Source organism: Poecile atricapillus, chromosome 1 (genome assembly GCF_030490865.1).
Source record: "Poecile atricapillus isolate bPoeAtr1 chromosome 1, bPoeAtr1.hap1, whole genome shotgun sequence".
NCBI classification, from domain to species: Eukaryota; Metazoa; Chordata; class Aves; order Passeriformes; family Paridae; genus Poecile; species Poecile atricapillus.
In genome coordinates this window covers 141273283-141345371 of record NC_081249.1, presented here as the reverse complement: position 1 = coordinate 141345371, position 72089 = coordinate 141273283, and the positions used below count along the sequence as shown (strand labels likewise).

The 72089-nt window shown below is 41.4% G+C and overlaps 2 protein-coding genes across 2 annotated transcripts; one reads left to right on the top strand and one right to left on the bottom strand.

Moving 5' to 3' along the window:
* Nucleotides 1-21307: 21307 nt before the first annotated feature.
* On the bottom strand, nucleotides 21308-31663 carry LOC131583921 (astacin-like metalloendopeptidase). Its single transcript, XM_058848566.1, has 14 exons — nucleotides 31595-31663; nucleotides 31334-31507; nucleotides 31079-31103; nucleotides 28794-28810; nucleotides 28403-28427; nucleotides 27467-27538; nucleotides 26523-26657; nucleotides 25788-25905; nucleotides 24870-25048; nucleotides 24664-24748; nucleotides 24143-24270; nucleotides 23061-23176; nucleotides 22416-22641; nucleotides 21308-21463 (listed from the first exon to the last, which is right to left on the bottom strand). The coding sequence occupies exons 1-14, from the start codon at nucleotides 31661-31663 to the stop codon at nucleotides 21429-21431; spliced, it is 1404 nt and encodes a 467-aa protein (XP_058704549.1). The 3' UTR covers nucleotides 21308-21428.
* Nucleotides 31664-49517: 17854 nt separating this feature from the next.
* Nucleotides 49518-63645, top strand: SYT13 (synaptotagmin 13). Its single transcript, XM_058830182.1, has 6 exons — nucleotides 49518-49700; nucleotides 54779-55001; nucleotides 56916-57050; nucleotides 58599-58912; nucleotides 62777-62906; nucleotides 63341-63645. The coding sequence occupies exons 1-6, from the start codon at nucleotides 49518-49520 to the stop codon at nucleotides 63643-63645; spliced, it is 1290 nt and encodes a 429-aa protein (XP_058686165.1).
* Nucleotides 63646-72089: the final 8444 nt, after the last annotated feature.

The window sequence follows — 72089 nt, the reverse complement described above, 5'->3', positions numbered from 1 at the left end:
TGTTTTAGTTACATTTTCCCCTTTTCAGTTAGAACCTGCCAAGGTAAAAAATCACAAAGCCAAAAGCTCAGATTTAGAAATGTTCTTTTTCAATTGCATAACTGCTTGTCTTTTCTTGTCAGTTTTCTTGTCAGATTCAATTCCTTGGCACTAACAAGTCCCCATCTGAAAGCTGAAATGAAAAAAGCATCAAGTAACTGAGATGTGGATAGGAAATGGAGAATAGTGTAAACCTGGACAACAATTCCACAAAGTCTGTCTAGCTTCTTGGAAGTATCTAGCTTCTTGGAAATATTTGAAGGACCAAAGAAAGACACATTTACTTGAGAAAAAACCAAAAAGACACAATTAGAGCAATATGAAGGGGAGGTCTAGTGCATCTGGGCAGAAAAAAGGCAGTAAAATCCTTGCCATCTGGTAAGGAAGAAGACAACTAATGGATAGTGGAAAGCAAGAGGAACAGCTTAGTTTTAATTGAGACAGATCATCTCAAAAACCAACCAACCAACCAACCAAAAACAAACAGAATCCCCCCCATATATCAAAGATACAAAATTTCTATAATAAGGAAAAGAATTCTATAGCACCTACATGAATCAGTATTTGATGCCAGTTTGTCTAGCACACCCTTGAATAAGATTAATCACTATAGTTCAGTATTAATTCAAATCTGATAAATTCAGCCATTCTGGGAACTTTCCTAGACTGCCTAAAATTCTGAACATTTTGTCCAGGCTTGCACCACATACATTGTAAAACCTGGAATTAATTCTTCAAGAGTCTGCCTACTGCAATTGTTCTAAAGCCCTGTTTAACAAAGGGTGGGGGGAAAAAACTACGTGTTCCTAAGGATAGCTAAATCCCTGAAAATTATGTAAAAGGATGAATTGGATGAGAGAGGGAGGGAAGGATGCAATTAGCTGTTCTCTGAATTATCCTAAGCAGAATGATTGGAACTGGAAGGCCATTGTGCAGCACTTCACATTACCCTCAGCAGGCACAGGGCTGTGTTGTGTTGTGTTCCACTTGCAGCTTGGCCTCCAGGACAGTGTCATGCTGTGCATGCCCCAGAAAAACTCATCCAGCTAATGGTGACAGGGGCCAGCTGGCAGACCCAACTCAGCAGCAGCAACTGCACCACCTGTCTGTCCTTGCCTTTATCTGAAAAGTGCAGCAACAAGTTCTCATGAGAACTTTTTGTTTGACAGTAGAAATGATGAATAGAGTTGTTTTCTTTTGAGAAAATCCTGCAAGAGTTTAAAGGCCAAAATGCTGAATGATCTTTCCATGGGTGGGATCTGCACAGTGTGCTGTGTTCTGATCAGAGATCTGTTGATGCCGTTCAGTTCAAGGCTCCCAGCATCTAAGGGGATGTAAAATTACCTGTACCATTCTCTTTCTTGTGTCAGTGTAAATCAAAAGTGTTTTAAGAGATACTTTGCAGAGTCTGAGTCCTTTTCCTACTGTGATCATACGGAAAACCAGCACGTCCTCGGGAAAAACTGTAAGAATACATCACTGAGAAGGTGGTAAGTCAGCAGAGAAACAGGTTTGTTTAAGGATTCAATGTCATATTTATTATAATGCAATATTATATTTTAATTAAAATTAACTGTCTTCAGGATAGCTAAAATCACTTCAGAGAGGTGACAAGATGCCAGCATTTCTCAGTTCCACATGCAAGTACTCATGCTTTCAGCAAACCTTAATCTCTTTCTTAAAGTTTTGCTGTAAGAAAAGCTTTATGTGAAACTTCACTAAAGTATCATTCACTAGGAGATTGCTCCATCAGGAAAACTACAATGCATACTCTCAAGAGAGAAGGAAGGAGGCAGACAGCCTTTGTCTATGTTGCTTGTGAAGGACCAGTCCAATGTTCTAGACTTCACTGAGGATGGCACTTTAGGAATTTAAAAATACCATGTTTTACAACTGGTTGCTTACAGGACTGTGTTCCATGCTTCTTTCTCAGTGGCTCTAACTCCCTGCCTGTGCCTTTTCCACCCCAGGCCATATTATCCATTTTTCTTTTTTTGCAAAGTGATGATGTAAGACAGTCTTTTGATACTTGGAAACCTTCTGTACATGCCTGCAGTGGCAAACCTGAATATGTCTGCCAGAATATGCAAGGCAGGAGTGCATCTGTTCCCCAGTTATAAAGTGGCTTTTTTCTGAGAGATTCCCAGTACTAGCTCATTTCAGTGTCAGGTTTCGCATTCTAAAACCTGCAGCAATTTTCTTCTCTCCAGATATATTTTAAATAATTTTCAATTTAAACTGGTGTCACTTTGGCATGATGAATGCTTTTTTTCTGCTCATAGTCATTCATTTTATTTTAAATGTTTTTCAGCCTGTCCACTTTCCTTTTATGCCAACACGCTTTTTCATCAAAAGGTTCCATTAAATATTTAAGTATCCTAATGATGCTAATGCAAGTCTAGGAAGATGTAGGCAATGCAATTGCTCAGTGCTGTATCAGAGCAGCATTTCAAGTATGTGGTTCAGACAAATCTTGCACACTTCCACTCAACAGATAGCAGCTTTCAGAATAGAAGTCTGGGTCTACATCAGTTTTCTAAGTGTGAACGTTACCAAACTTGGCCAGCATTTGGATACAGGTTCTTCTTTGGATCCAGCAGTTTCTATCTCAGTATTGAATTTGTCAAAACTCTGGAAACACAAACTCATGAGAGCTTTGAGAAGTGCACATCAGGCCAACAGTCCAGTAATTTGTTTGTAATTTAGTGAGAAGTATAATTTAGTGAGTTTGTATTTAGTGAGAAGCAATATATCTTTAGTAAGTAACCATATGTCCTTTCAGAAAATGGAACCATCCACTGGACACGGCATTCCTTTTAACAGTATTTACATTACAGCTTTTGTAGCATTCCATATGACTGCTATCAGGGTCGCCTGCATCTCTTGGGTTGGAAAGGTACACCGAAAACTGCTTCCTCAGTGGATCTTCTTTCTCATTATTTAAACAAGCTGTCTCCTGTCTGTGAAATCAGTTCCTTGACCACCTCACAAAAAAAAAAAAAAAAAAAAAAAAAAAAAAAAAAAAAAAATTTTTACACCCCTCTCCAAAAATGAATCCTAAATATTCTCAGTCATTTAAAAGAATCACCAAATCACTAAGCTACCAACAGAGTTGTTTCCTTTCCCAGCAATAATTTTTGCAATATCTGTTTCTGTGCACACTAAATTGTGCTTCTGAGCTGGTTCACCTGTTGGAGCCAGTCACCATTGTAATTTGGGAGGCTCTTCCCATAATTTTGAAAATCACAGATAAAATATATGCCTTAATATCATGCTCTTGTTCTTCTTTTCTTGATCTCAGCTTTGAGTGTGATGCCCTTTGAGGCTGCTCCCAGTTATTCTACAAAATACCCAGTGACAACAAAATTTCGCTCTGTATTTATGTGAAAGTATACACAAAACCACATATACATATATATATATACACATATATACAATATATGAATATATAAAAACATATTTATATATATAAAAGCATACCTCTGTACATAAACTCCTAGCTGCAAAATTTGACTGTGAAGGTTTTCAGAGGCTGTCTCAGATCTTTCTATGTTTAAATACTCTTTCCCACACTGGCAGCTAGTTTCAAATTAACATCTTCAGACCTTGCATTACTGCTGGCTACACTTGCAAGGTGTTTCATTTCCTCAGGATTAAACACTTTGTTCAGAGACAGTGGAAGCGAATTCTGCTTGCTGTTGAAAGATTTCTGTTGTTGCCTTGATGCATCATGAATTTTTTGTTGCTCTGTACTAGTCTACTCAACTCCCCAGTGTAAAACTAACCAATCTATCTAGACTCCTTGTCTGCTCCTTCCACCTTTTCACTTGAAAGGGGTTTTTACTTCTGCTATAAACTGTGACCTGTTTCAGTTCAGGCAGCTGTTGTATGATTTCTTGATCACAGCATGTTTTTATTTGCAGGGATCTCAAATTCTACAGTTTATTTAATTTTGTGTTAACTGATTAATGGGTGAGTATTCAGGTTTGCCCAAAGGTTAGCTATTGCTCACAGATGGTACTGATGCCTTCTTTTGCATCACAATGCTGGCCCTATGCAGATTTTCAACCACAGTGGGTATGATTCTGGCTTTTGTTTGTTTCTCCCTGCTAAATTTTGAACAAAGTGGTTATGATGGGCTGTGTTATGTTCTCTCTCCTTCACTGTCTCTCACTGAATAGAAAAAAACTGGAAACAAGTTTTTATGTGTCTGAATTACAGGATTCAAGAAAAAGTAATAAGCTGTGCTACTTTTAAAATAATAATAATAATAGTAGTAATAATAGTAGTAGTAATAATAATAATAATAATAATAATAATAATAATAATAATAATAGTATCCCATTTACTCAATAGTTTTGTCATATAATGGTACATTTCTTTTAGCTGCTTCTCCCTTCCCCTTCATCCTGTCCTTTTATGCTGTTCCTGTAGTAAAAAAGAAAAGAAACTGGGAATGCCCAGGAGAGTCATGGCACCAATGCACCACTATGGGAGAAGAGATTTGCTGTAGGGGAAACAGACCTGTGGTGGGAATGAATCCACATGCCCCAGTGATGATAACAGAAGTTATTTTCAGCAGAGATGTTTCTCATATTACTTTGTTGCTGTTTTGCCATCGGGGGTAGCCAGCCATTCAGAGACATGGCATCTTCTTTGGGTTGTTATGAAAACAGCAGATGCCACCACTGGTTTTCCTTTGGGACTGAATGAAATGTTCAGTAAATAGAGTGGTCCTACCTAAGGCAAGTTATATATTATATTGAGAGGTAACTGCCACTCCTTTCCTGTCTTTCATCAGTTCACACTGTATGAAATAGTAAAGCTGCCAACAATTCACGTAACACCTTTCATCTAGAAGCATCCCAAAGCCTTTACAGAGATCAGTTTTCCTTACTGCTAAAACATGAGAATCTTTAGCATCCAGTAACATTATACAAAATTCCAGGACAGGAAATGGAACACTAACAAAAATCGCACACCCAGACTAGCCGAAAGTTTTTCTGTTTTGTAGAATTAAACCTTCTGAACAACCCAACAGAGCTGTCCCACCCATGTGCGTCAAAATTGCTATTGAGACATCTACATTTTTGAAACAAAAACATATTCAAGCTTCATAGCCTATGCTTACTTAGCCTGACAGGAAACTATTTTATACTTTCTCTTTTTGATGAACCAGCCAGGAAACTGTGACAAAACAGACAGCCATTTGCTTACAATCCATCATTCAGTCAAGGATGACACGCAGATACTTTGCACATAAAGTAAGAAGACACTGTCATTGCCCCAAATAAATTACATTATGAGCACAGAGATAAAGCAATACCAGTGGAAACAGAGGAACAGCCTCTGTTTTAAACACAGCAGCAACATAATGGGTACCAAACTATTCCTTAAATTTAAAAGGACTACCACAAAATAAATACATAATAAATATACGTTTATCTGCACTAGGCTCTATTTGATCATTACTCTTGTGGATTGTTTCTATCTTATTAAAACTGAAGGTTAGAAATTGAAAGGAGATGATAACGATGTAGAGATGATTGACACAAACTACAAAATAGATTAGCATTGGTGAGAAAAGGAAAAAAAAAGGAGATAAAGACATTTGAGCAAGGAAGAAATAGCCTATGCAGCATGACAGGCTCAAAAAATCACCTTAGGACCTAAGAACTAATAAAAGTAAGGGAAACAGTATTTCATATCCAAATGGGTTAGCAGGGATACCTTTTCATGTGTTTGAACTGATCTGTTTATTCTGGTTCTGAGGCAGTGTCTTTAGAACTGGGTATTTGCCACCTGAACGTTCTTTTTAACAGTCACTGAAATTTTGCAATGACCAAACCGACTATAATAGAATTATTAGTGTGCTATGCTCTTCCAATTCAGCTAGGTCAAATTCTTGCTCTAAACCTAAAGGATGAAAAATATTTAGGAAAAAAACCCCACCTACAATACATGAAACAGAGTGGTAGATGTCTGCATTGGGAAATGGGAGTGATTCCAAAAGACTGGAAAAACATCCTTCTGTTATTTGATAATTATGAAAACTTTTTTCTTTTTTTTTTTTCTTTTTTTTTTTTTTTTTTTTAAAGGCATCAGTAACATGCTGACTAGTAACAAAACGTGTCACTGTAATAGTCTACGGAAATCGGCGTCTTCATCAGCGGGTTGTGTCTCGGACTGCACCTCGCTCTCTGCTTGTGCTGAAGTTTAAAGCTCTGCTGCCATCTGCAGGGGTCTGTCCTTCCTGTCACTGCAGACTGTGAGTGTTCTCTGGAAACTTCCCCTTCAGACTCCATCATCACTGCTCTTGCTTTTATAGCACCCTCACCTGGACCCAAAAAGGCCAAATAAATTCAAGGTTAAACTGTAAAGTAGTTGAAGATAAATTGGGTCCATACTTAGCAATTTATTACAATTGCCTTTTTCTAGATTATGTCATTTCTGTAATCTTATTTCTAGTATGGCAAAATATGTCATTACCAGTTATAAAAAGTCTGCAAACTGATCAAAAAATTAATTTATTTGAACTTCTGCTCTATAGAGAGGTGTGATTGCTTCTTAACATGGAACAGTCCTGCTCTTGACCATCTTCAACAAGTATCAGTCCAATGTTCTCCTTAGACCCCCCCATCTTGCTATTAGTGTACTTTAAAAAGCCCTTCATATCTGACACAACACTGACCAGTTTCAACTCTTACTGAGCTTTGGCTTTTTGTGTCTTTTGTGTACATATACAAACCACAACTCTGAGCCACATATTCTACAGATTCATTGCTGGAAAAAAAAAATAAATGAAGAGTTCAAATATAAAGATGAGGATGATTTTCAGATTTGATCCCTCTACATGTCAGTTCTAAGAGCAAAATAAATGAGATAGAGTGAGCACATTCTTACATTTACAGAGACTAAAAAAAGCTTCTGCCTTTCTTTATACCTGAAAGTGTTGGCTCCTGAGGTAACCTTTTACCAAGCCTGAACAACAGTACTGGAGACAAACAGATTTATTGCTGATTCCATCAAAGTTCTGACTTATCTTTGGCATCTAACAGATTGATTTGTTTCTAATTTGAAGAGTTCAGTTTCAGGTCATTTTCTGATTCCTCTTGATTTTTTGTTTTGGCAGGGTTCTGTGTACTACATTCAGCATGACATCACTTTGATAGCAGAAATAATTAAATATTTAGGATAGACAGACAAGAATTTTATTTATATGAACTAAAGGTAAAGTTAAATAATCCTCACCTTAAAATTTGTTTTGTTTGGAAACTGCTTTGCTTCTAAAAATGACTGATTTCATGAGCAGCAACGACAGAAGCTTGTGGCTGACAAATGTCAGTCTTCAAAGTATTTGAGATTAAAAAGAGTTATAAACTAACACTGACATGTTATTTCCAGATTTGTTTTCTTGTGATGCAATCATTAGACACTGCAGCCTTGAACTTGCAGTCAAAAAAAAAAAAAAGAGACTGGAGTCATAGTAAACCTCATAATGTTTCAAATGTATTGGTAACAGAGGCTATAGAGCTCCTCAGTGATATAAGTCTAAAAGTGTCATTGTTTGGCTCTGAAGCCCTCAACCCTAACCTGGAACTGCAGTTAAAAGTGAGCATGTGCTCTGACGTGATCTCCACAATCTGCAGATCCTTCAGAAACATTCATGTGCTCTGCTGTGGGTTTTCTGTGGTCAGCAGTGAATATCCTTCTTCATACAGCATCTCCTCTGGTCTGGGTGTTCTGTCTCGTTCCTCACTCTTTTTGTTTCCTTCTTCTCTCTCTGTTAAACATTTTATACTCTTTCTAAAATACATTTCCACAGAAGTGCCACCAGCTTGGCTGCTGGGCTCAGCTGTGTCCTGGTGGGGTCTGTGGCGCTGCTCCCTCAAGTTGGCTGTGTCCAGCGTGGGGCTGCCCCTGCAGCCTCTCTCTGCCCTGCTACCACAACCTCGCCACCCACACACAGCATAAAGTGACATTATAAATGACATAAAATTGACTTCCACTCATATACTTTTTGTTCCCAGTCCCATCTCTCTAGAGATGGGCTAAGATTATGCAGTGGAGGAATGACTGTGAGCGGGGCACTGTGTGACACTTGTCAGAGAAAATGGCAAGCAGATAGTTCTGGAAACAGAAAGAAATTATAGTCTTCTGATTTGAGCAGTTGTCATAAATGAGTGGTTTAGGTTGTTCAAAGAATCGCCAGCAAAGTTGTCAGCAAAAGCAGGTTTAATATGAAAGTGAAAGCACAGCAAGGTTTGTTCGCAAGGCCAACTCTACTACTTACTGGATAGCTAAAGGACACAGAGAAAAATTGGATTGAAATCTAAAAAAATCAATCAATTTAAAACTAAAATCAAACAAAAATTATCTATGCAGAAGCTGGGCATGAGAAAGGGCAAGGATAGAAATGCTGAAGGATGAAAAGGAGCAAGGAGGCCTCCTATTGAGTCACAAGGTTCAGGGTAGACCCCTTGGTAAAGTTCACCCTGAAATAGACCAGTGGTTTAGGCCTAGAGGTTTTAACAGTACAATCTAGCAGCACTCAGCTGATAGCTCGATTTAAACAATTTAGCAAGATACTCATATAAAATTTACTATAGCACAACAGTAACTCACTTATAGTTACTTACAGGTCTGAAGTTCTAAAAAAGCTCGAAAAGGAACATTCACAGTGTGTTTGCTACCGCATATTCACACCTGCACACGCGCAGAGATCTAAAGGAGTATGTACAAAGTATGTAGTTTATATGTGCAAAGTGTGTGCCTGTGAAAATTCCCCTCAAATTCAGTGAAATACCCACATGAGATGCTTTTGCACCTTCTGCAAAGGGTTGAGCCTGCAGGAGTGGGGGTTTTAGCCCATGTTCCATCATGGACACTCAGTGGCAGCACTCCAAGTAGAGCAAATTTGAGATTGCTGGTTCTAAGAGTTGTCCCACTGAGAAGGAGATTGCTGGTTGCTGCCCACTGCAGTCCAGGAGGGCACAAAGGGTCTCACTCTCGGGACTGCTGCTCATAGGGTCATGACAAATGGCTTTAGACACAGTGATTTTCCATCCTGACCACAGTTCATGCTGGTAGCGTTTTTTGAAGGTTTGATAACAAAAATGTTATTTCACTTAGGTTGTTATTCAGGCAAGAAAAATAAGTTCCCAAGGCTGTTTGTTAAGAAACTAAGCTCTGCAGCCAGCTCCCAGGTTCCTGGGAGCAGATGGTGTCTCTGATAAGCTCAGAAGAACTGAGCGCAGGTGCTGCTCATAAATGACGAGAGCTAACCAGCATATCTGAGATCGTGGTGTGGCCTGAGGAGAAGGGTGGGGTGTGTTCCACCACCATAGCAGTAAAACTGCACTCTGGAGAAAGAGATTTTACTCCAATCTTTGCCATAAAGTTACTAAACAGTACTTAGCAGTTCTTTAAAACAACAATGACCAAGCTCTCTAAGGCAGGGAGATATTTTTTTCTCCAACACTGCAACTCACAGCTGACAAATTAACTGAATGAGTACACAACCAGATCTTTAGCCACAGAGGCAGACAGCTAGAACAAGCCAGGTATGAGGAGCATGGCATAAACCTGAGAGGATTTACAGAGGGTGAGATCAGACAGTTGGTAGCTGAGGTCTACCTGGAGTTTTAACCAAAGACTAAAAATGCACATACTGCTCACCTGGCCTTTCCACAGCTCTGCACCATGATGCATCAAAGCTGACAGACTCCATAGACCTGAGCTGACTCTTCACAACCTCTGAGCTAGTGTCTCTGCATCCTCAGCATCATTAATTTGCGACTCAGATAAATCATCCATACGTCATTAGCAACTGCACATCCAAGGATGCTCAATTTGTTCCCATATCTAGATATCTTTTTCCAGAACCTTCATTTTTATATGATCTCTCTCTGCTGCACAAAATACACACACACACTCCCCACTATGCCCCAGCTTGAGACTACATTTTCTACTACCACATATAAATTGGCAACTAAAAGGTCCTTGTCCTACCTCATGCACGCCTTCTTTTGAAGGTGAAGACTGAGAATTTAAAAATTAGGGTTTGGTAGCTCATTCTTGCTCTGGAGAACTTGCTTAAGGTTTCCATTAGGTTCTTTAAAAGCTGTAATGCAATTAAAGCATTTTCCATTTTGCAAGCTGGCAGCCAGGATATCTTCAAAATGTTACCTGGTTTGTTTAAATCAAAGCACTTGTTCTATGCTTGAGTTTAATGCTTTATTCAAAATCAATATGAACAGAATACAAGTCAGGTCAGAGAATTTAGACAACTGGAGAATCTTAGTTCTGCTTTTCAAGACATCAGATAATTTAGTAACAATTGTCTTCTAAAGAGTAAGTCGTATTTTTACTATCCATATAATCTACACTGGCAATCCAAGGAAAAAGAGACCACTCTCCAACCTCTGCAACAGGAGCAAGCAGTCTGTTTTACGCAGGAGTAGCTTGAGGATGTTAAGTGGATTTACTAAATTTTCAATTACTGAAATACTATCACCCATTGGCTCATAAAGTGCAGTGTTATTTTCATTACTTTCAAATGCAAATGACAATGCCTCTTGCTGAAAATTGGTTCCAAATCTGAAATCACTTACCATTTTCTAGTCAACTAAAACGAGCAGGAAACTTAGTTGTTCATTCAAATCTAGGCCTGGAGTAATGATTTCAGTTTCAGTTTTCCAGACACTAACATTCAGATACTCATGCCTGATAGAAGCTGTAACTTTCCCGCAAGTATCAAACCAGTTCCACCAGCCACATTCACAGGAAAACCAAAATGAACACACAGCAGCACTTTATTAATCTCTCTCTGCTGCCCATTTTTGTCCATCAGGGTGGCCCTGCTTCACGTCACCATGTAGCTCAACTGGCTGTACATGTAGGATATCCATTGTTTTTTCTACACACCAAGATTACTGTTAATGTGCTGAGGTAAATTCGTAAAGAAAGTCAATTTGTACTACTTTTTGTGTTGTGGACGCAGTATCTCGGCAACAGTCATGCCTGTTGGAGACACAGAGTGTGTGCCCTTGTCTCTGATGTCTAGCTCTGAGATCCAGGAGAACACTGAATTTCATATAACATGAAATCTGTGAGCATGTTTTCGTGTTAAAGTTAGATAGAAAAGCTAAAACTGTGAGTGTGTAGATCAGAAAGTTTCATTAAGTCACTGGGTGAAAAAATTAGAGCTTAAGCTAGTTTAGAAAATAAAAGGCAAGATAGAGGATTTAGAGTCTTTTCCTTCTTCTTTCTTCTTTATTTTCTTCTTCTAGAGGTTTTTGGGTAATAGTAGGTGATTGGATAGAAAAATGCCAACACAGGTGTTGGGTCATTAGGTCATTAAGAAAAATAATATACTTGTCTATTGTTAATTGGGTAAGAATAAGTATAAAGATAAAAGAACTGCGTAGTTCAGGGCCATTTTGTGCCATCAGAGCCAAAATGTGCCAGATTGCAGTGAATTAAACTTGTGCAGAAAGTCTGGAGAGACCTGCCAAGTTTTGTGATAACATTCTAATAAACACGGTAAACAAATCTTAGCAGGCTTTGGAGTTTTCTTTTGACCTGGAAAACTGAGATAAATGGAACTCCCCGTGAAGGATAATTCCGAAGGAGCCCAGCTCAGAGGAGACTGGGAAATCCATGTGTGAGAAGAAGTGCAGCAGAATCAAAAGAGAGAAAAAACAGATTAAAAAAGTTATAATGCCTGCTTTTCCCTCTGCAGATGCTTTGCTGAGTCACCTACTCACTGATACAGCAGCTTTATTTGTCCATGCAGCATCAGTGTATTTATACACATAAATATATATTTATATACATAAATACAGCATTTCCTTTCCCTTCTGTGGAGCACCAAACGATACAACTTCCAGAAGATGAAATATGGGTGGGTTTGCTTTGGCTGGGCGTGTGCTGCTATGGGCCTGGGAGGTAGAATTAAGGTACAGCAAGTGAATGTGTGCAAGCTGCGAAGTCAATAACCTACAATGAAATTTTTGGCTTTGTTTTGCTTCTGGCAGCTCATGTGCTATATTTTTCTCTGTAAAAAAGCAAAATTCCCATGAATTCTATAATTATCATGCCATGCTAAGCACCAGTAACTGTATAAGCTGTTATTTGAAAAAGTTACTTGCAGTAAAACACTGCAAAATAACCTACATGGATTTTAGTAAAAATGTATAGATTTTAAGCTGTAAGTTGCAAAAATAAGAGCTGTCTCAAGCTTTTAAAAATACTACTTTTTTTAGAGCGCCTTTTTAGAACTACATCAGTCACTAAAAGGGAAGACATAGCTCTTCCAGATCACACTAAAACATAAGAACAGTGAAAGTTACACAATACAAATGCAAAACAGTAAGTAGCATGCGTATCCCTACTTTAATTTTCACTTTTTTCTTATGTTTCTTCCACTTTTCATTGTTTGTATTGCTTCTGCTACTTGCAATTCTTCATTGCTTCTGGTAATCTCAATAATTCTTTTCTTGACTTAATAATCTGTTCAGTCATTGGAAAAATCAAAACAAAATGAAAATAAAACAATCGATTGAATCAAGCGATGCACAATGAAGTGCAGAACTTTTCTGGAATACACCAAACTGAAAAAAGAAATAGTAGATTTAAGAGGTTAAATATAACTAATTAAATACCTCCTTATCTTTTAGTTATGTTCATTTGTAAATTTGACTTAGGTATATTTTCTTTATTCATCAGATGGCACTTACTAATTCTAATAACATAACCATTAATATGACACATTCTAATATAGCTGTCGGCTTCTCTCTCTGAACTCAGTTTTTCTCTCATATAAAGGGTGATAAAAATGTGTAGAATATCTTCTCATCCCTTTAAGAAATGTAAGAACTGCTCTTCCAAATGGCAAGCTAAGCTGCCCAGTGATATCACTGTTTGGATGAGATTGTCCTGGACAAGACGACCCAGGAAACGCTGGAGTTCTCATTTCTGTCTCTGTGGGTTTTATACATAGAGAAACAAAAAGGCAGGAGAAGTATGATATGCATAAAAAAGAAATTAAATTGCCAAAAGGAAATTGTTGCACAAGAGTGCAACAACAACACCAACTCAAATACTACAAGGTACTACTCGGGGGAATTAATGAATTAATTCTTAAAAACATTGAAGTGTATTGAACTGTGGAGTGCAAAACCAGAGTTGAGCCAATGCTGGAGAACACTAACTTGGGGCAAATATTGGACCAGGTATGGTATAAGGAGGTATATCCAGTGCTGAATAATTTAGTAACAGATGTAGTGAATGTACTGGATTTATCTCTAGAACCAGAAGAATCAGTTTTTGTATGTCAGTTCTTCATACACTATTGTTTTAACTTCCTTGTAATACTCCTCTAAAGAGCATAAGACTTAGGGGTTGCTACAAATATCTGAGGAGAAGTTGTGTGTAAATGATGGTTACAGAATAGCTTCTAATGAAAATTCTAACCCTTAAAAATGGCAGTAAAAAATCATGTCATGTCATTCTGTAAACACAGCTAAATAGTTTCCTAAAAGGGCAATGGAGATCACCAAAAAACCCCTTCTCTCTATGAGCATATAATTTTCTGTGGGGGCTTACATATTTACTATTCTGGGTACAGATGGCAGACCTATGATGAGTTTTGGAATTCAGTAAATATCCCAGTATTCTGCCTTTTAAAGCTGGCTGTTGTGTGAGACAGAGTCTTTGCAGAGGCGAGGCTTTTAGACTAAGAGAAAAAGAAAGTGCTCCCTGGAGAAAATGGGTATTGGACAGAGTCTCTTCAGTTTTGCCCAAGTGGAGTTTGAGATAGCTGCTCTTCCTCCAAGAATTGATTATTTTCAGACATTGTAGAATCTCTGCAGTAAGATTGGCTCTGTCTCTGGAAAAAGAAAGTGGATCTCATCAACAAAAACCAGAGTATTTCTACATATTCAGGAGAAGAATACACAACTTCTATACTTACAGAAAATGTTACAGAGAGAAATTGCTCCCATAGTCATGGAATAAATAATAAGCCAATTAAAACAAATGAAATTATGTATTTGTGTGGAGCTTGGCAACATGCCCAGCTCTGCTGTATAGATGTGAGATTCATAAACAACTCTTTCATCAAACTAACATTATTCCCCCAAATGACAAGAAGAGACAGTTAATATGTCAATAGAGATGTCAGAAGAAGAGATTTTGATCAAGGATTAAAAAACCCCATTCATCTACTCTACAACAGTACTGATAGTTCTCTCTGATGTTTTTGCTGCCAAAATTTCTAAAGTGAAGTAATCAATAACTAAATTAAGTAATCAATCTCTCTAAATCATACTATACAGGAAGAAAACTTATTTTCAGTGACTGGACACTACTGAAGTCTAGAAAATGAAGTGATGGGAAAAGGCTGTACTCAACTGAAACTGCTGAAACTGCAGAGGAAATCTAGGCCAGCAAAATTCAATTACAAGAGCTGTGTAAGAAATTGAAAAAAAAAAACCAAACCACTAATATTCATTAGAGGAAAAAGGGGCTTACTTTAACTTTCAAAAATAAATTTAAATTTGAAAGCTTAAATATTCAAAAAAATAGATGTTTGAATGTGATTATTCATACTTTAAATGCTAAATGGGAAATATGTGGGTAAGCTGCACAAGTGACAATTACAATGCAGAAACCATACTACTTAGGCACTGAATTAATGCCATAATTTGAATCATGAATATCCACAACAAATTGCTTATAAAACATTCAAGGGAAAATGTTTACCAAATAAATTTACAAACTCAAGCAATAAAGTTATTGTGAGGATTTTTCTGAGCATTTTGTCAACAGAAGAAAGAAAATAATATACTGATTAAATTATCCTCCAGAAATAGCCTTTTATTTTGTGATTACTGAGTAGATCGGCAAAAGTAACAAGAACTTTAATGGAACTGAGTATTAACATTTAATTGTACAATTTATTTAAATGGGAGAATTTACGGATTTTTAAATTGCTGTAACTTGCAAGTCTATCTCATTTTACACAGTTGATTTGGACATATTATTTACACACTGTGATAGCCTTGTCCTAAATAATGTTTGAGGGAGAGAAGAATTGTGTATCCAGGAAGGAAGGGGAAGTTTTTTCTGTTTTGAAAACCCCTTGAATGTTATTATCACTATTGGAATAGATTTTCTCACATATCAGTCGAGGTAAGATATTGTATGAAATCTAAATGTCAGTCCCCCTATCAGAAACTGGTAGAAACAAAGCCAGATAACAGACTTCAGACCAAAGCAAACTGATGCATTTAGTTTTGCAAAGACATTTACAGCCAGCTCCATTTTATTAAGCAGAGCATGACTTTTGGGGTAATACCAAAAGATTTGGGGGATGAGTTTAAGTAGAGTGCTACTTTTCTTTCATTTATGTTATTTTATAAATATTTATCCTCAAACCAAACAATGCTAGGAATCCATTTCCCATTTATCCGATGTATCATGCACATATCCAACACACACAGATGCTAAAAATAAACATTATTAGCTGATAGACTCTTGGAACACTTTAAACTGGAGTGTTGTCCATCAGCGGAGATCTTAGTATTGCTTAGGTACAAAAAGCAGCTCTTGACTGCTGTTAGAAATGGCACATATTTGGCTAAAAATAATGTCTTCTGCAACCAATGCAAAAAGGAGTCTGAATCCTATTGTATCAAATACATTTTGAGTTATAGCTCTAAAAGTATCTTGCTAAATACCATGGAAGGAGGCAGGATCAAAACCAGAGGAGATTTAATGGGCTATATGTATTTTGTTTGTAGAAAGACCAGTGATTTCACTGCCTTTAAAAATTGCAACTAGGTTTCATTCAGAAAGGAATATTTTAAGCTCTCTTTCACAACTTCATTCCTATGAACAGCTGTCTTAATTCCAAGAGATTAAAAGGATTATATTTGGGAATTTAAGTTGTAACCGCAACATCCATTTATTTCCCCCGTTGGGGCACTCCATGTTGCACTTCTGTGAATGAGTCATGTTTCAGGCTCTAATAATTTATCTTAAGCCTAACCTGTAACACCTTACTTGAATCAGGTTTTGGGGTTTCATACAGCTTTTTGTGTTCCTATAAACAGCTTTTTTATTCCTCTCACCTAATATAATCCTGAGTTTGCAGTCAAAATGTAGTGTTGATAGTGGGTTTCCATCAGCCAGATCCATCAGCTACCCCTAAATTAATACTTCTGCTCCACAGTCCTATGTCCTCGTGCCATTTTACTTCAAGCAGTAATTCACAAATGAGATAAATTACATCTAAATGTATTAGGAAATCTAATTACCAGCACCCATACATGCATTTGAGAGGTGGATCTATACAAGCTAGTGAAGGCAAAGTATAAGACAATGAAGAACCATTGATATTTAGAAGCTTAGGCCTTTGAACCAGTTTTGGACTGCTTACTGCTAAAAAAAAAACCAACTTTTGAATCTTTATATTAAGACGATCATGAATCTTCCTAAAACACATAAGATTCTTAACTCCTTATGGCTAAATTCAATAGAAAATTTTCTCCAAGTTTGCCATGTACAAGACAAATAATAAAGTATATAGCAAATGGAAGCTTAAAAGTCAACTGAAAATAATTAAAAACATGTATCTCCTTGTGTGAATGTTCTGCCTGAGTTTATTGCTTTCAATTTAAATTGATTATGCACAGACAATACAACTGAATTCAATCATTACAATCCCATAACACAATGATGTAAAAGGTAATAGCTATAGATTAAAAGCATCTGAAAAGATGTTCTAGAAGACAACTATGTAATGGAAGTATACATCCTGCCATCAAGTTGCTTGAAGTAAGAGTCAAAACAAATAAGACTGATTGAACAAGCTGCCAGCAGGAAAAGGCAGCAGCAAGACCATGGAATAAACAGGCGTGGCCTATCGATGTTCACATATTAACCCTCAACAGAGTTGGAGAGTTAAAAAATAAACTCCTATCATAAAAAATAGCTCCTATAGTATAGTTACTGACTAAAACCAGGCCCCACAACTCTGGTCTGTAATTCAGACTGAGGCTTGAGAAGGATAGAAAGCATTATAATGGATCAAATAGTTACCTAAGCATCCTCCTAAGATTTAAGTACTTCCATTGTGCAGACAGTTTGAGAGTACCATGTTCATGAGGCTCTGTAGTACTCGCTGTCTGGTTACCTTGGTACCTACTGCAGAGCCATCCTAAGCCTGTCCTAAACCACTGCTACCAAAAGAGCAGCAGCATTCCCAACACCATTTTCTTTCTTGCTCGCAGATCCCTGAATGCAGAGACCTTAATTGCCCTGAACAGCTTCACCCAAGAGCTCTTTCCAAGCATTTCACTCATGGGCCTGGGAGGCTTACTGCAGCTCAGACCAACACCTTCAGTCTCTGGTTTAACTATATGAGAGGTGTGTCCTTCTCCAGTGCTGTCACAGCTGTGCCTCTACTTGGCCATGAACCCTATCCATCCTGGCCTGGGGACCAGGTTCTCCCTTCGACCTTGGATCTCCCTGGTCACTGTGAACTTCCCTGGTGGTCACTATTCTTTCTGATACTGGCTTTACAATTTTCCCAAAAGAGATATAAAATAGCCAGATTCAGGCAACACCTATTTTGCCCATTAATAGCAAATAAAAGGGCTTTCTTTTCATTTCCACTGTTTGGTCTCTTATATTTATCACTTCATGTAAAAGGACAGGCATTAACTGAAGATGTAGAATGATATTACTGTTTAATTAACTTCTAATTGTGCTTTGAGTTGTAACTATTTTCCTGGATCCTCCTGGTCAAGAGATGATGCCAATTGCTTTGAAGCTTGAATGAGATTCAGAATAATTGTTATGAATGACTGTATGCACTGCAATTGAAGGGAAAAATGTAAGGTTGTAGTTTTCATTACTTTTATTTTTTATTTTTAACAATTCAAAGTAGTCAAAAAGGAAGACTAAAAGTCACTACCTTTCTCTAAAGCAAAAAAAAAAAAGTTATCCCTCATATAACTGCTGAGTCTGTGCATGCCTAGTGAAGAAGTATTCAGACCACAAGGGGGAAACATCCTGAAATAAGCGTGGCAATTAGAGACTTCTGCCTCCTCATAGAAAAGTTCAAACAACCTGTCTGTCATTGCTGGGTGATACATCTTTTTTCTGCTGTGGTAGTGGAAAAAAGGAAAGGCACACTCAGTAGCTGTAGCAAATTTGCTGGTACGTGAGTACAGGATTTTCCACTGACAGGTCTCCTGTGCTGTTGGTGAATGGGGTATAGACCCTGTGGTCATGCCATAAACACTGCATTCCTCCATGATCTTCCTGGGTGCTGTGTCATGGGAATTATGTCCTTTGTTATCAATACAGGCTGTTCTTGTAACCCTTGTTTGGCTGCTTCATCCAGTGATTTCCTGCAAGTGCACATTTCCATCCCCACGGCATTCCTGGAAATCTTTGTATTTCATGCCACAAGGACTGGCCCAGCTGGATTGCTAGGGATGTAGTTTGGGGGAAGAGACAGTGTCCTAAAAGAGATGTTTAGCTGCATCCCTGGGAGGCTTTGCATACATGAAGTTTTCCACATTCCCAAAGTAGTTTTGGTTCAGAAGTCTCAGCTTCACACCTCTTGGGTAGCACCCCAGAAATATAAACTTTCAGGGCAGCCTCAAAATGTGCTTGGGGCTCTGTTCTGCCACTACAGTTTCCAGACTAGGACTGCCTGAGGGAGATGCCCACTTCTGTCCCAGAGGAGACTAAGCACATACATGCATATGGGTCCAGGACAATTCCCATCATGATTTGTGATGCTGCTCTCCTTGCTGAAATATTCTCTTGCTCAGCAGGTGTTTTCTTCAGCAAGACAGTGTCTCTGAAGATGATGGTGCTGCACTGTCTGATATCTCTTCTGAAGATAGTCACAGATGAGGAAGAGGATGCAGGAATAACTGTATGTTTGTGTGTGTGTGACGACGAGTGCTTGAAGTGAACCAGGTCCGTTTAGTGTAGCCTCATGAAACCACGCCTAGGCTGACTCCCAGGTAGTCCTGCAGCCCTGTCTGTAGGGTTGTGCATGTCACTAGAGCTGCAGAGAGACCCCCACTTGCATGAGGGAAATGTTACACTTTGCTATAGGGCAGTAAGTAGAGGTGTTACCCCACTGAACAGGGTGGCTTCTACCCTAAGGTTGAAATTAGGACAAGGGGAATTTATGGTCACAGCAAGGGGATGTTAAAGTCCTCAGGACAGAAATGGTTTTCAGACACAGACAGGCTGCCTGGTACTGCTGTCCCTGTACATTCCAGCTGATGGCTGACACCAGGTCAGGTAGCATCAGTGACTGCCTGGGCTGCCCACCACATCCACTGGTATCTCATCCTGGGGCAACTGAGTGGTCACACCCTTGGGCTGAACCTTGGCTCTGTCTCTGACCAGCTTTAGCCCTGTCCTGTGCAATAAGGATCAGACCAACTCCATGCAGACCTGGACTTTGCATCTTGGCAGGAAAGTGGCTCCTCTTCCAGTGGAATTATAAGGAGAAACTGCAGGCTCTTAACATCAACTGGGTCTAATTTTTTCTTGGCACAGATTGCTTGGTTTTCCTAAAAAGAAAACTTCTTAACTATTGTAGCAATTTCAACAATACACAGATGGCCACAGCTTTATTAATTTCTCAGCTATTGCCAAAAATATTTCAGACCTCTTACTGAAATCATCATTCCTCCTTCAAGGGTAAGTATCTAAATCACCTGCGACTGCCTTTTCATCATCACGTGGAACACCGTAATCACACCTGAAGTTCCTCTCAAAAATAGTGCTAGGATGTCAGTCCTTACCCCCTGGCTTTGTAGTGTTATTTCCTCCAATTTGTTTTGCCGGGGCTTAGGAATTAAAACTGACAAAAAAAAAATTCTGGACCTGCATTTTTAACAGCATTTTAGATGGACTACTCCTTTTATGATGTGTTGATAGCAGCACTTGATTGCTCAGAGTAACTCAACACATCAGAAGCTGAACCCCTCTTACAGTGTCTGAGGAGCTGAAAAAATGCCTCTTCTAAAGCAGACTCAAGATGCACAGCCACTGTGGGTAAGGAGGCAGCCTTCAATGGAATTAAAGCTTCTCTCAAGAGCTGACCGATTCTTCATCATATTGTATAAACACAGACATGCCTTTGAGCAAATTCTTTCAGATTAAGTATTTTCGGTGCCTCCTTTAACAAAATAATAAAAAAATAATTTTCCATTTTCCATGTAAATTTAACTCTGAGATTCAAATTGATTTCCCATTTTTCTTTTCTAGAAATGTATTTCTGAGAGAAAAATTTCAAGGTTTTTAGTGTTACAAGGTAAGAACATTTTTTTTTCAGACTTAAAAATACGAGTATTAAATACTCAGGTTAGTCATATCTTTAACTATCTGCCTATGCTACAGATTAAAATAGCAGCCTATTTTGTTCTCAGATCTCTTACAGGCTTGTCTTGGTCAAGGGAATATAATTTTTAAAGTGTGATTGCGGGCAAGGCTATAAAATGAACACTCCAGGACTTGTGACGCTCTTGCAGCTCTCTTATGAGATCAGAAGAGCTTAGCTACTTTCTTAACAAAGAATTTCTTCTCTGAATATGTGCATGAACTCTAGTAACATTATCTGGTCCATCTCTTGTCGTGTGATAGGCTTAATAATCTCTGTGGGACCAAAAATGGCTTGTGGCTAAACAAGCACCTTTAGCTGTCCCCTGCCTGCCAGAACTGTACCAGGAAAACTGCAATAGGAGGTACCAGTCCTTCCCTGGAAGTAGATTTGTCTTGTCCACCTTTCTTGTGATTTAAGGATATAACAGAACTGGGAAGAGAGAAGCCATTTTTTTTGAAATGTTGTTTCAAACATTTTGTTTGAAATGTTAGGCTGGAGTAGGACGATGCCCAGGACCTTTTTGTGCTCAGGGCTGTGAAGACCATAAAATGATATTTTAAAGTTTGGAGCTGGTCTCTTCAGCCAACTAACTAAACCCATGATGATGTCAGTGGTAGACTTAAGAGATGTCCCTAGGACTGAATGAAGGGGGCTAAGAAGTCAGACCACATTGATAGTGTGTTTGACTGGAAGTGACTACTGGAAAAGAGAAATGGAAACTTTTTTTTAATGAAGCTTTTTATTCAGTTGTTAAATAGAAAGAGGTAATAACTTAACTGTGCAGACAAAAGGAAGAGTACACCAGAATTTGTACATTCATATGGCTTGGGGAATAAACTTTTTCAGGAAGATGAAAACTTTGATTCTTAATAAAATTAAATTTCATACTGATCCAAGCCAAGATAGGAACAAAGTAGGAAATGCATAATTTCAATATTCACAGAATAGGTTCCTCTTCATTAAGTCAGTTGTGGATGCTAGATCTTCTTTGGGTCCTCACTGTAAATGAAATGAGAGAATATTTAGCTTTCAGAGGTCTCTGAACAAACCATAGCATCTCTAAAATATGTGCATGCTGAATCACATTTTATCTGGCAGCTCAGATTTCTTTATATTTGTGGACACATCAAGGTGGCACAGGGAGTTTTTTTTATTTTTCTTTCCTTCTGTAGCAACAGCAGACAGAAATAGATACTACAAAGAGACAATGCAAAACTGCTGGTTTGGTTTGGGTATACAGTAAAGTTAGTGCATTTCAGTGGATTCATGCAGACTCTGTGTGCTTGCTCCTGTCCCATGGCAGATACAAGGCTGCATGACACAGCCGAACTTCTGTTCCCACCAGCTCAAGCTGCACCGTTGTGCAGCTGCTGTAGGCTGCAGTCACACACGCAGGAATTCCTTTATTCCAGCTGGTAAACGCTAACGCGAAAGCCTGCGGTCACTTGATTGTTTAGTTGTGGCCTTAGTTCTTAATTAAATGGGACTGAAGAAAAAGTGTTCTGGCTGGAATAAAGGAATAAAGGCTGGGTGACCTCACCCACTGTAGACCCATCTCTCTCTCTGAACTGTGTGATTAGAAACTTCACCTTTTCCAGGGGAATGATATATTCAAATGCTGCATTATGATTTATTGTCTTTCTACTGTGCTAGTAACACTAGCAGTGTCATTGAATTGATTGCCTTTATTGGCACATGCTTTGGAATAGCACATATCTGAGAGGGAAGGTGAACAGTGAATCACCTGGCTAACACCACTTATCCTGAGTGTGGCCCCATCTGCATGAACGAATAAATGAGGTCAGTGTAGAACTGATTCCTTATATCAAAAGCAAGGAAGGAAGTGATGACCCTCATGGAGAGCAGTTCTTCCATGTTTTTCCTGAGTGAATAGAAAGGCTGATTTGACATGGACTGTTTTCCTTGCCATTCCCCTTGTTCTCAGACTTACCAGCAGCAAAGGCAGCTTGGAAACCAGAAGCTGTATGGGCACCATCTGTGACAAACTCTACGAGCATAAGATTACTAGAAGAAATTATGCTATTGGGTCTCTTTGATCCACAGGTCTTGTCCATTAGAACTGGAGAAGTCTTGCTGGATCCATCATAAACTTTAACATAGTCACCCTGACAGCCTCTAGTGTTCTGCAGATGAAAGGCTTGAAAGTGCAGGGAAACCTGTAAGGGAAGAGAAAATCAGCTTTTAATATATAAGAATACTTCTTTCATGGAATGTCCTTTAAAACAGATAGAATCTAAACGGTAACCAAGCACGGACTCACAGACTAGAACGGCTTACTCAGATTTTCCTCTCTTCCCCTGAAGCTGCACGGTTCAGATCCAATCACTGAATGCTCCCATGCTCAGAGAGCTTTGTCTTCATTTTGTGAACCTGAACCCCAACATGTGGAGGTTTTTCAAAATCACAACTCTGCATTGTCGTTGCTCGTACCTGGCTTAAGTGCACAAAAGGTAGACTAGTCTGACATTCTTCTCATGAAGAAGATCTCATCTGGCAACTGCTGTGCAAAGCACAAGGAGCTTAGCCTAGAAAGAAGTTCAGCCATATTTCAAGACCACTATTAACCTGCGGTTACCTTTCTGGATCGGGTTCGGATGAGCCAGACACAGTTGGTGTTATCTGAGTAATTCCTTGGATGGTTGGCAGATCTCAGTGACCCAGAAGGTCCATCAAGAATCGTGCTGCAGCGACCTGAGGAAAAAATGTTCGCTTCAGGATTGCAGTAGTTTTCAGTCACTCACAACTACAATCTCTTCAGAATGGACTGATCTCTGTTGTCCTATCTATCACCATCCATTTCAGAGTACTGGCACATCTTGATTAAAAGGAGGTATCATGTTGTCCCAATTTTCACATAATGCATCAAAGAGAAAAGTAAAGTAATGCTCTGAAAAGCATTCAATTTTTATTGATTCACTCTCTCATTTAGCAAGAGATCTCTTTCTGCAGCTCTGTAAAGAGTGTCAGAGGTTTCAATTCTCTGCAGTTGGTGCCACTATTTTCCATTGAGAAGGGGAAGTGATGTCAGAAGAGTCAAGCTCAAATATGATGCCTCTGCAATGGTTAAATTCTAAGCTTAGGAGGAGCTCTTGGGGTACAAGAGGTAATACTTTCATCAGGGTTTTTTTCCTCTGATCAAATACATTTCTGTGATTGTGTATAAAAATTTATTCTAGCAGAAGTTACATATAAAAAATTTAAACATACAGAATAGCATTACAAACTTTTGCAAACTGGACAAGGCAACATGAAACTGTTCAAGTTCAAAGTTTTGTTTTGGCTCAGGTCTTAAATACCATCTGCCATAAGCAGTGGTGATTCCTGGCTCTTTTGGGATTTATAGTTGTCTGCTGAGCTGTAAGAAACCAAATTACTCCATTGAAATTCCAAATGTGGTATGCAGTTTGTCCAGTTGCACAGCAGTCACTTATGCTAACAGCAAATGTGTTTGATTTAATTTAGAGGCAGTTTCCATTTTCTCACTAATCACAATGTGTGATTAGTGAGAAAATCTTCACCTTTGCATCCCCTCCCAGAGTAACCCTAGTGGGTACCTGGAATTCATGAGAATAGTCTCACAGTCTGATGAAAAACTGTTGTTTCTGCAACATGCCCAAATATGAGTTGAAGATAACAGAGTAGCTTTGAGATACTTACTGCAGTTGTAAAGTTTGTTGATTTTGGCCACATCCAAGTTGCTCATCCCTTGTCTCTGTCCAATGTGTACTGATCCATCAGGGATTGGTACAATAGTTGCTTTCCCAGTGGTATTGCTGAATGTGTATCTGAAAAGACCCATGAGAAAAAATGTTCTCTAAGCACCATAACTTCTTTCAGGATTTAGTAGGATGCTTTGGAGGGAGAACAAGGATTGTACATGAACTGTTGCTGTGATTAATACTGCTGTTTAAATAGGTCTCATTGAGATGTCCACCAGTAAGCAGAGTCAATGTCCAGATGCCCTCCTTTGCTTCCAAGCCCAGCAGTGGAGGGCTCCCTAATGGAAAGCTAAGGGATGGAGTATCCCAATCCTAGGGAGCAGCTTGTCTGCACTGACTCATGGTGTTTTTCTCAGAAGGGGAATTGGGAAAACTAGTAGTTAGGAGAGAGTTATGATAGAAACTAGTTCTAATGTAAGATTTGAGTTCCTAAAATAGTGATGCCATGCTGCTACTTACGGGCCATAGTGCATTACTGAGGAATAGTCATACGGAAGATCCAGGTTATTGGAGTTTTCAAATTTCTTGAAGTCTGGTCTGTCAGCTGTAATATAAGATATTGTACTTAGAGTATGCTTCCTACCTACTCCCTTTAGGGGAGAAGGAAGACCTGGGAACAGTAGGACGTGTCACCACTTCCTACATGGAGGACTCAAAGTACTTACCAGGACTGATGTACTGCCACATGATCTTTACGTGTTTGTCTCTGTCGCTTCGAGAGTGCTCATGCAAAAAGCCCAGAGCGTGCTCCAGTTCATGCTGAATAACTCCTTTCCACATGCAGCCTCCTTTCATCACAGAGACAGTCTGTCCACCTCCTACTTTCCCATAGTTGGACCAGCAGCTGAGAGAGGCATTGAACAGCAACAGAAGATTTGTGGGATTTTTATTGGCAGGCAGGCAAAGAGGCAGAACAGAGAGCCTTGCTTCACACACCTCTTGTGAGAGTGGGAGGATTCCTCTCTCTCCACTGTGATAGTCAGAGTGTAGAGAGGCAATAGTGACCATGGCATATAAAAGAATGAAGAATAAAATCATTGCTAAAACTTTCTGGAAGATGTCTGTTAGCACAGAGGCTCCTGAATTCTTACTTTACCAGGATTTTAACTCCCCTGAAATAACAAATTTTTTGTTTCAAAATACTAAGGACAGTATCAGAGCTGGAGATAAGATGGAGATAAGATTTTCAAGCTAAGTGTTGAACAATTTTCTCATAAGCTCGAATTCTGAGCCTGATGGACAACAGTGTGATTCACTGTGTTTCATAAGTTGAAATTGGTTTATTTTTGTAAATAGCACCTGCGGTATTCAATATATGTTGTGCTGAAGTGTGCACTATACCACAAGGAAAACGAGCTTAGACATTCTTTCCCCCTTTACAGTGCTTTTCCAGCATTTGTATTATTTCAGTGTCTGCAGTGAGTTCCTGATGTACCTGATGAGCCCTTGCACTATCAGGTATCCAAGGAAGGTACCTTGCCACTGTGATAAAACAAAAGCCTCTCTGAGGTCACACAGCATCAGTGTATGAAAGGATTGAAAAATTCAGTGGAAATAACTTGTTAATTTATCATTCAACTCACCCATCAGCAGATCTAATACTGAGGTAGTCACGTTCTGTCTTGCGCTTCACAAAATTAATACAAGTCAGCGCTTCAAATTCTGCCATGGCATCATGAATCCCTTTTACATGGTTTTCCTCTGGGGAATAAAGGGTTAATTTTAGGGGTCACAAGAAAACATTAGCAGATGCCATTAAAATCTCACATATTCTCAAAAACAGGGTAAATGAGGGACAGAAACATTGGCCTAAGTTCTGTCTTGTTTTTTGGTCAGTACTAAATTTTGCTTAAGATTTTAACAGCTTGGCACAAGATCCTCTTTATCCAGATATTTGTCCAAATGTATTCAGGTGCCTCTTTTTCAGTGATTTGTTCTTAATTATAGTGGTCATTTTTGATGTATCTTATTGGACACTTGGAGACAATTCTGGGAAACTGTTTTGCTGATGAAAAGCAGACCATTGAAGCTCCACTGTAATAGTCATGAACCTTATTCTGGAAGACACCATTAGAGGGAAATGTTTTTGTTGTCTCCAAGGGACCAGTCCTAAAACATGATGCAGGCAAAATGTCTCAATGAAATTTGATCTGTTTCTGGTTCAGGCGCTTGTAACTTAAAATTTGTCTGTGCTTGCACAGCACCAGTAAATCCTTAGAACTGATTTATTCAACTGTTTGTGTGCTCACTCAATGTAAGTTTCTCTCTGAGGCATATTGAATGAGATAATTTTAAAAAAAATTGAAATTTAAACCCACCATAAGTAGGATCCAATTCATAGGGAATACGAACAATCCCATCGCTGGACTGGGGCCAGTGGCAATGGCGACAGTTGATGGCACTACGACTCCTTCGTGGAACTATGTCACCTTCCTGCAAGAACTGAGAGCTGTCTGGTGAGAGAGAAAGGGTGCAAACATTTGAACCATAAATTGCTGGACACCTGCTAAGCACACTTGGAAAAACAAGCAGTAGCAATAGTAAGAATGATGTTCTACTATGGTACTTTTTAATCGTACATCATGGGACACTGAATGAGTGGCATCAAATATCTCCCCCAGAAGGTGTTGGACAAAAACAGGAGATGCCAATAAGAAAACCCCAAGAAGCTGGGCAGACCAAAAAAAGGAGTGTTGTCAGGAGAAAACTGTAGGAATATTTGGTGTCTCCTTCTACAGACTACTTCAAGTAAAGTCACTTGAATGAGTCTTGGAGGAGAAAATGTGAGAAAGACAAGCTGATAGATCGGGGAATGTTTGGAAGGATGAGGGGAAAGGAAGTCTGGAGCAGGGAGCATGGAACTGACTGCAGCTTATCTAGGAGTCTGTACTGCAAAGCCAAATGATGGCTGAATGCAAGCAATGCTTCATTCAAGAAAAAGGCAGTTAAATAACAAAGCATGCAAATACCCACACTTTATATCCAAAGAATGATAAAGATGTTGAAAGCTAAAGCTGAAGAAACTGTCTGAATAGTTTTCAGTTGCCTCCACACCTGGGAGCATCTTCAGTACTGACACAATAATATTGAGACACTGTAGGGCTTCAGCAGACCACACTGTAACCCCAGTGGTATCTCTTACATGGTGGTGTGTAAGATGGGAAAAACATTTGCACAGATTGTGGTAACACATCATACTTCCCACATCACACTGAAAAAGCAACAGACAGGCCCATTACAGACAAGAATTTGGTGGCTTTACCTTTGTTGACTTTCAGAATTTTGTTAAAAATATCTTCGTCCTCCTCATCAGTCTCCGTAGGTGAAGGAGATTCTGTGCAGAAGCACAACAGCATCACTTTCTCATTCCCAGAGAAAATATGAATCCTGATTTTGTTACTCTGATGATGCATGATTTTTCCAGTGACGCATGTGAAACTTACAGAGCCTATTTAATGGCTGGAGGGATGTTCACTCATATAGATGTTTGTTCACTGACACAGTCTTGAGAACCTCCCTGTGCTTATTTTGGCATTAACCTAGTCCCAAGAGCCATTCTCCTTCAATTATTTCATTCTCTCCTTGTTTGTTCTTTTCCTAGCCATTATATTTTTAGGCCTGAGATGGCACAGTTTTACCTCTTTATGGACAACTCACACTCAAATTCCCAACATAAGATACCAGAAGCAAAAATAGATAGAGAGCAGTCCTTCTTGCTACTCCAGCTATTTCTTGCTGGACACGATGACCTTTTGAAAAACCCTCAGAATCAATGATTTTGGAACTGCATTCCTGTTCCATGGGCCAGACTGATGCCCCCAGCTAAGCCCAGAATCAGGGACTCCTAGGGATTGCTAGCAACATCAGCTAACTCTGCACATTATGCAGCAAGCCTTGACATCAACAAAAAGCAGAAACACATGACCTCTGTGTTTCTTCTAACCTTTGGAAGTGACTTAATTTAGGACATTACTTAGGCAGAGCTATTTTTAGCAAAAGTAATAGCTGAGGTTTTTAGCAAGGCCAAACAATTAGCCAAAACCATTGCTTTGCATGAAACATTGTGGTGAGTGCATTCATTTAAAATTCCTCATAAAGGTTAATTTGTGTTAAGCATGTGTTATTTTCTGGAGTAACTGAGTAGATAACAATCAGTATATCCCCTCAAATATGTACCTGAAGATGGAGTAATACATACCGAATATATCCTCTTGTGTAGTAACCTGCAAGAACAATACATTACTATTATCTCACAATTTATAACATTAAATAATAAAACATCTAAATTATCAATAGTGTCCAGGCTATCACTGGAAGTATCTTTCAGCAATGCAGCTTTTATATAATGTGCCATGTATAAAGGACCATGGGGTGGTAGATACTCTTTGGTACCTTGGCAAATTAGGATATCATAAAGGCAAATGCAGTATGAAGTGTGGAGTAAGTTTCAGATTCACTCTGATGCATGGTTGAGCAGAGAAGACTTTGCTGTCCAGGTGTAGATACAGGTGGAGTGCAAGAGTCCTGACCTTACTTTCCACAATGTTAAACCCCAAAGTGACCAGAAGAGCTGAATTAGCTTGCCTTACCTCTGTAGGTTCTGTTGCTGCAAAAAGAAAAAAGAAAAAAAAAGACAAGCATTAGATTCTGAGTGCAACTTCACTGTGTTCAACAGCATGAACCTCCTCAGGCATGGGAATGCCTTTGGCAGATCCCTTTGAGTGGAGGGGAACGGAGTGCACCAGCTGATGCACAGGCACAGAAATTAAAAGGATAGTTAATCAAATTACTATGAAAATTCCTAGTAGATTGTGTTGAGGAATAGAATCCTGATCATTTACCATCTAAGAATCAGCAAATCATTTTATCTGTTTCTGTGTGGAAAATTACAAAAAAAACAGTGACAAAAACATACTTTGTCCCTAGATTTCTCTGCTACAGGTGCAGGCTAACCAGCTGAACAATATCCCCTGGTTTCACAGTGTCAAAGAATAAGGTTCCAACATGTGATAGAGGCTATAATTTAGCATGGGAAAAATAATTTTAGCTTCAGTATGTACCTGACAGCAGCTTGGTACCATTTTGAGTCTTAAGGTGCCTTTCTACTGCGATGCCTTCTGATTTTTACCAAATACTAGATTCTAGATACATACCAGGAGTGAAAATCTGGCCTGATGTATACATTTCTATCTTCATTGTTATAATATAAAAAAAAAAAGCTTAAAATTTGGAAGGACCTTCAGAGGTCATCAGTTTGTCTGCTTTCCCTAAGGCAGACACAGTTTTATCTGTACTATTCCTGACCACAGTTTGTTTGACCTGTTCTTAAGTATGATGGATATGTTGAAAGCCTATCTGGCAATCTCTTCCAGTTTCCTAATAATTGCAGTCTTCCTTGTCAAAGTATGAAACAATTTTGTTTTTCCGATTCAACACTGAAGCAGAGAACGCTCATATCTGAAGCAGAAAACACTCATGTGAACAGTTGTTATTTCCAAGCCCATCTGTGCCCCAAATTTTAGTGCAATTTTTTTAAATAAAAGATATGCCAAGCTCTATCACACCTTGAAGCATTATTCCCTTTTCATAATTATTGCTCCAACGTAATGAGAAAATATCTTCCTTAACAGATTCTATCTAGTACCCACAACAGAATTGCTTTTATTGAGCCAAAAAGACTTAAGTCTGTGTTTTCAGGCTGTAACTTCAGTTATATGGCAATGGAAGTCCACTGTAATGATGGTGGTTTATTATAGAAAAATTCAGTCAGTTCCCACCAGCTGCATCAAAGAGATCCATGACATCTAAAAACATCCTGCAGGGAAGAACATTTTTGAGATGGGTTGACCAGATCCAGAATTTATGCACCCAAGAGGCACTAGATTAATTGAGTAGTCAAAGTCAGTGGAAATTAGGCTGCAGGTTCCTCAGCACACAAAGCCTGCAACTTCTTTTTAAAACCCAAATGAGACACCACAGAAGGCATCTGCCATCTCCTTGAAGAAATGAACATCTGGTGTGATAGGGCTTTCAAAATTATACAGCTCATAATTTCCTTACACTCTAAATACTGAAAGATATCTCAAAAGGCACAAAAAGCAGTTAGGATAAATTGCAGGTCATTGTATGCATTTGTCCCAGTAAACCTGCAACTTTGAGTCTGAGCAACTACCTTGAACTTGAGCAAGTGTGTCCCTTGGTCCCTTCTAAACATACTGAGCAGTAATTTTACAACATCCCTTTTTTCCCGTACCATAAATGACAGTTCAAAAGCAGAATTTGTCTATTTTGTCACTGACTTGCTCTGACTATGTCAAGCAAATTTTTCCAAGGTGTCTTCTTTTTACACACATTACACCCAGCCTGTTAATTTCTTGCTGTAGTTAAAGTCTGCCTACAGTTTTCTTTCCATTGACCCCTGAAGGTCTGCAATTATCTCCTTGTATTTTGCAAGTTAACAAAAGCTGTTCAGCTAAGCCTATTCCAAACCAGAACAAAGCAAAGCTTTCTTTGATGCCTGACATCTCTTTCTCATAGAGCTGTACTGAGGTAGGCAAGGAGGCAAATGACTAGCAGTCTTATTATAACATTCAACTTAATGAAGAGGTATCAAGATGTCTAATTAAAATTTTATTTTCAAGCCTGTGAAAGCACATCTAAATTAACCTAATAAACCATGTCCCAACAGTCTGTATAAAGCACATCTTTGTAAAAATACATCTGCACTTAGCTCAATAACAAGTTATGAAACATAGCCTTATTCAAAAGGCCTGTCGGTGCTTCCACATACTCTAAAAACAAGTCAAAACCAAGTATGTAACAAACAGTCAAGAAATAACAGTCATTTTTAAAATATGCTAGAAATCATACTTACTTGTTGTGCTGTTTTCGTAGTTCTCCTGCAAAACCAACAGGTAAAAGTCATTATTCTTCCATAGCTGACAAATGCAGCAACAATAGTATCAACATCAGATGAACGGAGGAACTAAATCACTACATTGCCTTTATTTGTTATCATACCACCAACATTTTCTTGCAGAAACTTTACCACAGCGCGCCCTCGCAGCATCTCTGCAGGCAGAAGAGCCCAGCAGGAGGATGGAGCGCCAGTGCGTGGAGCTGCTCTCACCTGGACGGGGAAGGGCAGGGCGGAGTGCAGCAGGAGCGCGGTGAGGAGCAGGCAGCGCCGCAGCTCCATGGTGCGCTGGGGACCGAGCACCGCCACCGCCGCCAGCCCTGCCGCTACATATACCCGCACAGCCCGCTCCTCCGGGCTGCGAACCCTGCCCCAGCCAATGGCAGCCTCGGCAGAAAGAAAACTGCTGAGGCTGCCTCAGGAGCCGGTTTAGCCCCTAGGCATGGCCCGGGGCTGCGCTATGGCTGCTGGCACCGCGATCTGCGGCATCCCTTGGCCTCCCACGGTCATTCGAGCTGCGCTGTAGGGCTGGTTCAGCCTCATGCTGGTGCTGCCATGTGCTTCATTGCTGCTTGGGGATCTTTCCTGAAATGTTCACTTTGACTGTTACCACATAGGAAGCCCTTGTTCCTGGGTAACTCTCCAGAGAACTGGATTATTAGGTTTTCAGAGGGTAGGTGACTTTTTTCTTTATGTCACTGAGATTACAGAAGGCCATGACAGAATTGTGCTGCTTTGAAACATAGAACACATGGCTACCCAGTGAGCTTATGACTGTGTATTCCCTGAGACAACTTATGGTTCTATAAGTACAGATTTTTGGTTTTTCCTGTGTGCTTCTTAATGTTTCACCACATCAGGAGTGTCTCCTGTGTCCCATTATTTCTGGCAGCCTGATGGTTATAGGTGCCCTTATGAGTTTTGTGACCGGCAATCGAAGAGGGGGAAAAGAGAGCAGCAGCATAAGCAGCACTTACTCATTTTGAGAATGATTAACAGATTTTCTTTGCTGGAGTGCACTTGTCCAGAAGCGGAGTGCACTCGTCCAGAGGAAACAGTGAGCACATCTAGCAAGAAATGCTTGTAGGAGGCAAACCAGCAACCACTGAGCCTCTTATCACAGCAACCTCTTCTCACAGCAAAGCTCTGCTTAGTGAACCATTTGCTGAAGCTGCTGTAGCTGGGAAAGCATCTGGTCTCTGATACACTTCTGGTTTGTGTCAGGGTACACTTTCCATGCATGGAAAAGGAAACTGAATTATAAAAATGCACTGATTCTGTCTCTAGACCATGCTAGTGCTCAGATACCCTCAGAGTAAGCTTTAAACCCACTTATTTCTTATTTCTGCATGGAATAAGATGCTCTAGAAATTCTCCATGTTGATGAATGAAGAAGCAGCAGAAGGCTTTCCATCTATTTGTCTCCAAATCATACCCAAGAGTAGGCATTAGATGGAAATGAGATCTGAATTGTGTTGGACAGGATTAGTCTTTATCTTAGTGATGGAAAATTCACAATGCACACTGCTGCTGAAGAAAGTCTGGATTGACAAAGTCCAGGGAAAAACTTTTATCACCCCCACAAGGAAGCAGCGTAGGGGGATAATACTTTTCTGTCTCTGCACACTGACTGAAGGAAGGTCTGCCCTAGGCACGGGTTAGTAAACAGCAGGGTGGCACACTGTCCTTGTGACCATGAAAGAGCATCAAGCAGCCATTGTCAGCATGTTATCCTGCTGGCTGTCCTTTGTACACATAAATGTTCTCAATAAGCAACGCTAAGTGTCTTTTTTTAATACCTGTCTTTCAGAAGGATGAAAATCTTCCCTGTGCTGAAGCAAGGCTGGGCAGGTCTGGTCTGCAGTGGGAGAATGGTTCTCCATGTTTCTCACTGAACACAAGGACAAAACAAAAGCCTATGATGCCAGATACCTTGGCATGCCAAAACCATACCAAAACACACTGCAACATGGGGCTTGCTTTCATTAGTTTAGGAGGAAAAAAAGGAAAAATCAGACCACTCTCAGGGAAAACCAGTCCAGGAGCAAAAGGAAGGATCAGAGGTAGTGAGGCCATAAAACAAACTTAAAAAGAAAGATAGGAAGGTTAGTGACCTCAGCATATTTTTAGCATGTTATTGGGAAAATGCTTCTCCTGAATGACTGATTAGCTGCCTGTGCTCAGGAAAGAATGAGGCAAAAAGGATGCAGAGCATTTTATCCTGGACATGTTCCTATGCTGACATACTGAACAGTTCATGAAATAGATTGCTGCATGCCACGTTTTCCATAAGCCAACAAATAGTGCTGATGGGGGAGTGGCTTCTTGGGATCAAGGATGAGGCTGTGAATGTTGCAGCTGGCAAAGTACACACAACAGGCTGAGGGGGAGTGCTGGTACTCATGGTTCCTGCCAGTTCTGAAGATCTTGTCACCTTGTGCCTGGTATTTAGATTCAGTATTTGGTTATTTTCCCAAGTGTGGTACTCATGGGGGAGGAATTGTCAATAGACCTGTTTCCACTAATTGAAAAACACTCTAATTTATTGAGATATTGCAAAAATAGGGCATAGTTTCAGTAGATAAAATAAAGGTGGTACCTCTAGTGAGGTAACACCAGAAATTTTCCAGAGAAAATGCCACAGAAATTGGTTTGAACCCTTAGGAACCAAACAAGGACTTCATAAAGGGAAGCTGTCTTTGTATTTTCACAAGAAAAACATGTGGGAAGTTTTGGCAGACCCGAGTTCTCCTGTCAGTATATCCCAGTCTCTGATGGACAGTAGATTTTGACAGAGAGATTTTTAACATGTGAACAATTATTAGCAGATGTCCAAAACCAACAACAAAATGTCAAGAAGTACTTGAAAAGTGTCATAGTCCGCAAGAAGTCTCTCAGCAAAATATAGCACTGCTCCTAAACGACCACTACAAAACTTGGAGTTATGCCTGAGGACACAGAATTGTTTGCAGAAATATGTAGGTATAGCCAATAAAAAAACATACAGACATACCAATTTTAAAAAAAAACATTTTCCCTTCTGTTGATATGGGAATTCACTGCAAGTATATATAGTCAAAATCAAAACAGCAGATGCATGAAAGATACAACAATTCTGTAGAAATCTTTCAGGTTTTGCTCAGTCATATGTCATTTAGTCATATGTGTTATTCTCTTTGGTGCCTTTCACTGTAAACAGCTTCCAGGCTATAATGTAAACCATTGAGATTTAATTATGGAAAGAAATTGCACTAATTGCTACTAATTGTTGTGCTATGAAAAGCAGGGAAAAAAATAATTCCAGGAACTAAAAGTAACATTTATGTCGAACAGCTTGTGGAATTTATGTGATAGCTACCATAACTGATTCATGGTAAGATACAAACTAATCTTGAAAGTTTAAAAGCATCTGGTTTTACCAAAACCATTGAAGCAATGGTGTGGACCGCAACACATAACTGAAATTACTGTGGATTGGCATCACATGAATAAACACCACACAATTACATGTGCAGTCTGGGGTTAATGACAAATCTGAACCAGGAATATATTATTTTAGGTAGAATTGCTCAGTATCATTTCCCAGGAATGTCTGCTTTGTGCAGCATTTCAGGATTTTGGCTCACTTTCATTTGGAAAAGGAATTCTGGTTTCCACTGAGCTCTGGATTCATAAATTCTGAGCCCCCATCCTCTGGCCAGTAAGTCTGCTCCTGTGTACTGCTTTCAGCTCAGTGCTTTTTGTCTCCCTCTCACTAATTCCAAGTGCTCTAATCATACAGAAATTGCTTCCTTTTCTGTCGTGTCTTTATGATCAGACACTTTTCAGATAGAAATCATTCCTCACACAAGCTTTTTCTGTGCTGGCTTAAAGGATTTTCAGCCCTTTAGTCTAATAACTCCACTCTTCTTGATTCTACAATTATATTTTCATTCCTTCCAAGTTGCCTGTACCTTTTTGGTAGTGTAGTGATTTAGGAGTGGATGATTTCAGTGGAATTCATGCCAGCCAGTACTGCACTTCGCTGGTTGAGAGTATTATTGAAGCGCTGGCACCTCCTGAGGGTTTCACAAGTAACCAGCATAGACTTCAAGTCCCTATATTGAAGACTTATGTGGGTTATAAAAGACAAATTTAGACAAGCCAAAGTGGAGCTAGAAGCTGTTTCCCAGTGCCCATGTGCATACTTTTATTCATAGATTGACTCGTCCTTCATGTTCCTCTCTACTTTTCTTCTTTGGATCCTATCTCCCATAGAAGACCTGGAGTTGTTTGGGTTCCTGTTGCATTTTCTGTTTTGCTTTCCATTTTTGGAGGGTTTCCATGTCATTGCTAACACCATCTGGAGCAATGAATCCACATGTTTCTCACGTTCTTTAGCAGAACAGTGGCACATCCTTCATGATATTAATGACTAGCTCCAGCTGCAGTCCTAGCCCTGACCATTTATTGAAAGAACTCAAACATAAAATGATGAATATTGGCTTCCTATTGGTTAGCCACTTTTCCATTCAAAGAGCCAAACCTAGAAACTTTGAACTTTAGTCTGTAGTCAGAAGAAGGACAATGAAGGAAAAAGGTGTTTTTTTCTGATGCATTCTTCACAAAAGCAAAATATGGAGTTAGAAAAAAATAGTAAAGAAACAAGCTGAAATAATAAAAATGTTGGAACTTCTAAATTAAAAGTTAAAAACATATTGATTTTAATTTCAAAATCAGATTTCAAAGCCAAATTTAGCAGAGCATAATGTAGCAATTAAACTAGTATTTTAATGATGTGTGATCCAATAGCTATTTGGGTTGAGGGAAGGAGAATGGAAGTGATGAAACTGGAACTTTAATTTGGACAATTCTAGTAATGAACTTCTGATTGCCTTGAAAAAACCAACAAATTCCTTTCTTTTATCAGGAGAAGCCATCTGATTTGTCTGCTGCCCTTAGGTGAAGAAGGGATGGATCAAAGGGTTTACATGATGTTTCCAGCCTGCAGAGCAATGATATGCTGATTGCAAAGGAATCCATGTGATGGGGTAAGGTGCAAGCTGTTTGAGCAGTGCCTGGGGTCATTTTTGGTCTCTGTGCCCTCTGAAGGGAGACACTCAGTGCTGCCCCAGCTGGGAGATCTCCTTGTGACAGATTATGCAACGCCAGCCAGCTCCCCTGCTTGGTTTATCTCCTGTGAGCAGAAGTGTCCTTTTGCCTACAGGGAAGCTTTTGCTTACAGTAACCATGCCACTCACCCTTGTGAGTGCTTGCTCGGCAATTTAACTAAGGCAGGCAGAGGAAATGCCTCATGTCTGCCTCTCAGATGAGCACATGGGAGCTCCCTGTGTGTGCTGGAAGTGGAAAGCACGTCTCTTTCTCTACCCTACACAGATCTGCCTGAGAAACGGCCCATTACTGGTTGGGCATTGTCCCTCACTCAAATGCCACCGCACTGCCTTCCTTTTCCTTTGTCCCTCATCAGAAAGGCTGTCTGTGCTCTCTGACTGTGCTGCTTGTCTCAGTACCTGTCTCAATACCTTTCCTTTTTATTCACATATTTACTTCCCAGCTGTCCTCTAAGCAGGATTTTTTAATATTTTAGTGGGAGACTCAAGAAGGCTGCTCTGCTCTTATCGTTCTTTTCTAATGCCAGTTCCCTGCACAATGTGAATTGCACCCATTCACCAGGTTAGCTTATGGATTTGCTTCCTCTTCTAGAAGGATAATTTGTAGCTCTTCTCATCTTGTGAGCAGGTGAGTTTGGACACTCTACTACTTCTGATTTTATCTGGATCCACAGAAAAGTACTTTAAGAAAAGATAAAGCTCAGCTCTCATAGCCCCTGTCTTGTTATAAGCAAGCTGCCATCCAGGCAGATACCAGTGGCTAAATATTAACATTGGAAAGATTACCTGATCATAAACTTCAAAGTTATTAAAACAAAGAATCCACTCGCACGTTCCAGGAGTCTCTTGCCAAAGACAGCACTTGCCAAATGCAATCCAAAGAAGTGCCTGATGATCTCTGAAGCTTTGACCACAAAACCGGTATCAGTGCAGCCTGGGTTCCCAGGCATGCAGGACAGCCAGCAGTGTGTTTTGCTCGGTGTCTGTGGTGAGCATGTAACCAAAGCCTGGTGAGCCTCAGACAGACGCACTGAGGGGCATGGTCTGGCCTGGGGGCTGAGGGTGCACACTGGACCAGCAGGGTCTGCCACCCCCCGGGTGGGACAGCAGCAGAGCTGGGGATAGCAGGGACAGCGACTGGACAAGCAGGTTTGATGCAAGGGATGCTGCAGCAGCACCAGCAGAGCTGCAGCGGGATGGGGAGGAAGGGTGGGAGGCCGAAGGCTTTCCTGCTTCTTGTTGTCAGTCACTGGGGTGGTTTGCACAGCACAGCCTCGGCCTGGGCTAACCACACTGCCTTCTCTCATTGCTGTGGTTTAGTTCTTACAAGGAAGTAATTCAGGTCCTAAAATCTACCATTGCGACTTTAACCATTTAACAGGAAAACCACCCTTAATCCTCTCTCTGAGGGATACCCATTCCTGCCTCTTTCTTTGTGCCATGCTAAGGCTCCTGTTAAAAGCACATACAAAAAAAATGTCCATCATGGATTCACCCTTCCAGCAATTCCATCTGGAAAGGAAATTTTTTTTTTCCCTTATTTTGCAGCAGGAGGAGCTGAACACGTACTTTTATGTCTCCACCTCTCTCCACCTTCCACTACTGATTTTATTTGGGTCACCATGAATTTCAGGATTTTTTTCTGCAGGGTCTGGAGGGATCCTGGAGCACAAGGGTGCCAGTCTGTTGCTTTCACCATCCTTTTGGGGAAGAGTGGACCTAACAGAGAACAGAGGATGGCTGCTACCCAACCCATGAATTATCTAGCCATGATGTTTCCTGAGGGCGCTGTGGCTACATTAACCTTGGGTTACAGCTGTGATTACATTAAAGAAAAAGCTTCCACAGGGGCCTTTCTTTTCCACTCATCTGCAGCGACTATCCCATTAGTTACTGAACACATTAAAGGCACATTGACACATTACCTACAATTACAGTTTCTGAAGTCCTTACCAGGGTTCCCTCCGTTGTTCACTGAACACATCTTTCTCTTCAGAGTAAGTGCAGTTGAAATAAATTAGAGAGGCTGCCTTGAGATCTTCTGCTAAAGAGAAAAGCCCATCTATGTTTTCATATACTATTTATTTTAGATTTATCCAACTAGCTGATAGAAACATACACGACCAAACATGAATGTTAGGGCCTTCAAGTCCAGCCTTTTGGCTTTAGATTCATCTTTGCTAATAGTTTAAATTCTCCTCAGTGAACTCAGATTTGGCTCTCAGTTCACAGGTTTGTATGCAGGAAAACCATTTATTTGTACTGGAAGATTTGAACTGCAGCTCTCTTTTTTTACAGGGATGGTTCTGTTCCAAATCTGCACATGATGCAGTATGAGTTCAGCAACAAGTCAAGGCACTCTGAGAAATCTTCTACTTAAAGGTCTGCTTCCATCCTTTGCACATGTATTTGCCTTCTATCTCTAATAAGAATGTCATAAACAGGTTCTGCGTGGACATTTGTATTCCTCCTTTAAATTCTTTTTGTAGGAAATTGAAGTAGTGAATCATGTGAAATATTCAAAATGCTTAGTCTCTGCAAATGAAAGAAGGGAGGAGTATTTATTACTTTCTTTATTCTGATAATCTCTTCTGATCTTGAAGAGAGAGAGGCCCATGTGATACTCGTTTTGGACCATCATAAAAAGGAGAAGAGAATGTAGAACTCGTCTCACCAAGAATTTATGAGGGCCATAGAGGTAGTCTGTGGCCTGCCATTAGATGAATTATGGCTATAGCCTCGGACCATTGCAATTCTGATATCTTCAGATCTGTTGAAAGAACAAGGACTAAGGTGCTGGTTTATGTGATGACATAACTGAAAAGAACAGTAAAATGCAAATAGAAAAATAAATCTATCAAATGGTCAAGTCAACCTCTTTACCCAAGAAACCAGAAAAACTCTCATTTTTTTTCCCAATCATTAAACTAAGTGGGCAGCAGACTTGCTGACGTACTGGTCCTCACAGGAGCAGGATCACATGTGTCTCTGCTCGTGGGTGTACTTGATTAAAGCACTCACAGACTGAAATGAATGGTGATGCTGTTTGCTGTCGCTGAAGACACTTGTCCCAAATTATGAGCTGTTAGGAGACAAAGATTTTTTTTTTCCATACTCTAGTGTATGGTTACTGCAGTACATGGTTATCCTAGGGTGATTTAAGAAGCCTTTCATTAAGCAGTATTTCCTAAATTGCAATGTGTTTGTATGTGGCACCACATTTGGCAGGGGCTGGGGTCTTGTGCCTTGTCTTTTCTCTGGCTGTGACATGACACAGAGTGGGTTTGGGAGCTTCCTCACAGGGCCATTAGTATGACCCAGTAAGCACTGTTCATTCCACTGTGTCTGGAACAAGTCACCTAGATTTTCATCATGTTTAGACCATCTATATGGTTGTTATAAAAAAAAAAAGTAAGGTATGAATCATAGTGTGGTTTCCATGCCCCCATCATTTCCTGATCTGTGCAGAGAAAGCCAGATTGGGAAAGATGTTGTAGGCAGCCATCTCTCCTACACACCTGCCATGCAACCGCTGAAGATTACACAATTGTCCCTGTTCCACAGACAAGGGATGACCTTTCCCTCCTACTGTCTGGTACCAACTGTGTCACAACTTTGAACAGAAATTTTGACACAAGATTCATGTATTTTGTCACAATTTAGGTGAAATGCAAAATTTAAACTTTATTGGAACAAAACCTCTTTCTCTTCTAAAGCTTCTAAAGCACAGCTTCAGCATGATTTAAACTTTATCACATATTTTTGTCTGACAGTGCCATGAAAGACCTTCAGAGGAACTGGTACTTCAGAGGAGTTAGGCTGTACAGACAAGAAGAGCCTGGCAATGACGAAGAAAGTGCAAACTGCTGCTGATGTGATATGTGTATGCCATGCTGGGGACATCCAGGATGTATGGGCTTGAGTGATGAGGGCTTTTAATGCACAGTGGTGTGAGAGAAGATGCTGGATGCATGGGAAAATTTGGAGTTTTAATATGACCATATTAGGCCCAAGCTCATTTGAAGTCTCTTGGGAAAAGATGTTGGTGTCAGCCTGAGATTCCACATTTTAAGAAAACAGATCAGCCAAATGTTGGTATGGGATCTGTGATCTATTTATGAAATATGACAGTGGGAATGGATCAGGAAAAGAATAAGTGGTCTAAGGTACAGAGAAGAATCATCTATCCTCTCAAAAGTCACTGGATTCTCGCATGGTGAGGGAAAGACCTACGAAATGAACAGATAAAAGGAAAAAGAGGAGGGAAAGGTTTACGAAAGCAGAGGGAGGATACAACTGAGTTTTGAAAGTCACAGTTGTGTTCAGGAAAAAATGACAGAGTGAGCTGGCCAGTGTAAGCACAGCAGTGAAGAAGAGACTCTGGAAACCAGAGTGGAAACAACTAAGTCAAGTAAGGGAATTTGCACTAAGGCTTTTACCCTTCATCATTACTGTGTCAGGTTTCCTCCTACTGTACCCAGGGAAGGGCCTCTGACCCGCTTTGCAGATTTGCAGCTCAAAGATTATTTCCTCTGGAGTTTTGACAGCAGGTAGGGAACAGCTGGGGACACAGGGCTTCAAGTCAGTGAGCCCATTGGGAAGAGGACAGTCTTCTGAAGTGTAATTTGGGCAGCTGTGAAAAGTAAGGAAACAATTTCCTAGAGCTACTGAAAAGAGCACACATGGGAGGGCTCCTTTCAAATTTGGATGTAACTTTTTCAGTCTTATGTTAGGGGAAAGCTTTGCCCCAGTGACTTCGAAGATGTGCACTAAGCAAGTAGAGCCCTCTGGGGCTATCACAGGCAATGCCCCTGTGACTTCCACCACAGAAGTACCTAAATCCTGAAGGTGGTGGCTATCTCAAGATCATTTAGATTAGGCCTGACTGCAAAGCTATCAATAACGGTGCTGGCAGTAGTATAAAACGGGAAAGACCTACTGCTCTATTTCTCAGTGGACAACATCAATTCTGAGCAGCAATCACCTATCAAACTTGACCAAGATGAGGTCAGGTCTCACTGTGACCTCAATCTGAAAAACTAAACATAGCATATATTTCTGCAAAAAACAAAACCAATTCCCTGTCTGAACTATTTCAAAGGAAGGCAAGGAGGCCAGAGACATCACAGCAGTAGAGGAATAAGCACAGATCCATGGCATTCTTGCACTTAACTCAGTCAGTAAACTCGGTGAAAGGCATCTATCCTGATAGCTGGAGGCTGTTTTCTGAAAATGCTGATTTTGTAGAGGGTATTTTTCTCTCAACTGGAAGGTCTGGCTTCACGATCTTATGTGCCAGCTCATTTTATCAGAGTGCTGGCTGAAATTTGTTTAATAGCAGTGTCATGGAAAATATTCCAAAGCCTGAAAAGATCTTGTGGGTCACAAGGAATGGCTAGAGGTGAACATGAACAGAATATAATTTCTTGAGTTTGGAACTAGAAGATGTGAATCTTTCTTATCTTCACTTATTTCCTCCTCTTTGTTCTTTGTTTCCATGTCAAGGAACAGGATCAAACAAGGTCATCTTATGGAAAAATGTTCCTGTACTGTTCTTGATGCTATAAGGAGTAAAAGTGATTCACTATTAGACATTAAGAATTACCACTGCTGAGGTACTTGCAGTTTCTACTGATGGAGGTAGCCAGCAAAAGACACCAATAAACACAGTGAGTGACTGCATGGAGCAGATCAGTTCCTTGTCTGTTCACTGTGCCTTCCTGCCTCTGCCTCTTTGACAGATGGAGGGGATACATGAAAACTTTCACGGAGACTCAAAGGAAACATGGAAGGAAACAATAAGAGACCAACAGCTGCTGACAAATTGCAACTTTATGTGAGTCAATGACTGAAAATAATGTTTCCAAAACCCAAGGGTTTTACCTAAAAGATGTAAGAAATACAATTTTTATGGCATGGGATGGCTTCTGGAATAACCATAGGCCTCTCTGACCCTGTGGCCTCTCTCTGGCATGGGCCAAAAGTGGCTGCCTAGAAAAGCACATAAGAACAGGGCAAATATATAGAATACTTTCTGCTTGTTTTGAACATGAGTCCTACTTGAATCTTCACTGTAGTTCTTATACTACTATTACTGGAATTGGGAAGCTGATCCCTAGATAGCTTTTCCCATGCACTCAGGATTTTAGATACCTCTTCCTCCTTCCCCTGCACTATCTGTTTTCCAGGTTGAGGAGCTGTAATTTGCTCTTAAATTCCTTTACACAGAATCAGTTCCACACCTTGAGTCATCTGTTCAGTCCATCTATGAACTTGATTTTATTTAATGACATCCTATTTTAGACTGGAAATGTAAGAGCTGCATATAACGTTTAAGGGAAAGGCAATGTGCTCCAAAACTGGAATTAACTGACACAAGAGCAGATGTTTTGGCCATTTTGCTGCCAGTTTGATTATTGAAGTGCAGTGAAGAAATATGCCAGCCTTTTTTGCTGGGTCTTCCCAATCTTTCTCTGGAAGTTTTTCTGCAGTGACAGTGATATCTTCAGTCTGAGAGGCAGTGGGATGAGGAGCCAGATGTGGAAGACAGAGCCTCCAGGCTCTGCTGCAAGTCCAGAAGGACTCCTTGCCCGTTTGGGCTTTCTCACACAGTGGTACCTCCTAAAGAACAGTTGTAGGTTACTTTTTTTCATTTTAATACCACACGGTGCTGCTCATGTTTCAACACAACTTCCATGGAATTTTGCCACAGAAATGAGCACAGATATCTTGCACTAGTCAGGCCACAAGTGCCAGGTTGGGTGTAAATTAAATGAGAAAAACCCCATGGAATTGTGGTGCACATTTCTAGCTGCTTAAACTGTAATATCAGCCAGTAATTAGGAATAATATCTACGATTATCTACTCTTTCTCTGCAGGGAGGCACATATAAAACCAAGATGTGTTCAATATATAACCCTGATTCATTATCGGAGTGTGTCTTATCAGCAAACTATTCACAGTTCATTTGCAAATAAAATGGTGTTATCCTGTACTTAAAGGTTTAAAGACAAAGCTGACATGAAAGTGAATAGATCTAGGGCTTTATAGGCAACCATAATTCTTTAATTTCCTGGCTTTGCAGACTTAATATAGATGGAGATATAGTTTCAACTAAAAGTACGAGATCCAAAGATTTTCTCTGCAAAGTATCCTTCACAGCTTTGGTGCTGCAAAAGGTTGAAACTCGGGCATGTTAGAAACTCTAAACAGAAACTGTAATAAAAATATTGTTGCCTCTAGGAGGCAGCCGCTCATTGCAAATACACAACGTGCACTCTGGTGTCTGGCACTTTGGAAGGCTTTGAAGTTTCTCAAATCTCCTGTGGTTATATACAAAACAAAACAAAACAAAAAAAAAAAAAATTCTAGTGGAAATAAACATGCACTTGCAGTGGAACTACCTGCCCAGAAATGAGCTCTGCTTATCCAGTCAATCAAGAGCCAGGTCTCACACTGAAATGAGTTAGGCACAAAGCAAGCTCTATTTTCCTGTGTTTTCAATAGCAAATTAGCAGAGTTCAATGGAGAAGCAGGATATTTATCTGAGTTATCTGCTCTCAGCAAGATACCCTCCCCCATATAGGAAAGCATTTACTCATTTGCTTAACTTCACCTGCTAATTTGGCTGACATTTAACATTTTGTCTGCCACTTTGCCGAGCAACACTGTCCTTTCAGTTGCACATTTTTCTTTCTTTCACCTGGGCCTGTCCTGAGCTGGAGCCAGAATTTTCTTTTGAATCTGCATTACTGAGGTGCTCACACTAAAGCAATTCACCCAGTAATGCACAGGTATTGTTTTTCTGCTGGACTATGTGGTATGGTGTGACCTACTAAAGCTGCTTTTCTCATTGCAGCTGGCCCTTTGATGCTCTGGGAGGAATTGTGATTTTTTGAAAACTTGCTTCATACAATAATACTCTCTTCACATCCCATGTGGTCCCTATGTACACATGGAACAACACAGGACAGCACATCAGTGGTGTCATTGGTGGTTCAACAGCAGTGTAGACCACAGCTGAACAAAAACAGTCCCCTGAAAACAATCTGCACGACACTAATCTTGATTTCTAAACCACCTGTGTTGGATGGCCCTCTGCAATCCCTCAGAGACTGCTGTTGTTTGTGGAGCAGAAATTATGCCCGTTGCTGGAAATCTGCAACATTTCCACTCTGAGTTTATCTGGCATCAGCTTCTGGCCAATAGCTCCTGGTTACACATTGTTTGCTCAACAGGAGAGTACCTCTATCATCAAAGGTTCATTCCACAACTGGATCCTTAGGGATTTTGACCAAGACACCCCTTTTAGCCTTTTCATCGATAAAGAGACTGACCTCCTTGAGGCACACTGATCCACCGCCTCACACGCCTTAATTCATTCACGTGGGGCTTTCCTGAACTCCCCCTAATCCTCCTAATTTTCTAATAGTGTAACATCCTGCTACAGCAGTCACACCAATGCCAAATTCTCATGATACAGACCCTCCCTATTCCTCCCCAATGTTTTTTTTTTCCTCTTACCCTTCTATAAGGCACACTATCCTTTCTGACTGTTTTTTGCTTTTTTGGCCCCTTCTCTCTACTTTCTAGTACTGAGTCTTCCACCTTCTGGCAGTATTCATCCAGTGTTTCTGCAAGGGATGCAAGAGATGCAAGAGTACAACAGTCAGGTTTCAGTGCTTGCTGGTGACAGGGGGTACGTGGCAGCCTCCTGAAACAGGTAGACAGCCATACTTTTCCCACAGATCTCCTGAATTCCACAGATTTTCAGCTCAGGGCAGTGTAGTGTCCCAGTATAGCATTGTTAACCACAAACCCTTCACTGCATCCATGCAACTAGCTGGACCCTCCACGGTGCTAAATCCTTATCATCATCCTGAGGGTAAAAATGTGGACAAAGACTACACACAAGGCTGGCAGGTGCTCCTGTAAGTCTGGAGCTTCCAGGAGTTCTACATCCATTAACATCAGATGAAGCACCACACCCTGAAGCTCATTTTGTTGAGGCTGATTATTGCATAGCTTCCTTTTAGAAACTGATTCTTTGTTCTTCCCTTAATTACTTAATTTACTTGATTTAGATCTATAGGTCTGTTTCAGTGACAGTGATAGAGGGACCAAGCCCACATTCCTCTCACAGAGCTTCTTTTTTTTTTCTTTTTGCATATGAATATGTAGAAACAACTGCTTTGTCTTAATAGTTCTGTAAAGGATTATTTCAGTGATTTGTTAATACTTTACCATCTGGTGGAGGAACACTTCACCATTTGGAGGAAGACAGAATCTCCTTCTTAAAGCTTTTACAACCTGAGGCAATAGCACACAAAAGCATAAAGTTATTTGCAGTCATTGCAAGCACAAGCCTTTTAACTTCACTTCTGTTTTCACAATGTTTCATTTACATTTTGTTTATTAAACAAACCACATGACAGCCTTATGTGGTCTTCTGTTACTAACTGACTATTTTAGTGGCCAAAGTGGATGATATAAACACCTTGTTATGATCTGGAAAGTTATTTTAGACCACCCTTCTGTTCAAACTGTTCCATTTCTGTAGCACAGAATCACATAACAAGTCAATACAAGTGAAAACACAAGCTTACACCTTCAGGCTAAATCTGACTGTCAAAAGGATTTCCCTGAGAGAGAAAAAAATAAAAAAAATCCCGAACAACTTTCTTTCCCATTTCCATCTGTTAACTCACACTTCTGCCTGGTGAAATGCCTCAGTGAGAAACAGAGTATCTCTGATACCAGCCCCTGATGAAGTGGAGTAGGCTGAGTCAGGGAAAGTAGTGTGAAAACATCTTCCATTAAGATGAATGTCAGCTTTTCCTTCTGCATTCTGGAACTTTAATTTGTGTCTTCAATTGTCAAAATAAAGGTGGGAAATCCCACCTGCTTATTCAAGTGCTTGGCAATTAAAGGGCTTTTTTTTTTTCTTCTGTTAAAGCATGAACTACAGCTAGGCAATGCAAAAGCTCTTGTAATTCTCCATGTGATCTGTACTAGCAAGTCTTCATTCAGAGTAAGCCTCTTTTACACAGCCAATGAACAGAAAGGCCCAAAATGTCAGCAGAAGAGCTCACAGCAGGAACAAAGAATTTATGGGCACCAAAGGTTTACTGGTACCTTATATTTTGTCATGACAGAGTATTCCTGCCTGAATTACAAGAAGCTGAAAAATGTGTATATGCCTTTACCATTCTTATACATGCCTTCCATCAGAGTGTAGAGAAAATATGTGGATAGGATGACTGTGAAATATGTTGTCAGGCCTGAACCTGCCCTTAAAGTCTAGATTGCAAAAACAGGCTTTCATCTTTCTACTTTAGCAAGTCTCCTTCTAATGGCAGATGTGACAGATAAAAAAGCTATGTGGTTCTGGACAGTATCAGTGCGAATGGCCAGTGAGAAAGGTCATTACCTGACCCCATTTTATCCTGCTTTAAAGAAAAATAAGTGATTTAATTATTGGGTGTTGGTGCTGAAACAAGCAAGTTCCAAAGATGACTTTGAAATGCATTTATGGCCCAATTTTTTAGAACAGAATGTGCTAAAAATAAGCAACCGTGCAGTGGCAGTACATGCCAAAGCTACAGATAAATTATGTATTGTACATGCATCAGTGCACACACAAAAATCTGAAATCTTTGGCCTGTCACCTTGCAGAAACTCGCATACTGATAATATTCAATGTCTGAAGAGAGCTTCTTTGTTTTCCTAGCAATAGCAACACAAGGCTGTTGCCTGTCTGTTACTATTAAAAATGATATCTGCCAATGATTATGTATTTGTTCCATTTCATATCAAATACAGTTTCTGGCAGGACAACTTAATTTTCCTATATAAGCAGGCAGAAAATATCTCAGAGATCATGATATTAAATATTGTCCTGCAGAGAAACTTTGGTGTGACCTTCCTTCCACAACATGTTGTAAGCAGTCTTTGTATAATTCTCAGAACAGCTTGTGGGAAACACATCAAGTTTGCATATCCTGAATGGACTGAAATCTCCACTCCAAATCTCTCTCACTATATTCTACCCTTAACAGAACCTTTTTCCTTTCCATGTGGTTTCCAAATCTCTGGGGTGTCTGACCTAGCTGTGTTAGATTTCATTAGCACTTCTAGGAAGAACCCATCCTGTGGAGGAAATCAAAGTCATCTAAAGAGTGTGTCCATCTTTTTTGTCGTCTTTCAGACTCATCTGCTTCTCTTGAGTGCTGGTAGAAGTCCATAACAATATGGTTCCTTCTTCAAACTCAAGGTGAGACCTCATGGCACCATGATTACAATGTCACCTGTTCAGCTGTGGGCTGAACGAAATCAGTCTACTTGTGGCAGAGAAAATTCATGTCAGAAGAGGTAAGCAGAAGGATGCTGCTCAAGGCTTTGGAATATCCTGAGACACAAAAAGCAAGAAGCAAAGGGATTGTTTAGTCAGATTTCTCAATCTCCTCTGTGTGATGTTCTTGCCACTGCTGGTCACAGGGAGAGGTGTGCCAGTGGTCCAGCCTGGTATGGCCAGCTTTTGCTCTTGTACATAGAAGACAAAGCTCAAGGTTTTCCTGTTATGAGGGGAGCTGAAAGACCAGTTTCCTGTTTCTATGGGCTCAGTTTACTAGGGAACTGACTCTGCTTAAGGATTTGGGATTTGATTCTTGATGGGGGTCCAGGAGGCTTGGAAGTGAGGGGTGAGACATGTCTGACAAGCCAGGTAGGGTGAGGAGAAGGGGAATGTGCACTGCAGCCTTTAGGATGCTGCAGTGATACAGAGGAATCTAACTACTGAAGTGAGACTCAGATCAGAGTCTCATCCCTCAGATGTGTGAGGGAAGTTTTGTACCAGGGAGGTGAACATGTCATCAAGGAACAAAGGCTGAGTGAGTTGTCATGAATAAGATGTGAAACATCAAAGGGAAAAAGAGTCAAGAAATATATCTGTGCAAAACCTGAGCTACAGAAAGATCAAACCCCCTGAATTTCTAAACAATTATGTGTACATAGTTAATTTGTTTTCCTGATCTATGGGCATCATGTATTCCAAAACAGAATGACAAACTCCCAATAGAATCAGTAGAACTGGGTATTTTTTGGGATATTTTGCATTTTGCTTACTATTTTCACTGTGGCTGAGAGATAGAGTGACCAGAATTATAATCACCTTCCGGCCACTAGATACTTCTCCTTGTGAAATACCCAGAAAAGTGTTGTACATGTCATGAGAAACATACTAAATGATAGCATTTATTATCCTCTTCCCCAGGCTGGGCATTCTGAGAAATAAGGCAAAAATGAATGAGTCAGATAATCACTCCATCACTTCAAGAGAAAACTGGGATGGACATCTAGCTCTTCAAGTCTCTTCATGCAGGTTCTTCTCCTGCGCTGAGCAGCCCACTGCCTGACACCAGTGTGGTGAGCACTATGACTAATAGCTAGCATATGTTGTTTGCTTTCTCATTTTCTCCAGAGGAAGCAGCATACGCACTAGTGTGTCTTGTTTGGTAGGATTTTCTGCTCTATTTTTAAATAGAGGTGCTGCTCTGCATTTATCCTGCAGAAAGCACCTCCAGAAGGTTCAGACCTGTGCTTTGAGGGGCAGGTGGTGAGGCATGGGACAGTGTTTAATTCCTGGCCGTGTTTGTTCTGCAGCCTCTGAAGGATGAGAAAGTTTTGCCTGCCTTACACAGAGGCTTTACTGTGACTACAGAGTTATCGTGCACCGCTATCATAACAGGGCTTCTCGGGCCAGCAGCTTTTGGCAGTCACTATCTTTGCCTTAAGACAAAAAAAATGCAACCTCTTGAGCATATCAGCAAGCCATCCCCGAGAAATATTGCTAGAGAGATGATCAAACATTTGGATGCACTTTCTGTGAGTTAGCTAGCAAGGCCAGCCCCTTCTGCTGACGTCTTTCCTCTCTATCACACATCAGACTTTTCCCAGTGGAGCTGGAGAACAGGCTTCAATGAAAACTGACTGTTTGCAGCTACATGGAGATTGCAGCCACCACAATTACTATTTCCTCTCCCTGACCTGGAGCAGCAACTCCATCAGCAGGATAGAAAGGTAGCCTTGTTGCCTAGCAAAGGTGGGATGATTTATCTGTGTGTCTAGATTGGTCCCTTTTCTTTCCTGCACAAGAGAATTGCTTTCAGACTTCCAAGGAGAATGAAGCCAGGCTAGAAACCGGAGTGGATGTGGGAGAGCTGTTCTCCCAGGGAGTAGAAAGAGCCACAGGGTCTCTGTGCTTTCTGTTCCTGTGAAGCGCAGGACAATGGTTTTGTCTGCTCCAGTTATAGCCCTGGGGGCTACCTTAGGGACTGCAACTAGCATCCTTGCCCTCTGCGGTCTCACCTGCTTCTGCAAATGCAAGCAACCTGGGAAAGGACTCTCAGAAAAGGACCAAGAGGAGGAGACGGAAAATACTAAGCCCAGTGTGCTTCAGCCAGTCCAGCAAGTAAGACACAGTCTCTAATTTACTCAGTGATTTTTCTTTAAATGCAGAGGGTGGGAGTGTGACTTCCCTGTTAGGCTACTCAGCATGTGATTTTTGCTGCCTGTTTATCTGCTTACGGTGTTCAGGATATAACAACATGCCAGTGGGAGGAGGAGTGAGGGGAAAAACAGAGATGAGCTGGGTACCACAGAATTACCGGAGCAGGAGACAGCTGCCACGGAGCCAAAGAGAAAGCTGCTAATGGCAGAAACAGGGGATGAGGGCTGGAAATGCTGCTTGGTAGTAAAAATAGATCAAAAAAGAAATAATTCCCTAAGAAGAGAAGACTGGACTGTGCCAGGTGGCACGCAGCATTGTGAAGAGGAGATGGCTCCTGCTGAGATCTTGTATAGCAGCTATTTAATTCTATTCACAATATCTCATAGTTCCTGTAGGATAGCTCCCTGTCAACAGCTGGTTTCTTGTGAAAACCTTCCCTCCTCCTCCCTCTTCCCCTCTAACTGAGGGGATTAATTATGTGTGAAGTTAAAACAAGGCATTGAAATCATAATAAAAAGCTAGTGAGAATCTAGATTGTGATGACTGGACAATCTCATCACACTGCAAATTTCTTTTTCACTTACTGTAAAAGCAATGTGGAGTATGGATAATGTCAGGCATCCCTATGTGTGTTTTCATTTTTGTTAGAATCCAAACAGCCTGATTTACTCCTGAGCTCAGTGCAAGAGGGAGCTATGGGAATTATAGAACACTTCTAATATACTTATTAATGGCAATCTCTTCTCCAAAGGGAAGTGTTTGATGATTTCCTCGGTCAAATGTGGTCTTTAGCATGAGCTATAGCACCAGTCAGTCTCTGAAAGTATTACCTGTTGGCTGTTGCTCCTGATATTTGCATGTGCCTGTTTTCTTTTTCACTTTGACCTAGCCATTCAACCAAGTGTTATGCCATAGTAGCCCGTTCCGAAGGCCTGGCTCCATTGTATAATGTGCTTTGTTTGCCTTTTAATTATCAGAGCTATTATTTTTGTGTTCTTAAAGAGTGTAGCACGAGTCCTAATGGAACTCCTCTGTAATGTTTGTAATTAAATATTCAGTCTTTCCCTGGCTTCCCCTCTTCGGCTCTTAGTAGAAAAGAACCTTGGGGTGCTCGTGTTCCTCTTGCAGTTTATGCTGAGGAAAGATACCAAATCTACAAACAGTATTGTAAGAACTGCTGCAGACACAGAGAATGGCAGATTCTTACAGATCTTGTGATTGCTAGAGGGGGGAGGAGAGGTGTGGGAGGATGGTTAATCCACTGACCATGGATTAACTTCTGCATGAAGTTTAGGACTTCTCAAGAGATTGCTGCTAATTCTGAGTCTCCCTCCATGAGCATGGTGCATAACTCTTAATACCCATTTGCATTTTCCTAGGATGAATTTCACCTGCTATTCTGCTTGACAGCCTAGTCATGCCCCTTTCCAGGCTCCTTTCTTGTCTTTTCTATCCCATACAGGGCATTTGCTAATACCTATATATAAGAATGTAAAATAATGAGGAGATTTTTCCAAGTTCACCATTAATGTGAATGAAGAATGTGTAACTTTGACTGCCATATCACTTTGCATAGCAATTTTTTCTAGCCGTTGTCTGCAGCAACACAACCCACAGACAACTTTACCATCAGGTTCTTTCTATGAGAGTTTGATGTTGTAATCTCCAAGTCTGGAAACATCTCAAATCTTGATTTTAACTCCATCCTTGGACTGGGCTTTTTTTTTATTTTCTTTTATACAGCCTTTTGGGAAACATCTTGGAAAAGTGTTAATTCATCCTGGATCTTGTCCACAGGGATGCTATCTTGTTTGCAGGACTGAAATAAGCACTAAGTCTCCATAATGTTCAGCTAAGCCTCCAGTACCCAGCAGCTGTTCAGTTATGGTCCTCACAATACATCTACATTCATCAAGTTTTGCCATGACTTAATCCATTATTTGATAAACAGGGGATAAAATGATTCAACCTGCCCTAAATGTGTCATTATTACCTGCATGATTGTATTCTTTCAGCATTGTAGACTTTTTAATTTGATGTATTCCAAAGTTACTGGCTTTTTGGTTTTTTTTTAAAGAAATCTGAACATATTATAGCAGCCGAGTGAACATTCTGTCACAGAAATGTGCAAAATGTTCTTAGTTTGCATATTCCATATGTTTAGTAATTCTTTCCAATTAAAATAATTTTCTTGCCAGGAACATGAATTCTTCTATGCTCTCACTGATTCAGAATCAGTCTCTATACCTTGAAGAAATTAATCTCAATTTGAGTTCTGAGCTTGTGCAATTTTATTATCTCTATGTTTATAAATTGTTCTGCTGGGACTTTTTTTTCTGACTACATTAGTACACAGTATGTCCTAGTCAGTGTTGGACACATTTAATTATTGAAACCTGTCAGGGCCACTGATTCTGATAAACACAGATGACAAAAGAAAGATGTAGCAAGTCTGCATTTTGTTCACTTGGCATGTCTCCCATGACAGTGATGCTTGTATTTGCTATAGACAGAGGCTCCCCATGGGCATGCCCTGCATACATGAGGAGGAAGAGTTCAAACACAAACGTACATCTACAAAACAATGAGAAACTGCAGTAAATTTGCGAAGTCTCAGCAAAGCCTGAGGAATGAAGATTCCTAAAAACATCCATCAATAGCAACAGTCTGGTGCTTTGAGTGACACTGGGCAGGGACACGGAAGGATCATTTGCAGCCTCCTTGCTCCTTCTGGTTTACTTGCTTTTATGTATTTTTGCAGAACTATCTGAACTCTTCTGCTCGTGTCTTTATTTAAGACACAACTGCTCAGTTGCAAAGGGAACTTCCATAGGGCACTGCTATGTAACTGGATTAGCACACAGCACTTGGGAAAAGAGCTGGCAGCAAAGTAATAAACAGAGGCAGATGCAGTTGGAAGAGGGGGTGGGCTAGTCCCACTGTGCTTGCATATGCCTCTCGTCTCTGATTCTGCAGAGCAGACAGACAAGAGGAATATTTAGACCCAATGGAGTTCTTAGATACTGTGTGCTGATGGATTTCCTGACTAAATACCTGACTTTTACCAAGAGGAAGAAAAGATTGTACTAACAATACGTCAAATTTGGGTGGTGTTTTTCATCCCAAAGGATCTGGAAGTGCTTTGTGTGCTGGCAGCACAGAGCAATGCAGGCAGGAGGCTCTGGTGTGTGGCCAGTGAGGGGTAGGACAGCAGTCTGGCATAGCAGCTTCAGGAGAGAGAACAGCAGAGGCTGACCACCACGTCAGGCACTGTGTGTGTGCTGGATACCTCTGCACAACAAAAGTAACCTGCCTTTTCTAGCTGCTGTCCAGTGATTCCTCACGTATTCTGCTTGGTTGGTTTGCTTTAATTTTAGAAGAATGGAAAACTGCACTTAAAGTTGGGACGAATAACTTCACATTTCCTAGGTATTTTAGGACTGATGAGGCTCACATCTCTGTAAGATGGATCTCACAGCCCCACACTGTGTAATTTACATACTGTCTAAACTCAACTGAATGCTAAGTGAGGATGGCACACAATGATGTCTTTTTTTCTCAGCCAATTTCTCTTTCAAAACCCTTAGAATTAGGCAAGTAAAAATGCTACGTTGCACAGTGTACTTCCAAAAGACAGGTGCACTGGCTGCCTTCAGAAGATGGAGTCACTGGCCTAATTACTTCTCTATCACTGCCAAGTGTATGCAACCAGGATCTCCACAAGCAGAAGATGACTAGGTTAACATCCAAGACAGTCCTCTTTCTTCAGCTCTCTTTCTTGAGAGGTAGCTATGCTTCCTCTGGACATACAAGCTGGGACCAGGAAATCCCAACACAGACAAGAGTTTCAGGGCACAATCAACATTCATTATTAATAGGAAACAATAAGACTAATGAAAACCTTTAATTACAGTTATGAACCTTTTGTGTCTCACCTTCAATCTTGAGAAAAAGTAGGTTCACGGGCAGTAGGTTGGAGATAATCCCACTGCACAATTATCAACCAAAACAGCTATTTTACTCATGGTTTTTGTCTTTCATGTTCTGAGAACATTCATAAAATCTATTGCAAGGGTTGGGGTCATTTGCTTTTGTTCTTCCCCATTGATGAATCCAAATATAAATGCGTCAGGAATGATTTCAGTTTTAAGAAGGCAGAATCCTTTCTTGGGACATAAGCAGAAGGAACTGTTCTATTCCACTAAAATATATATATATATTTTTGTTTGTTTTGGGACAGTGGTAATGCCTCTTCTGCCAGCCTTTGCTTGGACTACCTGAGCATCTTGCAGGTTCTTCTGCTCATCCCATGTTCATGATTCAGCAGGGAATTGAAGTGTTAAGAACAAAATCAGACATAAATCCAAATTTCAGTCCTGTTATAGCAGAGGGAAAATGTTTGTCTGATGGTCAGATGAAGCTCCGGTCCAAGAACCAAGAGGGTGAGATGACCTCTGAATCAACTACCCTTGGTTTGCCAGTCCAGGGCACACTTGTTCAGCTAGTTCTCCTTAGTCTTCTTGCACCATGGACATACATATTCCAGGTCTGATTTATGTCTTTGTACTCTTAATGCTTACTATATACTCACCCAAAATATTCTGGGTTCTGTGACATGGCTGTAGCCTCTTGCTCTTGGATTTGACTTCAAACACCAAGGTAAAAATTGCCATATCTTAAACAAAGCAAAATTAACTTCATGGTTAATTTCTTTGCTAAAATGAAAGGATTAACTTATGAAAATATTAATGGGTATCAGAACAGAGGAAAAATCAAATTATAAGAACGTATCTTTTTCTTATAGTAATCAAACATCTGTAGAGGAATAAATCTGAAAAGAAACATGCCAAGCAGAAGGTATCAGTGTTGGCAAGAAAGTCTCCAGACATACAGGCAGTGGCTTCTACAAGCCAAATAAAAATGGTGGCAGGACTGACCAGAGGCACAGCTTTTTTCTTGTCTCAGCTCATCTAACATTAAGAGAATTGGAGGAATTAGTGTAATTAGTGCAAGGTAATAAACAAGGTTTTAATTTTCAGTTCAACGTTAAGAAAACCGCAGAGCCAGTCCAGCCTCGAGCACTTCTGAAGTTTCCCAACATTTATGGCCCCAAACCAGAAGTAACTTCACCTGAAATTGTTAACTACACACAGTACTCTCTGAAGACAACAGAAGAACCAGCTACTGGAAAGCATACTGCTTTGGATGAGAATAGGATGAAGATACAAGTCAATGAAGAGCTGTTTGTTCTCCCTCAAAACGGTAGGAGCTTTTGGTCTTCAAATTAACAATTGCTTTAGGGGGTGTAGATCTGTAATACTTCTAAGCATAATGTGATTGTTGTTAGATAAATAAATGTGGAAGTGAAGACATGGGATGTTTTTCACTTTCCTGTCGTGAACACTCTGGGTCTTGTTTTCAACACATCCTTTTGGCAGAAGGTGGTCATGGAGCTCCTAAGGACAAGCTGTAGTTGTATCTTGTTGAATTTTTTTTTTTAACCCAAACATCTTTAGTTTGGGTAATCTGTCTCCCTGGTAGCAGACATTTGGTAGAAAAGAACATTTAGTATAGTTGTGCTGAGAGCAGTAGCCAGAGTATGTGGGTAATATCTGGCCAAAATTAGGCAGAGTATCTCCTCCAGGTCAAATGCTAGCTGTCCAGCAACTGTCCTTGTCAGGGACAGGGGCGTCAAAACTTCTAATTTTCTCTGCTCCTTTATTTCCATGGTTTGGTGAGATGTTCTTGGCTTACTGTAATGTGCAGTGAAACTGAAGGCTGACACTTCAAAGGTTTTTGCCAAACAGAATTCCTGTTTCCCAGCCAGACCAAAGGGTAACACTCCAAATCCTGTAACATAAGATTTCTGGAGCCTGAGAGAAAATGCAGTCATAATTATATGCATCTGGCAGCATGTCTGGTATTCTTCCATACTGATTTTTAACTTCATAGCCATTCTTAACAGGATAATTTACTCTTATGGTTACCATTTTAATAAAACCTTCCTGAAGGTTTGCCAGCGAGACAACACCATCTGCTATTATTTTAATTGAGTACTCTTTTTAGTTCTTTTTAATTTTTTGAAATCACATTTTTTCCCTTCTGGAAGGACAGTTGCTACCTTTACCCCTCCAGCTTGAGGCTTGTGAGAATGGAAGAGAAAGTACCATGGGAAACAGATGCACTGGAGGAAGAGACTGTCTGAGCCACATCCTTAGGTGTCAGGGAAAAGACTATAGGGTGGAAAGGATGAAAGATGATGGCTGTATTTAGGCTAAAGCTTTATATAAGTGTTGGTGTAAGAGCCTCTCTCCACTGCTAATGGCACAAGCAAGTTTCCTTCCTGCTCTGCCTGATTTTATAGCTCAAGTGTTGCTAAAATTAAGCAAGAATTGTTGCATTCTACTTTTGATGCCACAATGAACTGGTCTGAACTGTGGCTGAGATTTTTAGGAGGAAGTGTGTTGGTCCCACTATTGTTTTCTGTGTGAATCAGAACTGACCTTGCAGATAACAGTTTTGGATGACAAAAGTCTCTGGCTTCTCTTTTAGTCTTAGCAGTTGTAAATGCTTTTGTAAAGCAACTTGCTTTATTTCAGTATCAAATACATACTCAGCTCCAAAATCATGCATGGAGAAACTGCCTTATGGATTCCAAAATTCACTGCCTTCAGCGTGCTCAGGTGCTATGGAAATGGATGTCTTTTGAATGACAAAGACTTTGCTGTTAAAATGTTAAAAAGCCAAACAAAATGTTTAGAGCAGTCTGACCTAATGCAGAGCTGCACAGCAGTTCAAGAGCAGACTCACATTGTCATTGCAGAGAACATAAGATTTAATTTACTAATGCCAAAGAAAAAAAAAACAACAATATAACAAGAAATGAGCATCATTTGGACACCTTGGTCTAGTCATAAGGTAAAAGAGCAAGTGTGTGAACCATCACAGAGCACAAGGTGGTGGAAAGCAGAAGGCTTGTCCAAATGCTGTAGAAAGAGCTGGAAGTGCAAGTAAAGAGAGCAAAAAGGATGTGTGATGATGGAGGAAGAAGGAAAATAAATTATATTCCTGCATACCAAGTGCAGAAATAGTGAGACATTTAGAATAAAAGTAGAGTCAAGAGAAGGTGGATTTGTTGTGAAGAGCTGCTCGCTAAAGGGGTTATTTCAGTTCCAGGTGTGGTAAAGGACGTGTGTGTCACGGAGCACCTGAAGCCCGAGCGGGCAGCCAGCGGTAGCCAGGCGCCCGAGCTGCACTACTCGCTGGGCTATGACCCACAGCAGGCCCAGCTGCACGTGGCCCTCCTGCAAGGTAAGGCACAAATCTCCCTGCCTGGACAGGGCAACACGCCTGGGGATGGTGCTTACACACAGCTCCCCTCCTCTCTTAACACCAGCGGGGATCCTCAGGACCACTGGGTGTTTCACTGGCTCTGGGCTTGCAGGACAGGAATACCTGTCGATGCCACTGCTTGAAGAGAGGGCATGGCTTAGGAACAGTTGTTTGTACAGCTTTGTCAGGAACCAGGATGGGCTCCTCCTGGTACTTCCAGATATGGTACAAAGCAATGTCTTCTTTTTATTTTTTTCCTTTGGGGGCAAGAGGAATGGGGTTACTATCTCCTTCCTCTCTATACCTTTCATTCCTCAACCCAATCCACTCCCAACTGCCTTTTCCTCAAGTTGAGTCAAAGCCTGAGCTGCAGATACCAGACTTATTTTGAGAAAAGTCCCTCTGGCAGTGCCTGGCCAGGCTGCCAGGCTCTCTGTCACTCTCTGACAACTGTAACAGCTCCTCCACTCAGGGCTGGAGCATCATCAGTTCCTCTGGGAGAGTAAAATAAGCTGACTGAATAATTCATGCACAGCGTAGATCTCTGTGGAAACCTAATCAAATCACACCCTCTGAGATGAGAATTGAAAGGGTGCTGAATGCAGCCACAGCTGTGGGTCTCCTGCCAGCAGCAAGCCCACAGCTGCCCTTCAGGATGGCCACCCATGCCAGCTGGCTGCCACCCTGGCACTCCTGTGCACAGGACCTGGCTCTGCTCCCCAGTGCTGCTCCCCTGAGAACCAGGAGAGCCCTGTGACCCACGGCTCCTGGCCACTCAGGAGCAGCTGTCCTTGGACTGACTGCAGCAAGGACAACATCTTTTCCGTCAAAGCTGTGATATTCCATGACCCCTTGGAGGAGGGTGTGTTCCTCTGCTGCTGGAGAAGGAGTGCAATTCTGTTGATGCAGCTGAAGGAGTGTGAAATGCCATTCTCACTCTAGGCTTTTCAGCCTAAAAGGGATATAAAATTAGGGATGAATGTTTCTTGACACAGGTATTTTGGGCTGTGGGACAGCTTCTGATGGATTCATTTACCAGAGGTTGCACCAGCAGAATACAATAACCCTTAGACATATCCTACATTGGCCTGGAGGGATGGATGTGTGCCAAGGGAAGCTCTATCCCATCTCTGATGTCTGTGACTGACCTTCCTGCTTTTAAAGTCATTGTAAGAAGCCTTTTTTTTGTGTGTCAAGGTAAAAGTAAATGAGAACTGCCAATCCCTCTTTCATGCTGCCTCATTTCAGTGCTGCTCTGCATCTTTCAACAGAATGTGTTTCCTTGATCTCAGCTGTTGCTCTCCCAAACACTGGTAGCATCTGTCTGCAGTGGCACAAGGACAGGGACGTTGTGCAGCCTGAGGAAAACACCACAGCATGGGCTCACAGCTTAATCTGCCCCCATGCAGGCAGGAGCAGGGATCAATGTCTGTGCAGCTGTTTTATTTGAACATGAAATAAGCGATTTAGGCACAGATACTTCAGGGCTGTCCTTTGTGAGAGGTCCTTACCATCCATCTTTTCCAGCTATGCATGGCAGAATGAGTGGGGACCAAGATGCTGGCTGCCACTGCTACATACTGGGCACACTGGAGAGCAAGGCTGGTATTGCTGAGGCCCAGACAGAGCTGAAGAAGAAGGTACTTCACACCCTTTGGGAGGAGGTGCTGCGATTCCCATTAACAGAGGAGGAGATGCCAGGAGGGACACTGACCCTCACCCTGAGGAATTGTGACAAGTTCTCCAGGCACAGCATTGTGGGGGAACTCAAACTGAACCTTGCTGAAATGGAGGAATCCTTTGGGAAGGCCCAGTGGGAAAGGCTAAAGAGCCCAGAGAAGGTATGGATTCAGCCTGTGTCAGTAGTTCAGAAATCTTAATGATTAAGAGGTTGGACAAGAGAAGCTCTTTTCCTAGAGAGGTGCACAAGGGTTGGTGGCTTTATTTGTTTAGAGGGGTGATGTGTGACTGCACAGATCACTCAGCACAGCTCTGCACTGGTCTGTAGCTCATCATACCAGGAGCCCTTCTGTCTATTGTTCCCAGCCCTTCATGTATCACAACTCCCTCAACTCCTCCCCAATTACATGACAATCTGACGCTGTCATCTGTAATTCAAATGCTAAGCCTAGAAAAAGGTGTGTGAGCTTCTGAGAATTAGTGATACAGGACCAGAGTGGCAAGAGCTGAAATATCACAGAGTGCCTACAGAGCCCTATGGAGCAACTCTGCAAAGCTGGGGGTGGTAGGGCACCCCAGGGAGCCTTAAGCTAGGACTGAAATACATTGTTGGGACTGGAATGCTGGACTGAAGGACACTTATACTTACTGGAATCAATCTGGTGCTATCTGTTCTGGGAGATGTCAAAATATCATTCATTGCACTGTGTTGTTTCCTTAAACATCAAAACCTTCCTTTCCTTCCTTATCTGCATCTTGACAGTTGCACAGACAGGAAAAATAGAGGGAAGAATTCCAACAGTTCTTGAAGTGGGTACAGGGGATGCTTCACGTGCACTAATTTCTTGCACATTTCCTCAGGAACCTTCTCCCTACCATGAGCTAGGTTGTTCTAGCAGCAGCAATTCACTTATCATGGCAGCAGGATGCTGCTACTGCTGCTGCTGGTCCATCACAGCAAGTGGCACCTCTTGTAATCTGCTGTGGTACGGCTGAGCAATGCAAAACAACACCAGCACCGCCACTACGCACAATGAAACAAATTATTGCCTGTCACCATCAGGGGTGAGGGCTCTCCGCTAAGCTGGCTGCAGACACAGAGTACAGAGCTGGCATTTCTGATTTCCAATAGTGCTGATTTACCTGATGACCACTCAAATACTAACGGGATTGTCCACACTAAAAAAAAAAAAAAATCTGTCAGGGACAGAGGCAGCAGAAACAAACGGGTGGCCTGAATGAGTTTAATAAACTTCAAGTATGAGGCTCAATATTTACCTAATAGATGTAACCCTCCCCCTCTCCCCCCATCCTGAAGCATCTGCTTTTTTATCAATACCCAAGAATCAGCCTATTCACAGCAATGATAAGTTGTTACTCCAGTGCACCTGATGGAGTCCTGATATACAGGGAATTCTGCCTTGGTCCAGCTTCACAACCACACACAGAAAGAGGACAGCATTCATTTCTTCTCCAGGTTGATAGCACAAGGTTAACACCAGCAGAACTGCTGAACAGTGCCCCAGTTTGAGCTGAGGATGTGCAGTGAAAGCTGAATTTGCGTCATCTGGGACCTGAGAGAGCCAACCATTGCACAGATAGCTTATGTATACAGATCCTGAATCATTCATTGAGAACCAGAGAGGGAGGGAGTGAGGAAGAGCTGATCAAAAAAGAGGAGCTATTTTTGACGGCATTCACCTAGGAACAAAGTTACTGAGCTTTGCCAAAAGTGTGACATTTCCTTGAAATGCCAGGAAGGGCAGAAATTTCGTTCTTACCTTCCCAGTAATTCTCCCACACGCAGGGGAAGGAGGCCAGAGTGGAGCTTACAGCTAACCAGGTAATGCAATTAGCATTCAGGAATTCACTGAGTCCTGTGAGCAATGCAAAACGTAGATACTGTAGACTGATATCCTTGTCTTCCTTCCCTCCCACTGCTTTGCTAATGACAGTGATGATAGTGGGTTGATGATAGTGTGTTCTTGCATAGCAACTTCCTTTTTGTGATTTCGTGCTGTCCTGCACGTAATTCATTGATGACCCCTTGTTGCTTCTTATTCATGTTGCATAGAAAGACAGACTGAAGCTCTGATGGTTGAATTTGCAGGATTGTAGGTTATGGATTTAATAGGAAAAAAGAAACAAAGAAAACAAAACCCAGAAGGGGAAGGAAAAGTACCTCTGGTTTGGTCTGATCACACAAAGCTCCAGCAGAGACCAACCACTGTAGGTTTTATTTTCATCTGAATACAGGCTGGACAAAAACTTGATCAGCACACTAGGAGCTAGAAAATCATAAGATGTGATCCAAGTAGGGTGTGAGTGTTTGTGTGTGTGTGCACATCTACAGAGCCCCACCCCTCCCAATCTCCACCGCATCAGTCTGTGCCTGGAGCTACAGGAACCAAATTCTATCACCAAGAGCTATAGAATGAGACCTGCTGAGATGGAACGGGGGTAGATAAACAAGAGCAGTTTATGACATGCCCAAACTCTGGGTTTGCGTTGAGGTAGTGTTTAAGTTTGTCCCTCAGTGTTCAATTATTTTGTAGTGGGCATACAGGCACTTGAAACTGCCTCTTTTTATGTGGGCTTTGCTAATGCCCACTTCAATTTAAGACAGGATTCATATAAGTGAAATGCATACAAGTCCTTCATTGCTACCTGAGTGCACGAAAAAGAGATTTACTTGGGCTGAGTTGGGATTGAATTTCAGGCTTCCTTGCTAATGGCCTTCCACCTGATTTGTGCAGGACAAATTAGTCATTCGAACCAGACAGCGATGACAGCCATGTTTTCTGGAGAGGCAATCAGCTCATGGAGAGCATACAGGGGCCTGTCCTTGCCTGTTTTGAGTAACTGGTTGAAAACTTAATTTGAAATATTTATGGCTCACTTACTAGCGACATTGCAGAGCTCAGAAATAGCCTGGAGAAGGGCTGTCTATCCTCGAGGATGTAGAACATGGCTCTAAGGAGCCCAGAATGGCTCTGTTGAATTGGCATTGGTTTTCTGGGACCCTTTTGGGTCATTAACCTCACACTAAACCAGATTTCTGTCACAAGCTCCCACTCACTGAGAGAATAACTACTCCCCTTTTGTTCCTTGCCGTGGGCTGTCAGCACTGCACACAATGGTGTGGGACTTCTTCCCTGCTGGCTCCGAGAAGGAAGTGGCATTATGCTCTTACAGGAGAGCAGTGGTGGTGTGACTGTGTCCCTAGGCTTTCCCCTCGAGGGCTGCTTGTCCAGGGAAAATGGAGGGAAGGGAAAAAGGGGGGGAAAAAAAGGGAAAAAGGGAAAAAGGGAATAAAGGAAAAAGGGAAAAAGGGGAAGGGAGTCTACCCCAGGGGAAGCAGGAATAGCTGCTCACAGTCCTGATGGAAGGCAGGTGGGAAGGAAAAGTAATGTACTGTGCCCAGCTTGTTGAGGATTTCAGCTTCAGGATGTTTCTCATATTAAATAGGGTGTCAAGGAAGGTGTAGATCCAGCTCCAGGTCAGACTCAGCCCCAAGCACCACCTCTGCTGTCCCAGGGAGCCCTACCCTCCTGCTGGGCAGTGCAGGCTGCAGGCTGAGTCCAGTCAGAGCCTTCTGGGAAATGAAGCACCTGAAACCAAAACTGAATTACAAACAGCAGTAAAAGGAGTAGTGGACATAAATACGGGGCAGTTAGGTGGTCTCTCAAAATAGGAATTTCTGACTATTTGCATTGTATGTCCGCCCCAAATCTTCTTCTGACTAAATATTCCACTAAAAGTTGATGTCAGGAAGCAGTTACTTTCCAGTGACATAAGGATTCAGTAACTCACATTATCAGAGCCTTATCAGTGGAGGAGCCTTCTCAGGCATTTTTGCCAGGTTTGTTCTCATCCAGCATAACTGGAAAGATCTCCTTTTCAAAGACAGAGAGACAACTTTGTTGGTCCATAACCTTCCACCCATCAGTCTTCTACAGTTGTTTTCCTAATGTTCTGGCCAAGATTATATAAAAAATTAACCTTTTCTGTGTCTCCATTTCCAGGAGCCATCCACAGGCCATGGGGAGGTTCTGCTCTCTATTAGCTACCTGCCAGCAGCCAATCGCCTGCTGGTGGTGATTATTAAGGCTAAAAACCTCCATTCCAAGCAGTTGAAGGATCTACTTGGCAGTGGTGAGTCTTATAGCAAGGAAACAGATATTGTTGTTTCTGCGATTATGTAAATCTAGAAAGTAAGTGGGAAGGGTGAAGTTTGGCAGGAAAAAAAAAAATAGATGTCTGGCTTAGAAAGCTAAAGAGATTTGAATAATTTCTAAAAAGTGAAAACCAAAAACCCCCTCAATATTTCTTCTGCAGGGACAGCACCTCAGGAATGAAGCTGAGTCAAGGGAGATTTAGGTTGGTCACAGCACCAGCCTGATGGAGTTCAAAAAGTGTTTGGACAATGCTCTCGGGCACATAGTGTGATATTTGGGGGGTCCTCTGCAGACCCAGGAGCTGGACTCCATGATCCTGATGGATCCCTTCAAACTCAGCCTATTCTAGTCTAGTATAGTCTGTTTGTTGCATGCTCATTGACGTGGTGTCTCTCTCCCCTCCCTCCACAGATGTTTCTGTCAAGGTGACACTGAGGCATCAGTCACTGAAGCTGAAGAAGAAGCAGACCAAACGTGCAAAACACAAGATCAACCCTGTGTGGAATGAGATGATCATGTTTGAGGTGCCTCATGAGCTCCTGCGTGCCTCCAGCGTGGAGCTGGAAATGATGAGCCAGGATGGAGCTGGCCAGAGCCATGTGCTCGGCAAGTGCAGTCTGGGCTTACACGTCACAGGCACAGAGAGGAACCACTGGGAAGAAATGCTGAGGAACCCTAGGAAACAGATAGCCATGTGGCACCAGCTCCACATGTAGGCTCATCATGATTACTGACAAGATTCCCATCCTTCGCCTCCATGAAATTGCTCAGCACAGCACTCTTACTATACCACCCTTCTCTGACCTTCCTGCCCATTCTAGCCCAGGAAACTGTCTTGAAAATGTATTTAAAGGACAATCTCTCACCTAATCAAGTGGGTGTCTCCAACAAGGAGTTGGCTGTCTGGATGGCTTAAATTAATTACATTTGCCTGCCCACTGTCTTGTCTGAGAGGTGCCTGTTTCTGTAGAGGAGCAGAGGGGAGCAATGAAGAGCAAAATTATCATGGAAATGTAAGCCCTTCATTGGCACCTAGAGCTGTCACCCCAGTCCCTTGATGAGTGTTGGCTCCATGATCACAAACACACAACTGTTTTATCAATTACTGCTTTTCATAATACAAGACTGAGAAATGAAGACCAGAGAACTGACTGTCATGGCATGCACAAAGAATCAGTATGAAAAACAGAGTGGAGCCAAAGTACAGTAAATGGACACCTAGAAAAAGATACAGAATGCAGAGAACAGAGGAAGAAGAAAGGGAGAGACAGCCAACACCCTCATCCTGTGCAGCCTTTGAAACAAACACTGCCGAACAAGAAGTCAAATACCTTCCTTTACATTTATTTCCTGGAGAATTTGATTCTTTGTATTTAAGATTCACGAAAACTGCTGAAAACATGAATGTTTCAAGATTCTTTAGCAGAATACCTATATTGTTTATCTTTCTATGGTGTCATCCAGGAAGATCCTAAATATGGACAAAAAGTTATTGTTGATGTTACCTCCAAAAACTTGGACCAAATCTTTCTGTTTACTGCCATTGTGTCTGTTTGGGTTTTCCCCAAGTTTCAAATATGCTAATTATATTCCAGACAACATCTAAAATTAGGCAAAAGAAGTGGGATCATTCCATACCTTAGCAACTGATAGATGGTTTTGGTTTGACAATTAACTATTGCACTCAAATCCTCATACCAGCATTACTCAAAGACAATGCTAATTAATTGCCATGTATTTCATCACGTCCAGACAGAAGGAATTCACCAACCAGACAGACTCTACAGGGCTTGTTTTTCGTGTGCACTTTCAAGATTTGATGTGGTGTAAATGTTACTTTTGACTGTCCTTATTTTTGTGTCTCTAGTGGGACTGAAAGTATGGCATTGGCAGTGATAATGTCATGACCCTATAAGCACACTGCTTGTCCTACTACTTTTTTTCAAGTAGTGGACACAACTTTAAGTGACTTCCATGGAGACAAGGCATCCAAAAATCTGGAAACAGAACCATATCATTTGTAGCCCTGAAAATCTCAGAGAGCTTCATATTTGCAGGGTCAGATTGCCCCTTGTTTAAATCAAAATATTAAGCTTAACTTTGCCTAGTATCCATCCCATTCTGGTGGTACAGTCAAATAAGGCAAGCAGCTTGTCAAGGGAAGGCTGCCATCCTGTTGGCAAAAGGAAAACACCTTTGGAGCACCAAGCACAATGGATTATGAACAGGGAAATGAAGTTCAGCTAGAAGTCAGTGACTAGTGGTGACTGGGGCTGGTCGTGAGACTGACAGAGTTTAGCACCCTCATAATTCACCTAGACAATGGTGCTGAGCATGGCCTCAGCAAAACTAGGAGTAGTGATTGATACACAAGGCTGTTGTGCTGACATTCAGAGGGATGCTGAGAGAAATGCTGGAGAAATGGGCTAACAGGAACGTCCTCAAATTCAACAAGGAGAAGTGGAAAGTCCTGCACCTGAGGAAGCGCAACCCCTTGCAGTGCAGGGGTAAAGGCCAACCATCCATAAAGAAGCTTTCCAGAAAAGGACCTGGGTGTCCTGATGGACACCAAGTTGAACATGAACCAGCAGTGTCATCTTGCAGCAGAGAAGGACAACAGTGCCTTGTGCTGCAGTAAACAATGCCAGCAGGTCAAAGGAGGGTGATCCTTTCTTCAACTCAAAGTGCCCAGTGAGGGCACTTGTGGATGCTGTGTCTGTTGCTGGACTCCCCAGTGCAAGAAGGATATGGAGTTTCTGGAAAGAGTGCAGCAAATGGCCATGAAGATGTTTAAGGGACTGGAGCATCTTCTGTAAGAGGAGGGGCTGAGAGAGCTGGAACTGTTCAGATCAATGTGTACAGATACCTGACCTGGGAGTGGACAAAAGAAGATGGAGAGAGACTCTTTTCACTGGTGTCCAGTGACAGGACAGGAGTCAAGGTCACCAGCTGCATTGTAGGAAATTCTATTTGAGCACATGAAAAATACCAAGAATAAAACCTTTTTGTACTGTGAAAACAAGTTGGCAGGAGAGGTTGTTGGGGGTCCTCATGCTTGGAGACAGTGAAAATTTGACGTGATACAGCATGAACAACCTGCTCTAGTTTATCCCACTTAGAGCAGGGGTGAGTTTGGACAATATGATCTCCAGAGGCCCTTTATATCCTCAGCAATGCTATGATTCTGTGAAGAAACTAACAAGGTTGATGCACACTGAAAGCTGTTAACTTTTTGTTAACTATTTATTTTGTGGGTAGTGTAGCCAGGTAAGTTACAGGATCATTTTGAAGAAAGCAATAAAATCAGCTCTGAGCAACCAGACAGACAAAAACGCTAAGTATGCCCATGAATCTTACACCCAATATTTTAATCTCTGATTTTGATCTATTGGCTAGAGGGCATGTAAACAAAAAGAAAATTGATTTCTTGTTTTGCTCTATGAGTTTTTTTTGCTAACAAAAAGCTGTGAGTAAACTGGACACAGGGGTCTAGTCGATAGTGAATTCTTAATGCTTATTGTGATCCTGATTTGCCTGTAGATATACCTATAGGTTTGGAATAATCATTGCCATGTAAGTGCAGAATTTATTGGAATGTTGGCCTAATCCACATATAGGTTCCAGGCAGCGCTGTGATTTTTTGGGGGTTAATGATAAGAAGGATAACTTCACGGTATGATGCTATTTGGCTGGCACTGGAGAGCCTGAAGGGGCAAATACTTGTCTTGCTGCCAACTCCTCTGGTTCTGCATCCTGTTTGTTTCACTGAGCCTTTTATAACATCTTGATGACTGATTGTAAACAGCATTATCTGCCTGTGCCCTGGTGATTCTGGCACACTCTGTAATAGATATCTTTCCTATGGCATTTAAAAGCATAGATCCTCAGAATCCCATGGCTCTGGCAAAACAATGTCCTCTTTTTACAGCAGACAAATACAGTATACACGCTACTTAACCACAAATCCGTCTTAGGAGCAAAATGGTGCCATCAGTGTTAATGAACGGCATTGTTTCCTCCTTTGCTGCAGTGAGATTTAATGGGAAAGAGAGAAAATGCCTACATCTTCCCCGGACGGATCATTCTTGCTGTCTGGCATTTTAGCCTGCAAAGAATGCCCCTCGCCATCGGCACAGCCCGAACAAAGGCTGCCAGGTGTCGGCGGGAGGAGGCAGCCGCTGGCCGGGGCTGACAGCGGGCACGTAGCGGGGACGAGGAATGCTGTGTACGTGTGGTGGCCGAGGGGCAGGGACAGCCAGCCGCGCCTTTTGAGCCCTGCCAACAGGAGCTGGGTGTCACCGCATTCCAGCGCAAGCCCTGCCCTCACCTGCCTGCGTGTCCCTGAGCCTCAGCACACCAAGGACAGAGGTGCTGAACTGGCCCAGCAGGCGAATGGCTGGGAATGGCTGTGGTAGGTGGCAACGTCGTGAAGATAAATCCGAGGTATTCGGAAATGCCGTTGTATCAAGCGGTTTCAGCAATTTGAGCTGTCAAAGCGTCGCTGAAGTGCACTAAGGACAGAGCCAGACAGACCCTCGGTTTTCAGCTCCTGAAGCTGAAAATGCAGGAGCATCAGCAAGCACCGCTGTGTATTAAATTTAAGGATGCTGCTTATAAATTGCATCATAAGAGAAGAAGGAAAAAAAAAACAAAACAAACAAAACAATGGGAATGGATGTTCCTAAGATATATGTGTAACCAAAAGCAGCCACAAGAGTCCCCAGTGGCTAGTTAGTGGCTGGACTGATTATTTTGCCTGCTGTAAGCATTAACATGAAGAAGCTGGAAGCCAACAGACTGTAGGGAATAAGGAAGGAGAAAAGAAAGAAACCTGGTCAGAATGAATGATCCTTTTCTCTAAAGGCCAGAATTGTGAGTTTAAGGACAGGGATTGACAGTCCCTCATCCAGCGATAAAGCCCAAACAACCAGATTACTGTAAAACAGCCTGAAAAACGCAGCTTCCCTATATTAGCCAGCTTTGACTGGGAAAGATGGTCTCCTGAGGCAGCCTCTGCTCAGAGGAGGGGGCTGAGAGGCCAGAGGAAATGACCTATGACTACACTGAGTTCCTTTGTTAAAACATAGACTGTAGCCATCTGTTGTTTTGCCTCAACTTGCCCTCAAAGCTAGGTCTTCCTCCTCAAAAAATATCTAGTTTGATTTTAAGCAATTTGTCCTACAGTAGAGGATTAATAAGCACAAATCATCAATAGTCACTAAAATATCTGGGATGTTTTAGCCTCATTACTACCCTCAGCACCCTTCCCCAGTTGTAAGGGGACTTGTTACAGCTGGTGCCCTGTAAGGGTAACATTTTTTCAGTGCAGGGTCTTCCCCTCAATTGTTGTCCCAAATATCCTTGCATGGTAATAAGAAACATGTTTGTTTTGCAAAGAGGTAATACATCATAAAGCAATGGAAAATTCCCTTCAACAGGATTGGGAAAATTTTCAGCCTCAACTATTCTCCCAGGTACTGATGGGCTTTCAACACCTTGAACAGCTGTACCTTGTATTTTGCTAGCATCTGTCATCAGTATTATCTGGCAGTAGCATTCAAAACCACTCTTTTTTTAACCCCAAAATGAAGTAGGCTGTTATTTTGGCTCTAGAATTACAGCCCAAGGTTTGCCCAGATTTTCCTGATGTTGAAGATGAGTTGACTACAATGACATTTAATAAGAACTGGAAGCTAAAGTGGCTTGGATCATGCTTCTTGCACTCTTTTGAAGGTCAGTTTGAAGTCTGATTGAATTGAAGGACAGATTGACAGCATTTTTATGTGTTTCAGAATTTAACTAGGTATTAAAATGTATTTGGTTAATTTGTTGCAAGATAAGCATGATGAGTAAATAGTAACACTCAACACTTCATATTATTTCTTCTGTTTTCAATATGTACAAGAAAAGTAGCAAAGTGAAATAGTGATTTGTGGCCTTCCAGCATGAGGGGGCTTTTCTGTTTACTTGGTCCTTTAGTGTCCCAGTGTGTTTATTGTACAGAGCCAGATATTGTTTGTCAAGACTCTATATTGTTCTCACAATCCAATGCACAAAACCAGAGCATGATGCTCAGCCATTGTGTCTAATATTACAGCACAACATGTTAAACACTGCAAGTAAATGATTCCAAGCTGTACCAATGCTGTGTCTGCATTGTTTACTCTACAGTAAGTGCCCTCTGCTTGCAGCTCATGTCAGGGGCACAGAGTGCTGGCGTGAGTCAACAGAAGATGCTCTGAAGGGTGTCATCAAAGGATGGGTGTACAATGAGAAAGGGAGCAGTCAGAAATGGAGTCCTGTCCTGGGCAAGCACAAGAAATCTATTGGCTTTTTCAGCAAGGTGGCAGCTAAAAAAAGCTCTGTAGGCTTTCCAGCAGCTACAAGGAGATTAGAGAATGGGATCTGGGAGCCAGGTTCTTCTCAGATACTAGCTCCATCTCTGGAACAAAACTAAGAAGTGAATTCAGAGGGGGGTTTTTATTATTATTTTGTTTTTCACCAGTCTCAGTACTTCCAAGCTGATGTTGACAGTACTCTGTAAACCATGCATTTTTAAGGAGGAAAACATACTTGGCTGACCTAATACCATCACCAGAATTAGCTGGTTCCTAACAAGAAATACAGATCAAAACCTGCACATAAAAGTAAAAAAAATAAAAGATTTTTGGAGCAGGAGTGGGAAGTATTTACCTCACTGACAGTTTGGGGGCACTCTCACCCATCATAGTCCGTGTTAAAACACAAGGAGAGAAAACAAAGCCAGTCTGCAGAGCCCCAGGTGGGTGCTGGCTTCACAAAGAGGGGGGTGCCTGTCAGCTGCACAGCGAGGCTGATGGCACTGAAGAATTTGCCGTAGAGATGAAGCAAAAAACTGTATTTTTGCTGCACAGTGAGCTGAACATGGGTGGTGCATCTGCCAGGGACAATCCTTCCCACCTGGGGGATTTGCACAGGGTTGCTCAGTAATTCCCAGCGCAGCATATTGAAAAGCAGCAATAGCTGTCACAGAACCATTCTTCTCTTAACCCTGCTGTTCATTGTCAGTTCAGATTTATTAGAAGCTTTTTCCCCCTACGGTATTTAAAAATTAAACTGGAACTGTCCTGTAATCCTCTGTCTGCCAAGAGAGAGTAGCACCTAATCCAGCAGCTATATCACAGTCATTGCCAGTGCTGGTCCTGAAGGTCTGCAGCCAGTTCCTCCATTTCCCTGAACCCCTGGTGATCACTGAACGGAGTAAACCCAGCAAGGACAGGGCTCCAAGATGCCCTGGAGAAAACAGATCACATCTAAAACCAACACCTACATCTCCAGACAGTTCTCCCGAACACCACAAGGTTCAGTGGTGCAGCTCTGCCACTCCTGATCCTCTGCTGCACATGGCTCCCCATCCCATCCCATCCCATCCCATCCCATCCCATCCCATCCCATCCCATCCCATCCCATCCCATCCCATCCCATCCCATCCCATCCCATCCCATCCCATCCCATCCCATCCCATCCCATCCCATCCCATCCCATCCCATCCCATCCCATCCCATCCCATCCCATCCCAACCCATCCCATCCATCCCATCCCATCCCATCCCATCCCATCCCATCCCATCCCATCCCATCCCATCCCATCCCATCCCATCCCATCCCATCCCATCCCATCCCATCCCATCCCATCCCATCCCATCCCATCCCATCCCATCCCATCCCATCCCATCCCAGGCACCTCTGCGAGGCTCTCCCACCCGTGTGTGCCCCCAGAGGTACCACCAGCATCCCCAGAAACAGGGTGTCTGGCAGCCATGCAGACAGCACACTTGTTTTTCTCCTTGATCAAAACAACTTCAAACAGGGAACTTCAGAGAGTCAAAAAGTCTAGCTAGCACATATGCTGTGCTGTGGGAGCCTTTGATTATCCAGCAGATATTTTTAGAGCCCTTTGCAAATGAGCTGTGGCTCCATTTGTGTGGCGTACGGCGACAGCTCTGCCAGAAACAGGCTGTGTGCCGCCGCAGAGCTGGCACTGCCCAGACACCTGCCTCTGCCCTGATTTAAACATCTTGGGGGGCACCTGTTTAAAGCCATGCACATGCTCAGCTGCCTGTGCTTTTCCCCTCAGGAGAGTAAGACAAGGAAGACAGGCCCCAGGAAGCGCTGCAAAGCCCCTCTGGTTATGCCTGCAAGCTCTTGGCGTCATAGGCTCTACACCTCCTGCTTCCAGGAAGAAACATGTTCAGGTTTTTTGGTAAATGAAGTTTCTAGCACCAGCTGCTAACAACAGTCGTCTCCACGGAGCATATCCAGGACACCAGCAGAGATGGGGAAGTGTGTGTCAGGCTTTAATGCTATGACAACCACTGCCGAGGAATTTTTCAATTTCCTTTTCACTCATATTGACATGAGAATCACTGGTCCTAAAAGTAAAGGCCACCTTTCGCCCTAGATCAGATGAATTTTGTGCAAGCTTCCATTCCTGATAAAAGCTCAGATAGCGCACTTTGCATGAAGGGATCTTGCTTTTAAGTTCTTGGTTTGAAATTACCAGCAAGGAGGCAGATCACTGCCAAGGGTGACTAACGAGAGTCCACAGCACAGAACTGCCTGTAGGAAATGGATCACAATGCAGCAGTGCATTTCACAAGCAGTTCTGGCTTTTTACACGTGGCTGAGCTGCTGAAAGTGAAACATTGCCCTGCCTTCATGCTGTCAATTGAGTAGCAAAGGCAAAAACCCCAGAGATGAGGTTTTCACTGCTGACTGACAGGTGCCCAGGAAGCCAAACTGAAGCTAAGCCCTGACAACCACCAAGATTTTGCTGGGCTTGCTTACTGCTCCAAAATAAGCAACTTTAAATCACTACAGTGAAAGTTGCCAGAAAATGACAAACTGTGTCTGATATGTGGTCTGCTCAAGGAAGTGGACTTTGAGGAATTCACTAAAACAGCCTTTCGTATTGGACCTTTTGGATGACTAATTTGGGGCTACTTTCACTTCTCACCCTGGAAACTGCCACTCACTTCCAGCCCTGGTGGCTACACTCCGTTAAAATTTGGAGGCATTCATTCTGAACCCAAAATTTCTGCCCAGCCCTTCACCTGTGAGGATTGATGGGTCTACATGCATGCTTCCCCTGGGGCAATTGGAAAACCAGGATTCCTTCAGAC

Excerpts from the sequence above, each read along its gene's own strand:
- LOC131583921 (XM_058848566.1), bottom strand. The coding sequence starts at position 31,663 with ATGAGGCTGAACCAGCCCTACAGCGCAGCTCGAATGACCGTGGGAGGC. Across the intron at positions 27,539-28,402 it reads TACACAAGAGGATATATTCG|AATCTCCTTCACCTACGGAG; the intron begins GTATGTATTACT and ends GCTTCTGCACAG. Across the intron at positions 21,464-22,415 it reads CCAAGCTGCCTTTGCTGCTG|TGAGGACCCAAAGAAGATCT; the intron begins GTAAGTCTGAGA and ends TTTCATTTACAG.
- SYT13 (XM_058830182.1), top strand. The coding sequence starts at position 49,518 with ATGGTTTTGTCTGCTCCAGTTATAGCCCTGGGGGCTACCTTAGGGACT. Across the intron at positions 55,002-56,915 it reads GTTTGTTCTCCCTCAAAACG|GTGTGGTAAAGGACGTGTGT; the intron begins GTAGGAGCTTTT and ends TTTCAGTTCCAG. Across the intron at positions 58,913-62,776 it reads GGCTAAAGAGCCCAGAGAAG|GAGCCATCCACAGGCCATGG; the intron begins GTATGGATTCAG and ends CTCCATTTCCAG.